This window comes from Lacerta agilis, chromosome 13, assembly GCF_009819535.1.
Source record: "Lacerta agilis isolate rLacAgi1 chromosome 13, rLacAgi1.pri, whole genome shotgun sequence".
NCBI lineage: Eukaryota > Metazoa > Chordata > Lepidosauria > Squamata > Lacertidae > Lacerta > Lacerta agilis.
The window spans coordinates 44,296,307-44,367,523 of record NC_046324.1 but is presented as its reverse complement, the minus strand read 5'-3'; the positions used below and the strand labels follow the sequence as shown (position 1 = coordinate 44,367,523).

The following is a 71,217-nucleotide window of genomic DNA, read 5'->3' as shown; positions in this document are numbered from 1 at the left end:
AGAAGTGTGACTAGCCCAAGGTCACCCAGCAGCTGCATGTGGAGGAGCGGAGACGCGAACCCGGTTCCCCAGATTATGAGTCTGCCGCTCTTAACCACTACACCACACTGGCTCTCCATTCCTTTCATTCGATCTTCCTATCTACTGCCACGGAGGGGTGGAAGCCGATTCCCTGAAGCCTGACACCAGTAAAGGTAAAAGGTAAAGGTAAAGGACCCCCGGACGGTTAAGTCCAGTCAAAGGCGACTCTGGGGTTGTGGCACTCATCTTGCTTTCAGGCTGAGGGAGCTGGCATTTGTCCACAGGCAGCTTTCTGGGTCATGTGGCCAGCATGACTAAGCCGCTTCTGGCGCAACAGAACACTGTGATGGAAACCAGAGCGCACAGAAAAGCTGTTTAGCTTCCCACCACATCTACTTGCACCGGCATGCTTTCAAACTGCTAGGTTGGCAGGAGCTGGGACAGAGCAACGGGAGCTCACCCCATCACGGGGATTTGAACTGCCAACCTTCCGATCGGCAAGCCCAAGAGCTTCAGTTATTTAGACCACAGCGCCACCCGCTTCCCCATTTCCCAGTAACCTCACAGGAGTCCCTGCGATTGCCACACCACTCATTAGCCTCATTTTCCTTCTTTTATTCCAAGTTCCTCTTTTGTAAATTTTCCACCACTGCACCTACGTGAAAGGGTCATGTCTCTGCTCACTGGTAGACCAGCTGCTTTGCATTCAGAAAGTCCAATATTCAATCTCTGGCATCTCCAGGTAGGGCTGGGAGGGACTCTGATCCAAAAACCCCTGGAGATCCCCTGCTGGTCATTGTAATTGACATGGGCAAAAGCCTACCTGAGGTTCGGGCACGGCCTAGTTACTTCATGCCAGCAATGGCGAAACACACCCAGAAAGCACTTCAAACAGACCGATTCAGATTTTGTTTCTACAGCAGCAGAATGGCAACAGCTTGACAAGCAAAACAGGAAAGCTTGTTCAGAGCTGCACCCCAAATTGGATTGTTGCAGACCCTTTTATACATGCATGCAAGTAAACAAGAGAATTTTTCCTACAGCATATCTGTTAACACGACACCTCCTTAGCTAACCACTAAGGGCATTCACCCACTAACCACATCCTATAGAAATATTTTGCAACAACTTTAAATGCAGCACCAGCAAATTTTTCTTTTCAGCACATGACTTAAGCCTGTGCAAATGTCGGTGCTGGGGTCAGATGCTGGAGTTTTTATTTAAGGCAACGGACATACACTTAGCAACAGTGTCACATAAAGAGTCACTTCTCTTTTTTGGTCATTGCCTGCAATGACTTAGTTGGATCGGAGATGAGTGGATAAAAACCCAGCCCTCCGCACACTGCGAAAGCAGTGCTCCTTTGCCAAACAATATTCATCAATGACTTGGATGATGGGCTTGAGGGCATCCTGATCGAGTTTGCAGATGACACCAAATTGGGAGGGGTGGCTAATACCCCAGAGGACAGGATCACACTTCAAAATGACCTTAACAGATTGGAGAACTGGGCCAAAGCAAACAAAATGAATTTTAACAGGGAGAAATGTAAAGTACTACACTTGGGCAAAAAAAATGAAAGGCACAAATACAGGATGGGTGACACCTGGCTTGAGAGCAGTACATGTGAAAAGGATCTAGGAGTCTTCGTAGACCATAAACTTGACATGAGTCAACAGTGTGATGCAGCAGCTAAAAAAGCCAATGCAATTCTGGGCTGCATCAATAGGAGTATAGCATCTAGATCAAGGGAAGTAATAGTACCACTGTATTCCGCTCTGGTCAGACCTCACCTGGAATACTGTGTCCAGTTCTGGGCACCACAGTTCAAGAAGGATACTGACAAGCTGGAACGTGTCCAGAGGAGGGCAACCAAAATGGTCAAAGGCCTGGAAACGATGCCTTATGAGGAACGGCTTAGGGAGCTGGGTATGTTTAGCTTGGAGAAGAGAAGGTTAAGGGGTGATATGATAGCCATGTTCAAATATATAAAAGGATGTCATATAGAGGAGGGTGAAAGGCTGTTTTCTTCTGCTCCAGAGAAGCGGACACGGAGCAATGGATTCAAACTACAAGAAAGAAGATTGCACCTAAACATTAGGAAGAACTTCCTGACAGTGAGAGCTGTTCGACAGTGGAATTTGCTACCAAGGAGTGTGGTGGAGTCTCCTTCTTCGGAGGTCTTTAAGCAGAGGCTTGACAGCCATCTGTCAGGAATGCTTTGATGGTGTTTCCTGCTTGGCAGGGGGTTGGACTGGATGGCCCTGGTGGTCTCTTCCAACTCTAGGATTCTATGATTCTAACCTCCTAGTGTGCCTACCAGCAATTTTCCTCCTGTTTATAAAGACAAGGAAACACAACATTTATGGCCAGTTGGATCCTTGTTCGTTTAAGCTTAAGCAGAGGGAAAGTAGTTATGGATGCACTACGGAACATTAAACAGTAATTTGGAGGGCAGGGGGACAAGAGACAAAATTAGCTCGTGCAACGGCATCTTTTAAGAGAGGTTAAGCTGGCTGACTTCACGGAGACTGTTGGTGCATAGAGACGGAGCGCTTTCTCTTCTGCATAAAAAGACCATCACCATCATTGCCGTAAGCATTTAAACAGTCCTTTCTCAGTGCAGAACACTTTGCATGCACGGTTAAATTAATAAGTAAATAAGAAGAGCCCCACTGGATCAGACCAAAGACCCCCATCTAGTCCAGAATCCTGTTCTCAGCTTAGACCACCAGAGCACCATATGAAGCCCACAAGAGGACGTCAGTACAGCAGAAAAAGGTAAAGCCGAACCCTCCACAATTGTGAACCCTAGCAACTGGGGACCCCTCCAGATTGGTGATTTTCTGCAAGTTTGTTCTGCAATATAGATATAGTACACAAATGGGTGCGAGTGGTGCTATGGTCTAAACCACTGAGCTTCTTGTCAATTGGAAGTTTAAATCCCAGCGATAGGGTGAGCTCCCGTCGCTCAGTCCCAGCTCCTGCCAACCCAGCAATTCGAAAGCACGCCAGTACAAGTAGATAAATAGGTACCGCCGTGGCTGGAAGGTAAGCAGCGTTTCTGTGCAGTTCGGTCATGCTGGCTACATGACCCGGAAAGCTGTCTGTGGACAAACACCAGCTCCCTTGGCCTGAAAGGGAGATGAGCGCCGCAACCCCATAGTCGCCTTTAACTGGATTTTACTTTCTTGGGCTCCATGATCACTGCAGATGGTGACAGCAGTCACGAAATTAAAAGACGCCTGCTTCTTGGGAGTTACAGGTGGGTAGCCGTGTTGGTCTGCCATAGTCAAAACAAAATAAAAAATTCTTTCCAGTAGCACCTTAGAGACCAACTAAGTTTGTTCTTGGTATGAGCTTTCGTGTAGTTGGTCTCTAAGGTGCTACTGGAAAGAATTTTTTATTTTGTTTTGCTTCTTGGGAGGAAAGCAATGACAAACCTAGACAGCATCTTAAAAAGCAGAGACATCACCTTGCCGACAAAGGTCCCTATGGTTAAAGCTATGGTTTTCCCAGTAGTAATGTATGGAAGTGAGAGCTGGACCATAAAGAAGACTGATCGCCGAAGAATTGATGCTTTTGAATTATGGTGCTGGAGGAGACTCTTGAGAGTCCCATGGACTGCAAGAAGATCAAACTTACCCATCCTTAAAGAAATCAGCCCTGAGTGCTCACTGGAAGGGCAGATCTTGAAGTTGAGGCTCCAGAACTTTGGCCACCTCATGAGAAGAGAAGACTCCCTAGAAAAGACCCTGATGTTGGGAAGGATGGAGGGCACAAGGAGAAGGGGACGACAGAGGATGAGATGGTTGGACAGTGTTCTTGAAGCGACTGGCATGAGTTTGGCCAAACTGCGGGAGGCAGTGAAAGATAGGCGTGCCTGGCGTGCTCTGGTCCATGGGGTCACGAAGAGTCGGACACGACTGAACGACTGAACAACAACAACAAACCGTCCAGAGGGTCCTTTAACTTTATATATACACAGAGAGAGAGAGTACATTAGTGGTAGATTTTACTGGATTATCCACACATCATTCTGCTTTATTAGTTGTCCTATAGGCAATGCTTACTGGACGATACCACAATATTGACATCTGCGGGGCACCAGAGTGGGGCAACCACCCTGCCCGGATCATTTGGGGTTGGACAAGTTACAGGATTTCAGCAGGAAGCTATGGGGCATGGGCAGACCAGAAGCGGAACCATAGGTCTTAACCCCTTCATGCATTGACTAGAGCGAAGTATGAAGGTTAATATGAAGCTGAATTTCCCACAGTATATTGTCTCCTGATATTGGATGCAACCGTTGCGGCTATTTATTTATTTCTGTATTTAAATATAAATAAGTGAATCCAGGAGTTGTAGCTGAAAGCCATCCTGGTGCCATCTTGAACCAGGCAGACATCATTTGGAGTGTAACATAGGGCTGCCATACATACAGAATTTCCCAGACACAGCCGGGATTTAGTAGTCGGAAGCAGTGTCCAGCGGAAATAAGCTTGGAACGTCTGGGAAAATCCAGACATAGGGCAATCCATGTCGGAAGAGTAGATTTTGGCAAATTTCCTTAAAAATAGCTCAAGAACCTTTTGAGATTTTGCAAAGCTCAACAACTTCTGTGTCCGGATTTTCACTTTTTGAAATATGGCATCCCGAGTAACATCATTATTTTATTTTTCTCGTTGTTGTTGTTGTTCAGTCGTGTCCGACTCTTCGTGACCCCATGGACCAGAGCACGCCAGGCACGCCTATCCTTCACTGCCTCTCGCAGTTTGGCCAAACTCATGCCAGTAGCCTCGAGAACACTGTCCAACCATCTCATCCTCTTTCATCCCCTTCTCCTTGTGCCCTCCATCTTTCCCAACATCAGGGTCTTTTCCAGGGAGTCTTCTCTTCTCATGAGGTGGCCAAAGTACTGTAGCCGCAACTTCAGGATCTGCCCTTCCAGTGAGCACTCAGGCCTGATTTCTTTAAGGATGGATATTTTTCTCGTAGTCACACTGTAATAACAGAAGCTTAAGAGAGAAACAAAGAAGAGAAAGCCCCTCAGAAAGAAAACTAATTTTGGCAAGCAAGCCTAAGTACGCAGGAATTCCAGTGAATGGAATAGTGTCAATAGCAACATTGGACTCAGTAGGGCTGACTTCTGAGTAGATACACATCGGATTTCCGTGTCAGGCTGTGCTTTAAAAATTCACTGTAACATAGTGTTGTAAACAGAAATCTGCCCTTATTCCCTTATGGGTACACAAGAGCCCTTACAGAGACCTTTGTAAGTTCTCCATCGGTAGGAGAGAATAACAGAAGCCAACCGGAGAATATTGAGAACCAAAGCAGCTAGTAAGCCTGATCTTTATTAAAGTAGTTGCAACCAGGTGCTCCCCTCACACAAAGGAAATTGGAGGAGCCCCCCCCCCCACCAAGGTGTGCCTGCCCTTATATAGATATTAAAATTACCTGCCCTGGGGTCCAAGACCACCCCCAGAAACATCATACATAAGTCACAGAAGGGGCGGTCTACAGAAATCTGAGTGCCTTGTTTATCTCCTGTCTGCCAGGTTATCTTGATAATGCCTTATCAGATTGCCTTTTCTGGGTAGCCTGGCCATTCCTTTGAGATGGTAAATAGTTCCTGAATCTCTTATGCATATTGATAGTGTGCTCAGCCTAACAGATACTTGCCAGAATGTATTTACATGGAGGCGTAAGTCCCTACAGTCCAAAGACAATGGGAAAGCTTTTCCCATTTCCTTTCTCCTTGCAGAGAAATATTTGAGGTAAATTTGGAAGAGTCAAAATGGCTTTGGGATTGTTCTCCTGTACTCAGGCCCAAACAGAGGGGGGGGGGAGTCATATGCGCCACTTGGCCCGGGGCCTCCAATTCCGAAGGGGGCCTCGGTCAGCATATTCACAATCGTTCACCATTGTTGTTGTTTAGTTGTTTAGTCGTGTCCGACTCTTCGTGACCCCATGGACCAGAGCACGCCAGGCACGCCTATCCTTCTCTGCCTCTCGCAGTTTGGCCAAACTCATGTTAGTAGCTTCAAGAAAAACTGTCCAACCATCTCATCCTCTGTCGTCCCCTTCTCTTTCCTAACATCAGGGTCTTTTCTAGGGAGTCTTCTCTTCTCATGAGGTGGCCAAAGTACTGGAGCCTCAACTTCAGGATCTGTCCTTCTAGTGAGCACTCAGGGCTGATTTCCTTCAGAACGGATAGGTTTGATCTTCTTGCAGTCCATGGGACTCTCAAGAGTCGCCTCCAGCACCATAATTCAAAAGCATCAATTCTTCGGCGATCAGTCTTCTTTACGGTCCAGCTCTCACTTCCGTACATAAATGTAAATACTTAAAACAATCCTTTTCCCTATGTATTTTTTTAAAAGCACTATTGTATATCTATATTTTCCATTTTCAAGCCTTGAAATCCCCAGGGTAAAAAAAGGGGGGGCACATTATCTACCTGGCCCGGGCCTCTGCCTGGCTCTGTACTACTTCAGACACGTGGTTTATACACTTATGTGTGTGTTTGCCTTGTACATTTATGAACATTTATCATATATACCGGTATATAAGACCTTAATTTTTTTTTATTTCAATAGAAACCTGCTGTGGTTTGTACAGAGCTAGAATCCAAGGTCAGCTTCTTATATTTGCACAACAGAAAGGGAGCAGCAAAACCTGGAGAGGGATATTAATGGCAAAATCATAAGTCATGACATAGATCATAAATTGTGGTTCCTTTCAGGAATTCCGACTCAGTCTGAAATTGCTTCTTCAATGACCTATACCTTTGCTTGGAGACAAGTAAAAGCGTTTAAATAATTTTTTAAAAAAATCAGCAAGCATTTGCCACTCGTTTAGGGGATGAAGTTCTGTTTCTATGCCCCTGCTGTGATAAGTTCTTAAAAAGCAAAAGTTAACAAATACTGGCTTTTAAATTGCACATCTCTGATTTTGTTTTCTATTCTCTGTGAACCAAGTAGATAAACTGCTTGCTTTTATTAGAAGGGCAGGTTTATAAACTTGAGGACAAGGCTGAAAGTTCCAGGTCCAAGTCCTGTGTATACTTATCTAAGAGTTAGCAGGATGTGGGATTCACTTCTGAGTAAAACACACATACGGTAGGATTGGTGCTATAGATTTCAACTCCTACTTATTTACTTCTTTTTAAGAGACAGTAAACTGGAATGATCAGGTAACTGAAAAGCAAGCAGAAAATGGGGAGGACGGAAAAGCAGAAAACCGAACATATATACTGAGTTGTTGCGAAGGCTGAGAAGTTAATTTAGAACCCGAGGGTTGCAAAAAAAAGGGGGCAGAAGGTTGCAACAGATTATTATGCTGAATGGAATGTGTTTAATCTGTGTATGAGAGAGCAGGTCGCTTTGTTGGAAATGTCAAGAGGCGTAATTAAGATGTCGGGACAAGGACTAAAACGGGCATGGAAATCTGCAGCTCCATTTAAAAAGTTTTGTTTTCATGAAAGAGAGCCTGCGGTGGTGCACTGCTTAAAGTGTGCCAGACTAAGACCTGGGAGGGACCTGGGTTCGAATCCCTCACTCGGCTATGATCGTCACTGTGTTATGTATCGGTTTAATATGCGTACACGAGTTTCACTGCTAGTTCTGTAACTACCTTTCCCGCTCCAGGGGGATTCAAACGGGTGCGGTGACAGTTGCTATTGGTTAACTTGTTGGCACAATTTGGATCCTTACTCTGATTGGGTCCCACCAAAATCTAAACGCATCCTTTCCCCAACTCCTGTTCCTGAGAGTATATAAGGAGCTTGCCCTTTCCCTCCAGTCAGTCAAGTTCCTACTGCAATAAAGGGGATTGTTCTTGTTAGACTTGACTCCTGGCCTATCCTTGATGCTGATCTACCCAGAACTGATTACACGAAGAACTGAATCATAGAATCCTAGAGTTGGAAGAGACCCCAAGGGCCATCCAGTCCAACCCCCTGCCAAGCAGGAAACACCATCAAAGTATTCCTGACAGATGGCTGTCCAGCCTCTGCTTCAAGACCTCCAAAGAAGGAGACTCCACCACACTCCTTGGCAGCAAATTCCACTGTCAAACAGCTCTTACTGTCAGGAAGTTCTTCCTAATGTTTAGGTGGAATCTTCTTTCTTGTAGTTTGAATCCATTGCCCCGTGTCTGCTTCTCTGGAGCAGCAGAAAACAACCTTTCACCCTCCTCTATATGACATCCTTTTATATATTTGAACATGGCTATCATATTCCCCCCTTAACCTTCTCTTCTCCAGGCTATACATACCCAGCTCCCTAAGCCATTCCTCATAAGGCATCGTTTCCAGGCCTTTGACCATTTTGGTTACCCTCCTCTGGACACGTTCCAGCTTGTCAGTATCCTTCTTGAACTGTGGTGCCCAGAACTGGACACAGTATTCCAGGTGAGGTCTGACCAGAGTGGAATACAGTGGTACTATTACTTCCCTTGATCTGGATGCTATACTCCTATTGATGCAGCCCAGAATTGCAGTGGCTTTTTTAGCTGCTGCATCACACTGCTGACTCATGTCAAGTTTGTGGTCTACCAAGACTCCTAGATCCTTTTCACATGTACTGCTCTCAAGCCAGGTGTCACCCATCCTGTATTTGTGCCTTTCAAGAGCTGATTACATGAAGAGCTGAAATCATATAGACACTGCACCCACGACTTAACAACTGCATACCCTGCAGCATTTCCCCAACAAAAATAGGGACGTCCTAAGGAAAAGTGGGACATTCTAGGATCAAATAAGAAACCTGGAAACCTTCTGCAAATCCAGGACTGCCCCCGGAAAATAGGGATACTTGGGAGGATCTGTCACTGGGCGTGACCTTGGTCCAATCGCTGCCTCTTGACCTAACCTACCTCACAGGTTCAGGTGGATAGCCGTGTTGATCTGTCATAGTCATAAGAAATAACAAGATAAAAGATGGGGAAAAAGCTTTTTTCATAATTCCAGTGGCACCTTAAAGATCAACTAAATATAAGCTTTCAAGGTATGAGCTTTCATGTGCAATACACACTTCGCCAGATACAAGGAACAAGTCATCACCAAATTTAAAGTGAATGTGGTTAAGGACAAGTGGCAGAGAGTACTGAAGAAGAAGAGTTTGGATTTGATATCCCGCTTTATCACTACCCGAAGGAGTCTCAAAGCGGCTAACATTCTCCTTTCCCTTCCTCCCCCACGACAAACACTGTGAGGTGAGTGGGGCTGAGAGACTTCAGAGAAGTGTGACTAGCCCAAGGTCACCCAGCAGCTGCATGTGGAGGAGCAGAGACGCGAACCCGGTTCACCAGATTACGAGACTACCGCTCTTAACCACTACACCACATTGGCTCTCTGAGTACAGCAAACCTTTTTGGAACTAAAATACCCGTCTGATGAAGTTAAAAAAAGGATCAACAAAGCCAGATGGATACCCAGAGAGAACTTGCTGCAAGATAGACCCAAAAGAGAAAACAATAGAACACCACTAGTAATCACATACAGGTGAAATTCGAAAAATTAGAATATCGTGGAAAAGTCCATTTATGTAAGCAATTGTTTTCATTAGCTACTGGAGTTTAATATATGAGATAGACTGATGACATGCAAAGTACTACCCGCCAAAGGATAAATGGGCATAAATCTGGCATCAGGAATCATAAAACAAACCAATAGGAGAGCACCTCAATCTCCCAGGACATTCTCTGCAGGATCTTAAGAGTGGCTGTCCTATTGCAAAAGAATTTTAGAAATACACTTGAAAGAGAATTTGCTGAATTACAACTCATTACCAAACTAAAAACTATGGAGAGTCCTGGTCTGAATAGAGATACTGGATTCATGTCCCATTACAATACTAAAACTAATTTTGGTCATCTATCCCTTTAAAAAATCCCTTGCCCTTCCCTGTGGAACCAATTGCCATAAGAGTCATCAACAGTTATAAGGTTGAAGCGGTTCTCTGCTTTGGAGTATCTGAGGAAGTGTGGTGAGATAGAAATGCAAGAAATAAATACAAGTTCTTTCACTTTTAGCTTGAGAAAGATTTGTGTTGAATTTAAGCTTGGGCATACACGCATACTTATTCCGGCTTGGCATTTTTCAAAGGGTTAGATTAGAATCAACCTCCTGCAATGCAGGAATCAATAGGTCCTATGGAGGGGGCAAGCGTTTCTGCTACTTCTTGTGTTCAGTGGGACTTACAGCTGGGTAAGTTTGCAAAGGACTACAGCCTTGCTGTTTAAAAAAGAAACGTCTTAACTTGTTGCCATGCTTTTTTAAAAAAATAGTAATAATCATAAAACCAAGTAAGGAATGCAGAGAAGCCAGTGCGTTTATCAGCAAAACGAGTGTGTTCTTTATTTGCCAAGTTGGGTCCCATTAAATTCCAGGCCCATTTCACACGTTCCAGGTCAGGAAAATTTAAAGTGGCCCCAAAGGATCGACTTGACTTTTAAGTTGGTTCGCTTGAATAAATCTTTGCTCCTCTCTACCCCCCTGGGGAATTGTAGCCACTGCCAGCCCTCTGCTGTGGAATTCTGCAATGTATACGTGTTCCCCACGTTCACACGTTACACACACGTAAACGCACCCCCTCCGAAGAAGGCGCTGCTCTGAGCTTTCTCCCGCTCCAGTTAATTTATAGCCTGCGCTCGCCCCTGGTTGGCTAAGGGTCTTTAGCGAGGAGGAGGGAGGCGGGGCAAGGCGGGATACGACCGCTCCTGATTGGCCGAGCGGACGTTCTTCCTAGGCAAGGCGAGCCTCGGCAAATCTGATTGGACAGAGGGAATGATTGCTTGATGGTCTCCTCGCTTTAAGCGCCTGCGCGGGGGGCTCATCCGGTTGCTGCTCTAGCCGGGCTTGCTTTTGTGGCGCTTCTCTCTTCTAACGGCAGACGCGGTGCGAGGTGGGTCGGGGGGGGGGGGGGAGAAAGAGCGCGGAGCCTCCGTTGAGCGCCTGCCGCGCCTGCGCAGACTGTACCTGGTGAGTAAGTGGGGGGAGGGGCGCCGGTGTCTTTAATTTTTTTTTGGTTTTGCATTTATTTCATTCCGTTTATATCCCGCCTTCTTTCGTCCAAGGAGCCCAAGGTGGCGTGCATGGTTCCTTCTCCCGTTATTCCCCGTGTTATAAACACGACAACCCTGTGAGGTAGGCTAGGCTGAGAGCGACTGTCGCACCCAGTGAGCTTGGTCGATAAATGAAATAGTATGTAAATTAAAAAAAATTCCTTCCAGAAGCCCCTTAGAGAACAACTAAGTTTGTTCTGGGTATAAGCTTTGTATAAGAACAAACTTAGTTGGTCTCTTAAGGGGCTACTGGGCAATTTTTAAATTTTATTATTTATTTTGACGGTGTCAGACTGTGTACCTGAATCTGAAATAAGTGTGTGTTTGTGTGTGTATATACATATACAGTGTTCTCGAAGCGACTGGCATGAGTTTGGCCAAACTGCGGGAGGCAGTGAAAGATAGGCATGCCTGGCGTGCTCTGGTCCGTGGGGTCACGAAGAGTCGGACACAACTAAACAACAACAACATATACAAATAGGGGAAAATACGCTTCAGGTGGTAATAGAAATAATTATCATTATTTATTACCCAACCCTTTACCGTAAGATCCCAGTTGCGTGTGTAAGCATGCAACGTAGTCAAGTTTTATTAGAATTTGCCGCTAATTATTGTCATTCCCAATAATTGGCATAAGACTCTTAAATGTGTAATATGCAGATTGGGGCCAGGCAGGAAATGGCTGCTCCAGGAAGACGGGAATAAACCCCCCAAAATGGAAACAGACGAGATTATTTTTATTCATTTACCGCCCTATACCCATGAATTCATTTACCGCCCTATACCCGGAGGCCTCAGGGCAGTTCACAGAACAAAATCAAAACATAAAACCACAGAAACTATAAATAAAAGCAACAACCCAATGCCACCCACCCACCCTGTATTTAAGACCTTCATTTAGTTTCTGTGGATATGCAGTTAGATATAAAAGGTTTAAAACTCGACAGATTGTGGATCCGTTCAGCTAATGCGTAGGTAAATAGGTGGCAATGTTGCTATGTATACTGCATGCATTACGTTTAATGTTTGTTATTGCAGGGGTGGCCAACTCCCAAGAGACTGCGATCTACTCAACAGTTAAAAACTGGCAGTGATCTACCCCCTTTTGGGGGGTCCGAGGCAAAAATGTTGAACTTTTTTTTTTAGGGGAGCCAAAGCTGTTGACCTTCTTTGGTGGGAGCCAGTGATCTACCACAGACGTCCTGTGATCTACCGGTAGATCACGATCTACCTCTTGGACGTGCCTGGTTTATTACATTTATATCCTACCTTTATTCCCTCAAGGTCGAATGCACAGAGTTATGCGTGATCATATCACAACACTCATTGTTTGTACAGTGGTACCTCGGGGTACATACGCTTCAGGTTACATACTCTGCTAACCCAGAAATAACGCTTCAGATTAAGAACTTTGCTTCAGGATAAGAACAGAAATCATGCTCTGGCGGCGCAGCGGCAGCGGGAGGCCCCATTAGCTAAAGTGGTGCTTCGGGTTAAGAACAGTTTCAGGTTAAGAACGGACCTGCGGAACGAATTAAGTACGTAACCAGAGGTAACCACTGTAACTAGTGCAGTATGGCCAGTCTTTATGCTTCCTTGCATGTACCGTTCACTTGGCTAGAACATGCGCATTCCATTCATTAGCTCTTTGATCAACACATTCCATTATTAGTTCATCAGCAGCATCCATTTTGTGGTGGTGGTCTTCAACCATTTTAGGTCCATTCAAACCATACCATTCATTACAAAAGTAAGGCCTGGCAGCTTCTGGGTAGGCTACATCAGTTTATTTACAGGAGGTGGTAATGAAACGCCTGTGTTTGGTAGATAAGAATTATATTATTATTATTATTACGATATTTTGCTTGAGCAAAAAGGCATAAATTCAGATTATTTCTTCTTGGCCAAGATGTTATTTGAGAGAATTCACATGGACATTTTTAAAACACACACATACGTGTAATATCATTTATTTTTAGCACTATAGAGACCAAGTTGGAATTGAATGAGATGGATGTAGCTTGCAGAACCTGGAGAGAGCTATTAAAGGATGTGTATTGCAGGTGGGAGAGATGGTTGCAGGTGGTTACCCCAGTTTCAAGTACCATTTAACAGCCTGGCCTTTGTTTTGTGTTTTATAGGGAGACACACTTTTATTCAGAGATTTGCAAAACACAGGTGCCTGTATTTTATCATGTTCCTCAGATATATTGTATAAACTACAGGTGCTAGGAAAGTGAAGTGATGTTGTTAATTTACTAATATGTGTCCTCCCAAAGGAGCCTGGGGTGGGAAGCAACAAGTGATAAAACAATACAAACGCCTTTAAAACAATTGCAGCACAGGTGCAGACTGTCAGGATTTAGTCAAGTAAGTCCTGTAATTGAGTAATTCATAATTGGTAGGGTTATGTTTGTAATATGGCCTATTCTTTTTGGGAGAAGTTTGGGGGAGCGTGAGGAAGCAAATACTGGTTTGGGGGAAATCTAGGGCCCAAAGGAATTTGGTGTCTCATAAAATTATTCTCAGCTTCTTGGGTCTTAATAGCCCTTTGAAGTTCTCAAGGTCACACCCATTCTTAATTGGTGATAACTTGCAGCTGGGCTTGTTTCCAGCTAGCATCTCCTGAGTAGTTCTGGAAGAGTCATGAGTCCCACCCCCGTCCCCCCGTTTTTGGATTGGTAGGGGAATAAAGATGGACTGTCCCCTTTTCAACATGATAGAGAACATATTTCACCTTGCAATTTGTTGGCCTGTTGCCTGGTCATTAAATTGGGACGTGCCAAGCTGATCTCTTGGGGAGCAGGCGCTGCCAGCATTGATAAAAGAAGTGCTTGGTAAGTTTATCTAGCAAAGTCTTGATTATTATTATTATTTATTGTGTGGTGGTTCTGTAATTCCAATGTTTCAAACTTCTAATTTGTCTTATTTTGTGGAAATTCTACCTGTGCATTGAAGTAGAGCAGTGGTTCACAAAGTGGGTGGTGCACCCTCCCTGCGGGATGACCTAAAAAGGTAAAGGACCCCTGACAGTTAAGTCCAGTCGCGAACGACTCTGGGGTTGCAGTGCTCATCTCGTTTTACTGACCGAGGGAGCCGACGTTGTCTGCGGACAGTTTTTTCAGGTCATGCGGCCAGCATGACTAAGCCGCTTCTGGAAAAACAAGAGCAGCGCACGGAAACGTTGTTTACCTTCCTGCCGGAACGGTACCTATTTATCTACTTGCACTTCTTGGTGTGCTTTTGAACTGCTAGGTTGGCTGGAGCTGGGACCGAGCAATGGGAGCTCACCCCATCGTGGGGATTCAAACCAGGGTGGATTTGATTTAAATCAAACTGATTTATCCTAGATGTATACCGGAAGATGGATTGTAACTCGAAGAAGCGTAGTTGGCCTGGTGCGATTAATCCTTCATATCACTGTTAAATGAAGGCTGTTAGAAAAACAGACAACCCCTCTTTCTCTCTCAGGCCTGATAGTTGCTTATATTTGCCTGACCTGAATTCCCAACCTCTTGCATGCCAGAGGCATGGGCCTCCCTTGTTTAGAGATAACGCGGCTGTAATATACTGTATCAGGAGGACTCCAGAGTTAAATTCATTTTAGGCACTAAGCCCGAACCATGAGATCTTAATGTCTGGTGTGATTAATTTGGCAATTGGATTTTGCAATGGCACCTCATGCATATAAACCTCTAGAATTTGACCCAGAATTTGAGCCTCAACGCAGACCAGTAACAGCAATGCTGCTGCGTTGACTAAACTGGGGTCTTTCTCTTTGGCTGTTGTCTCTGGAACTCCTGGCAGCTGAATCGAAGGGGGTGTCATCTGTTCACTGGGTATGGTGTTGTTCTTCTGCATAGGTTGCCTGCTGTTTAGTAAACCTTAGACTTTCTCACCACTTGTTTGTCTTGAGTTTGCTTTTGAACCCCTGAAGAAAAAGAACCCCCTTGCCTTTGGCAAGACCTTAGCCCAAGCATTGGCTCAGAACATGGTGGGAGTTGTAAGCCCAACATCGGACAGGCACTCAGTTGGGGAATTAATTGTTTGCAAAGTGGATTATGGGCAGAGATGGATATGTGCCCTCTCCAGATGCCTTCTTGTAGAGTTGTATCAATTCTCTTTCGTGTGGTCTGAATTCCCATTCCCAGTTGCTTGGTCTGTTCAACCCGCAAGCTGAAGTCAATGTTTACATACCAAACACAAAAGGAAACGGCCACCAAATGAATTTCCAGATAAGGGAGTCCACTTCTCAAGATGCTGGTAACTTAGTGGTGACTTAGTTTTTCTTAGCAGACCGGTGTGTTTCAGCCAAATGGCTACCTTCAGGGGATTTCTATAAAAGAGACGTAATAGAAATGTTGGTGTAATGCAAACAGTGGGTTAAATTACACAGTGCTTGGGCTCATGTCTTGAGGAGCACCCCCCTCCCAAAACGTCTGGATGTTCAGAGATAAGGTGCCAGGTGCACTGAGTTGCCATAGCAGCACCAGCAGGGTTGAGTGTATGATTTGCTGAGTCATTCATCCTCCCATTGTTTCAGGAAAAATAGAGACAGATCTAATAATCTCAAGGGCACTGCTTTCATGATGTCCTGTTTGCATGTCGGGGTCAGGGTTTTGCATAGCAGCATTAGCTTGCATGGTGATGGAGTTAGTGGATCTCTGTACGTATGTATCTTTACTTCAGAGACCAGAAGAACTGTTTATAGTAGGCAGTAGTGTTTAGATTTATCTTGTATCGGAGACAATAAATATTTTGTTACTTTGAACTGCGTCGGAGAGGAGCACTCCCCTTAACTGGGGACTCTGGAAGAAGCTGTTTTGTAGGAGAAGACTGCTGGGGCTCTGCATGCTCTGAGGTGTGGTGAACTACCAAGTGACTCCCACAAGTAACCAACAAGGAACACCTGCAAAACATGTTGTTGTTCAGTCGTGTCCGACTCTTCGTGACCCCATGGACCAGAGCACGCCAGGCACCCCTATCCTCCACTGCCTCCCGCAGTTTGGCCAAACTCATGCCAGTCGCTTCGAGAACACTGCCCAACCATCTCATCCTCTGTCTTCCCCTTCTCTTTGTGCCCTCCATCTTTCCCAACATCAGGGTCTTTCCCAGGGAGTCTTCTCTTCTCATGAGGTGGCCATAGTACTGTATTAATTCCGTATATACAGTGGTACCTCGATCTAAAAACAGTCCTGTTAACGAACGATTCAGGCAACGCACTCTGCAAAACCGGAAGTAGGTGTTCTGGCTAGCAAACTTTGCCCTGGAAGACGAATGGAAGCTGACCGGTGGAAGGGCACTGGCGGTGGGAGGCCTCATTGGGGAAAGCACACCTAGGTTTAAGAATGCTTTCGGTGTAAGAATGGACTTCTGGAACGAATTAAGTTCATAAATGGAGGTACCACTGTATAAACATCCATCAAATAGCTCCAAACTTTTTTAAAAAAACCCAACCAAGATAATGTCCAAAAAGGCAAGTTAAAGCATAAGTGGTAATCAAGGTTTGTTCTTGGCGTACTGCTCATGGTTTGAGGAAACTGTAGCATGAGCCTGGGTTCAGATGCAATGGCAAGTTTCCAGTTATGGGCACCTCGGTTTTAAGAAGCATATTGATGAGCTGAAATGCTTGCGGAGGATGGTGTGAGAAATGAGGATCTTGCTTTTTCACATAAACCACAAAAGTACCCAATTCTTACAAGGGCAACCAAGATGATCAAGGGTCTGGAGAGCAAGCCTTACAAGGAATGGTTGAGGGAATTTGGGTATGTTTAGCCTGGGAAAGAGGAGACTGAGAAGGAGATATGATAGCCATCTTCAAATATCTAAAAGGCTGTTGAATGAAACACTGGATCAAGCTTGCTTCCTCCTGCTTTGGAGAGTAGGACCCGTAATAATGGCTTCAAGTTACAAGAAAGGAGATTCCAACTAAACATCAGGAAGAACTTTTTGACGGTACTGTAAGAGCTTTCCAACAGTGGAACGGACTCCCTCGGGAAGTTGCAGACAGGTTTTTAAGCAGAGATTGGATGGCCATTTGTCATGGATGCTTTAGCCAAAATTCCTGCATTGCAAGGGGTTGTATCAGATTACCCTTGAAGTCCCTTGCAACTCTACAGTTTTGTGGTTAATAATAACAGTGTGTGGTGTGCACACCCCTTCCCCAAACAAAACTGAATCTGTTAAAAAGTTGGGCCTCTGATATATCGAACTGACTGCATTTAAACCTGGTGTAGGTTTAAATCAAATGTAGGTTACCTGATTCAAATTTTAATTGGCATCTTAAGGAAAATAATGTTTGATCTCGACTCATACGATGTAATTATTGTGTTTTAGGGTGCAAGAAATTAATCCAAAAATGGATGTCAAAAAGCCCATGCGTGCCAAAAAGACGATGACTCCAAGCTCCCGAAAGCAAGCGAAGATGCTGCGTGAAATGAAGGCTCTCCAAGCAGCAGAAAAATTGGCAAATGGTACCTCTGTTGTGGATAATCACGTTCATTTGAAAAGGGCTGAAACAAGTGGCTTATGTCAGAACTCTCTGAAAGAACCTCACCTTCAACCGGAATCGAAAGAAACTCTGTTGCACCCTCCAACATTAAGGGAGTCCGTAACCAATTTAGTTGTTAATTCTGAAATCAGCATTTATAACAATGGTCGTGAAGGATCCCAAGATCTTCCCTACAAGGTTTGCACTAAAGACTCTGATTGGGAGCAATTTCTGAATGCTGGAGCCTTACGGGATTTACTGTATCATTACCTTCAAAAAGAACCCAGTTCCCCATTGCGTAAGCCGGTGGAAGTGCACTTGAACTCTGAGGCACTTGCCCAGCTTTCTGGCCAGTCGGAACATGAGCTTTCAGTGACCTCTCCTATGCGCAAGATCCCTGCCTTAGAAAAGGTAACCGAAATAAAAGATGAAACGCTTGTTAGGCAAACTATGCCAGTATTGGAACAGGAAGTCGACAGATTCCAGTTGCTTGAGAAAAATACTAATTCTTCAGTACTGCCAGGTAATCATTTTTTTAAATTATTGTTGTTACAATCATTAAGATAGCGTATCCTCTCAAGGGGATGTAGAGTAAATGCAACCAAAAGATCTAAACACAGAGCAGTAGATAAATTTGAAATGGAACAAAAACAATGCAAAGTAGGATACTCATAACAGAGACTCATTCATCCAGGTGGGAGAATCCGTTAGAAGAAAAATGTCTTTGACTGTTCTGGAAAGTGCAGATAATGGACGCCTGTCTTATCTCATTAGGGATGTAGGGCTGATCCGGCTTGAAGTCCATATTGTGATACTGGCTTCATAGTTTTTGACCTGACAATACATTACAAACCACAGTGTGTGCGCTATGCAAAAATCAGTGTGGGGAAAACCATGAAGGCTGCCTTATGTCACCATAACCACTTTCTGTGTACAATGCTCACTATTCACATGGAATACAGCTCAAGAAATGGTAGCTTAAGCTTTAGAAGACCAGATTTTGTTGCTAAATGGTGGCCACTTGCGAAATTTCCCTCCTGCTGCCTCGTTCCAAGAGTTGAGTGTGGTGCTAGTTTGAGGCAGTTGCAGAAGACACTGTGCAGTTCATTTTAATCAAGTGAAATGACACAGTTGCTTAACTTCAGAGTGTTGGCGTGACTGAGATCATGGTATCATTTCAGGCCCAGTTCATTTCTGCAGAAACTAGAAAACTGCAGCCTTCTTTAAAGTTTGAACCCTTCTTACATAACTCTGCTCCAAATCTTTCAGGGGGGTGGGTAGGTGTTTGCTCTTGGCTTGTATGGGATTTTTAAAAAATGTAACTTACTGCAAAAGTTTGCCTACTACTTCTTCAAAAACTAGAGCGAAAAACTTATTGCAGTACTGATTCAGCTTCACAAAAATCTGTTGCAGTGCATTGCTAATAATAATAATATATTTATACCCTGCCCTCCCCAGCCAAGACCGGGCTCATGGCAGCTAACATCAGGTATAAAAACAATTGATTAAAATACAACTTAAAAACAGGATTAAAATGCAGCTTAAAATGCAGCTTCATTTCAGTGGAAGCCCAGATCCAAAACTGTTTGGGGGAAGAAAATGTCAAATCTTCACCAAGGCCAACCATCCAGACTGGTCCTACGTGGGCCAGAAAAAAAGCCAGGGAAGTCCCCAAACTGGGGTTCCATCACAGAAGGAAAAGTAAAGAGGGGGAGGGGATCGGGCTGATTCCAGGCCAAAGGCCAGGCGGAACAACTCTGTCTTACAGGCCCTGCGGAAAGAAATCAGATCCCGCAGGGCCCTGGTCTCATGAGACAGAGCGTTCCACCAGACCAGAGCCAGTGCTGAAAAGGCCCTGGCCCTGGTTGAGGCTAATCTGACTTCCTTAGGGCCCGGAACCTCTAGGGTGCTGCTATTTATGGACCTTAAGGTCCTCCGCGGGGCATGCCAGGAGAGGCGGTCCCATAGGTACGAGGGTCCTAGTGGTTAGATTGACCGATTAGTACCTGTGAGACCAGAGTTTAAAGCTCACTGGGTCACTTTGGGTCAGTTACTGTCCCTCGGCTTAACCTACATATTGTTATGAGGGTAAAATGGGGGGGGGGGAGAGAACCATGTGCTCCTTGGACAGAAAAGTGGAATATAAATGTCGTAGTGGTAGTTCATTGTTCCAGATTTCTTAGAGAATCCCTTCTGTCTCCTCAAAGATGGGGCTCAGAGGAAAAGGAGAACTTCAGAAACTAATGAAGGCATCCTTTCCAAATGCACCAAGAAATCCGATGAAGCCGGAAAGGTTTGCGACAAAAGCTCAGAGAAAAGTCATATTGCATTGGAACAGGTGCGTTGCTTTGTATGAGCAGATACTGCAGTTTTGCTGAAATAATGAAATTAAAGCAGGGCTGAGAATGTAAAACTGTTCTGGGTGTGTGGCTTGTGCTGTTCCAGTCATCCTAAGTGTGCTCTTGGACCCGTGTTTAAAAAAAAAAAAGCCGGGACTGAAATGTCTTGATAGTTTTGAGTTGTTCATTTCAGCCTTGCGTAACTACTGCTATTTTTGTTTTGATAGCTCACTTCAAGCCCTGCTGGGGCTGGACAAGTCGAAAGGTAATGCTGCACGTGGCAGTGATGTTGCTGTGTAAATTGGGGCTGGGAATCTCCCACCAAACCTAAGCTTTGCATCAGGTCTTCCAGGCCAGTTTTAGTCCTGGATGCAGCCAGTTCCCTCCGTTTCTGGCCTGTTCAGTTCTGAAGGCTCATAATGAGTAACAAATGATTTTTATTTCTTAACTAAAACCGTTTAATCAAAGCGTTGTTTTGCTGTCTGATCCAGGGGCTACCAAGTATTTCTAGTAGGCAGTATTATTATTATTAATTTTTATTTTAAAATTATTTGTTTACAAAATTGGGCGTTGTTGTTGTTGTTGAATTTATTCCCTGCCCTTCACCATCAGATCCCACAAAATTAAGAATATGGTGGGTTCTGAAAACGCACATCTCCGGTAAAGAGGTGTGTTTTCATTTGCCCAAAGCAAAGTTGTTATCACTGAACTATGGCCCTTTCCCACTGAAATACACAGGGAAGTGCTGTAGCCCAGTTTAGAATGTGCTTTTCTGCATCATATGCGTTTCTCTGTGTTTCTGTTCCTCTTATTCTTTTGCTTTTCAATTAACCAAAGCAGCAGCATTAGTAGTAAGCCAAGAGGGCACATAGCTCTCCTAAACCCCAGTAACAGAGTTTATAGGCTGATACCATGTCAATTAGAGACTGACCAGAGCCAGTGGAAGATGATTGACAACTTGATAAGATAAAGGGAGTTTTAGGTAAACAACTCCAAATATGGGGTGTCCAATTGGAAGGCCAGGTAAAGAGTCCATGAACTGTTCATGCTTTGCTGTAACCAGTAATATTGCAGAGATAAGGGCACGAGGGCATAATGTATTCCGAATGCTATATAGATGCCTGGAATTATTGTACAGTTGTACCTTGGTTCTTAATCCATTCCGGAAGTCGGTTCCAAAACCAAGGCGCACTTTCCCATAGAAAGTAATGCAAAACGGATTGATCCATAAAATGAAAGCAATAATCGATGTACTGTACTACAAAATAAATAAGACAGTATTGTAGATGATGAAACTTTTTTTCTTCTTGCTCTGATGATAGTCATTGTTTGGAGAGGGGACTCTTATCCATTTCCCAGTCACACAATCAATCAATCAATCAATCAGCTGAACCGGGTTCCACACAGTCACAAAAACAAATTAACCGGAAAATCCTCAAAAACGCAAAATAAAGAGCAAAACTAGCAAATACAGTGCTCAAACTTAATCCATTCTGGAAGTCTGTTTGACTTCCGAAATGTTCGAAAACCAAGGCTCGGCTTTTGATTGGTGCAGGCACCCCGGAAACAATAGCCGACACCCACATCGGACGTTCGGCTTCCGAAAAGCGTTTGAAAACCAGAACACTCCGCTGGGACTTCTTTGTTCTTACTACAGTAAGCAATAAAGCTGATCTTTCCAACATGCCTTTCTCTTGATTGGGAAAGGACCAGGCGTAATTTTCAGATCTTCCTTTTGAAAGGGTAACAGTGCCCGCGTCTACGCTGTTGTTGGCATTGGACTGTACGTTAAGAACTCTGTCTCTACCTCATCCTGGACAAGAATTTCCCCAGTTATTTCGGGGGGGGAGGCAGAGAGAGCTGCATCTACACCCCCCTCTGCATGTGTGGCAGAGGAGGGTGTCCATTCATACAGAAGTCCTTATCTCAAATCAAAATAGCTGCTTGAGGCATCTGTGTTTTAGCCTCTCCAGTTACATGGTGTGGAACACTCTTTCAGCAGAGATTGTGCAGGCACCCTCGCTTTTGACTTTCAGACTTATTTAAGCTGGCAGGCCTTTATCACAGTTTTAAGTTTGTTTGATCAGCCAGTTGTCTCACCTTAATGATTATCTGCAGCTTTATTTTTTTTAATGGTATTTGTTTTGTGCTAAGGATGATGTGATGCTAATGAATCACTTCAGTTAGGAAAAATCCACAAGGACTTTTGCACATGACTTTGGGCAGCTTGACCTGGATTTACGCATCATTTTAAAAAAAAATGTATTCAAGCAGCCCAGGTACATGGAGTTTGTTGCGTGGCTCTTTGGATCCCAGCCTGGGTGCATGTTGGATGCCCATGAAGCTTTGGTTCGGGGTGAGCAACTGAAGGTGTTGCAGGAAAAGGTTTTATTCGTGTTGGACTTGTTGCTTACTGCCATGCAAAAGGTGCTGTGCGTCAAGTCAGAGCTTTTAAAGCTGCCCGCTTTCTAAGAATTTCTTGATTTAAAGAGTGCATGCTTATGTGTGTGTCCCCCCCTCTCTGTTGTAGGTCAAATGCTTTATTCAGAGTCAGGTGGACAATTCATTGAAAACCTTTGATGACAGCCTCGAACTTATAAAGCAAAGAATCGAAGACACGCAGTGCTTCCAGAAGCATGAAGCGATAGCTATTAAAATTGTGGTAAGGCAATGTTCCATTTTAAAAGCCTTGTCTGTCACTCATGGTTTAATACATTAAAATTATAGGGCACAAACTTGTTCGTATGCACAAGCAGTTTTTATTTTATTTTACTGGAGCCTTTTGTGTCTCTATAAGGCTGGCATCAGAAGCTGGTGTTATCAGGCATTTGCCAAGGCCCACATCCTGACAAGAGGTTCTTCAATGACCTCTGTCACCCCTGGCTCTGCTTTTCCTCCCTGCTGTCACTGCCTGTCCCTCTGTCTTCTCTGAGAGTTCAGTGGCAGGAGCAAGGCAGAAGAGGAGGGAGCATCTTGCCAAGGGCCCCTGCAAAATCTGGGCCAGCACTTTGTATATCTGTATATAGAAATATGGCCCATAAGCATAGCTGTCAACTTTCCCTTTTTTGTGGGAAATTCCCTTATTCCAGCACAGTTTCCCATTGCAAAAAAAAAGGGAAAGTTGACAGCTATGGCCGTTTCCCAATGCAAAAACAAGGAAGGTTGACAGTTCTGCCCATAAGTCACGTGTTACAGAGATCCCACTGCTGGCTGCTGTTAGACTAGTCAGTTTAACCCATGGTGTACAAATGTATGACACCTTGCATGCAGCTGAGACCCTCTACATGGCATGTTGGCATGATAAAGTGGCACAGGAAAGGGTGCTGGCCTGGCAGGGTGGCTGAGGGATGCAAAGAGGACTTAAGGGGGAGGGAGTTTTAGGAGCGGGCAGTTCAGGAGCAGAAGGTTAAAGAAGTAAGGCAGAGAAGGGAGCAGTAAGTCAGGGGAGCAACGCTGAGGAGGAAAGGAGAGTAAGGTGTCCAAATCTTTTTGTATGGCAAAGAGGACAGCAGAGTCTCTTTGTAGTTGCCATAAAAGGGGTGAGAGGAAAGGATGGTAGATTTGCCATTGGCGCAAGTAGTTTGGTGGTGGGATTCCTTTTCAGACTCTGGGAAAAGGGGAAGTAGCAACTAGGACATTCCATCAGAATTATTTGTTAAAAGCCATTATTCATTGCAACAAACACAAATGGTGTTAGAAGTACATCCTTGAGCCTGCTAGCCCAAACCCTTAGCTCCAGATATTTAGAGTTGCTTCAGTGCAACTGTGAATGTTGCTCCCCTTGTTCTAAAGTTTTTCCTGCAGGCCGATGCAAGCTCTTTTTTCTCTTTCTCTTGCAGAAGAAAATCTCTAGGCTTGACAGACGCATTGATGCTGTAATAACAAGCCAGAAGAGAGAATCGTCTAGAAAAGTAAGGCCCTGCATGCTACAGCACTATATTATACTACAACACTCCATCATCGACAGAAACAACTATTGCTAAGCCCAGTGTCCTAATTCCCTTGAGCTCAGAAACTGCTGCAGTACCTTAAGGTGGCCAGTGCAACAGTCATATACGTGTGTTTGAGTATGACCGGTTGGGCATGCAGAAGGGGATCTCATCAATGGATTCTGTGCGCTGAAGCAGAAGTTCCGGCTTCACTTCCTAACAGAGTGCCTGACAGGCCACTGCAGACAGGTTGGAATTTTAAAATGTGTAGGGGATTGAGTTGCCTTCTAGGGAAACTAGCAGTGCATCAGATGACAGCAACAAAGCCTTTATCTCTCTTTTTTGTGGTGGGGTAAGGCTTTATCTTTCAGTCTTTAGACAGCCAGGTTTTAAGAACAGTGGAGAGCAGCTCCTGTGTCTGCCTTCACAGCCGCAGTTCCCGATGTTCTTCACAGGCAAACTGAATGAAGCAGGAAGAACTTCTTGACAGTGGGACCCAGATGCTTACTGATGGGGAACAGAAATAGCCTATACTTTAGTCAGCATGTGAGAGAACACAACAGTTACATCGGCTTTAATACCAGCAAGGAGGAGATGCTTCCAATATGAAGGAGCCTGATTATTCATACTGGAATATTTGGAATAGCGCAGCGTACAAGTTAATTTTTTTTCTCTTTCCTTCCCAGGCCCTCCCTAAAAGAGCACCTTCGCAAAATGAATTACCAAATTGCCCCCGCCCTCAACATGGCAATGCAAACAGCATGCCGGCACCGTCAAAAGAGACGCCATCCAATTTTAACAAAACTATCCCTAAAAACACAGAAAGGTAAGTCTCCCCATCAGCATGGTTGCTGGCCTTGTTCATTGGCTGCATGCTTAGGAAGCGCAAGTATCGATCCATGAAAAGCAGGTTTACATTACTGTTTTCTGCATTTAGCAACGCACGTGCTAAAACGCCTATTCCCCCCCCCCTTTATTCATTTCACAAGTAAGACTTTGTTGCCTTAAATGGAGGGGTTGTGTTCTTTTACATTCCTGCACAATCTATTTTGCATTCTTTTTTTAATCAGCTCTGAAGACATCATATGCATTTCTTGGGAGAAAAAAAGCTCAGACGTGGGAACGGTGAATCCTACAGGTACAGGAAACTAAATTCTCCTTTCCCCTATTGTTAAAAGAAACTTCAACAGTATGGGTCTTGTTTTGCAGCTGATTATTAGGTTATATGTTACATATGCACACCATCTGCAAAGGACAATTAGCATGGCTCGAGAGGCAGAACAATACTCTGATATTTCATAGAATAGTAGAGTTACATGGTACTTGTAAGAGTGCAAGTCCCATTGATTGCCTCGTCAACCGCATCAATCCTCTGACTCGGCTTGGCTGTCAAACTTGGCAGGCAGCTCCTGGGCAAAATTGCTAGATTCATTTGGACATAATTTGATGCCAGAGTTTGGCAATACGTGATTGAGCTCAGAAAGAAGACACGTCATGGTACATCTGCAAAACCAGATGCCTTCATCTGTCCCACCTGCAGTAAAGCACGTTTCTCGTATATCGGTCTCTACAGACAAAGCAGGTGCTGGAGTTCTCCCAGCAGTTTGACTTTATCCCGGATGGTGCGGTCTTCCATTGTTGCAAATCTGACTGCCCATTCCACATCCAATTTTAGCAGATTGGTGAAGGCTCCTGCAGCGGGAAGCGCATGATCTTTTGTCAGATGAGTTCGAGCGTTTTAAAATTTTCACTTCTGTCAAATTCCCTTAGGTGTCCAGCAGAAAGAAGCTTCTGTAAATGCCACTACTTCAGCTGAAACTCCATGCAACTCTAAGGTCAGCTTCAACAACTCTTCCCCCACCCCATGCATAGAATCGTAGAGTGGGAAGGAGGGTGGCTTTGATTTAAATCAAACTGATTTAAATCGCAGTTTTCTACATAAAGTCTAATTCTTGCTGGTATAACTTTAATATGCAAGTAGATGAAGATTTTTAGAATAGCAACTTTTCATATTAGTTTTTTATCCCCAGTTTAATAGGTTAATCATTCATATTTGGACAACATTTCTGTTGTACTTAGGAAGGAAAAAAATAATCATTACCTTAATAATAACAATTTAAATAGATTTATTAGATCCATTCCACTCCAAACAATCAGAAAAATATTGTTTCTATTCTATTCACTGAACTTCTTGAAACTTAACACTGAAGGGGTTGATTCTGTATTCATAGGTTGGTAGAACAATAGGATTAAGGTCTTTTTCTCAACTCTGTTCATGTTATAACATTTTTGCTGTGAAGAAGAGGCATGTGATGTCTGCTGAGTCAAATTCAGTTTTGAGAACTGCAAAAGTAAACCAAGCGTCTGTGATAATATCTTGTAGGCAGAGAAACTGCCCAATAATCATACAAAAACCTCTGGAAGAGCATAAATGACATTGTGAATGGATTAATGGAATTTATTTACCCCCCAAAAATTGAACATATACAGCCTTATTCTACATAATTAAAAAACTAATCTTTATTACCAACCTTTGGATGGTAATATATTTTCCCCAAAAAGCATTTTATTTTTAAAAAATCTGATTTTAAATAATAATAATAAAAATCAATTTTTTTAAAAAAATCATTGATTTTTATCCACCCTGGTGGGAAGAGACCCCAAGGGTCATCTAGTCCATTCCACGGTCAAACAGCTCTTGCCATCAGAAATGACTTCCTAAAGTTTAGTCAGAATCTCCTTTCTTGTAATTCAAAACCATTGGTTTGTCTCCTGCCCTCCGGAGAAGCAGAAAATAAGTTGGCTCCATCTTCAAAGTATTCTTTAAGATTCCCTTCTCTGGTGCAACTAGGATTTTATTCCTTTCCCCCATCCTGTAACGAAAGGATCTGAATGATGAATGATGAAGTGTGTTGGGGGGGGGGGGGTTAAGCGCAATAAATAAATTTGTCGTCCACATCTGTGGTTGTGACATTTTGGGCCTTTCCACATGATCAAAGTGTGCCCAGTTATACTGAATTGGGGGACCCCCTTAAGAGATTGGAACCCTCCGAATCTTGCTCTGCAAGGTAAATTACATACACAAGCCTCCTGGCCTCGTTTGAAACACTTGCCTGTCCATCTGCGCCAGCTTGAGTCCCAAAAGAATTTACACTAGGCGAATGTTACCATGGGAATCTTGATCAGTGGCAATGTACTACCTTCAATCTAGAATATGAACAGCTTGTTTTATCATAGAATCATATAGTTTGATTCAGTGTTTTTCAACCTTTTTTGGGCAAAGGCACACTTGTTTCATGAAAAAAATCACGAGGCACACCACCATTAGAAAATGTTAAAAAATTTAACTTTGTGCCTATATTGACTATATATAAAGTAATTCTCTTGAATAGAAACACAAAGAAAGTATTTTATAATCTTGGACTTAAGAGCAGGGGTCCCCAAACTAAGACCCGGGGGCCGGATGTGGCCCAATCACCTTCTAAATGCTGCCCGCGGATGGTCCAGGAATCAGCGTGTTTTTACAGAATTGGAACCTGTCCTTTTATTTAAAATGCATCTCTGGGTTATTTGTGGGGCATAGGAATTTGTTCATATTTTTTTCAAAATATAGTCCAGCCCCAAGTAAGGTCTAAGGGACTCTAGTCTTGTACCTGAGTGACTTTGTGACAAAGACATGAGTGGAGAAGCTCCTGAGACATCCTGACATGATATAGGCAGAGGGCCTTCTTGGCAGTGGCTTCCACCCTGTGGAACGCTCTCCCATCAGATGTCAAGGAAATAAACAACTACCGGTATCTGACTTTTAGAAGACATCTGAAGGCAGCCCTGTTTAGGGAAGTTTTTAATGTTTGACATTTTAGCATGTTTTTAATATTTTGTTGGGAACCGCCCAGAGTGGCTGGGAAAACCCAGGCAGATGGGCGGCGTATACATAATAATAATAATAATAATAATAATAATAATAATAATAATATAGAATTTATTATTATTATTATTATTATTATTATTATTATTATTAGGCTCCAATACAGAAAATACTACAAAAGCACCAGACATCTTCAGTACAGTACTCTGCTCTCTCATCCAAATGAAACTCAGGCTGCAAAGGGACTTTTCAGTTTTCGTGAAACCGATGAGCGGGCACCACTATTAAACAAATCCATTTGTTTTCTAGCTTCTTGGTTTATTTATTTTTTAAAGGGGTGGGCTTAAAACGAACCTAGGTAGTTTAAAACAAAAACAAAAAACCAAGCATCACAGTGCCATCCTGTACTTGCCTACAATGGAACTCGCGCCCAGGTAAGTGCATTTAGAATTGCAGTCGGGAAACTTTTAAGTAAACTTTTAAGTAAATATCACGAGGATTGGCTTGTTTGGTTGGTTTTTTTTTTTTGCGGGGGCGGCAGTTGATTGGTAGGCAGGAAAACATAGAGACGCGACACTTTTCCTGGCATTCCCCAGCGGACAAGGGAACTTAAGGCACAGCCGCCAGCCGCGCGAACTTTAAAGCCGGATCTGCTTCCCTTGATTAAACACCACCGCATTAAGCAAGCCTTGGAAACGCAGCAAGTCTTTTCTCGCACCTGTTCCTGAAGCAGCACAATATCTCTTTCTCCCCCCCAAACTACAAATCCCAGCAGGCTATGCGGGAACAGGTGGCGGAAGGAAGGTGGAATGTTTTCAGCCCGCTTTTCCAGAATACGCCGATTCACGGGTCGCGCGCTTGGCCGCGCTGCTTGTCGGGACTTGAAGTCCCCCCCCCCCCCCGCTCTTCCAAGCGACGGTGTTTTGTCCGCGGAGGGGGCAGAGCAGGTCTGGCCACGGTGCACCCCGGGAGCTGTAGTCGGAGGCGGGCTGACGAACCGTGGCGGCGGCTTGCGGCCCGCTCTTTCCACCCCCCCTCCCGCTTCTAAGATGCGCGCGCCTACATTGGCCTCGGAACCCCACTTGCGACAAGGCGCGCGCGGCACGCAGGACCCCTTCAGGGCCACGCCGACGGCTGAGGAGGCGGGGAACTCCGGCAGGCCGGAGGGCGCTGACGATTGGCCGGCGGGAGGGTGAAGGAGGGAGGGAGGTGCTTTTGAGGCGGCCGGCGCGGCTGCTGCGTCCAGGGCCGTGCAGTGCAGTGTAGCCTCGGCGCTGCTGGGGCAAGGCGGGTGTCTGTTTTCGGCTCTGTGTACAAACGCGGGCTGACCCTGATTGGCTGAAGGAAGGCAACAACAACGGCCGGGACGTTTTTCCCACGGCACACCAGGCAACATCTCGCGGCACACTAGTGTGCCGCGGAACAGTGGTTGAAAAACACTGGTTTGATTTGTTTTAGGAACATATATTAGGATGTGTACTGGAACCGTTCAGCAAGTTGCTTTCCAACGGCTTACAGAAGGAAGCCGTTGCTATGCCCTCTCCCCAGTCTCTTCATCCTCCATCCAAGCAAGTGGGAGCCATGATCAGAGTTCAAGGACCTACACCAGCCAGGCGAAAACATTTGAACAGGAGCACAGAGGGAGAGGCCTGGGGAAAACGCCTGAGAGCCAAACAAATGTGGAGGGGAAGCATTCAGCCATTAGTTCCCCTGTCCTGTTACAGACCAGGACCAATCCTGAGAAACTTCTAACTAGTTTTTGGCAGGGACAAGCCCCTTGTCCCAATTTTTGGAAGCACATTTTTAAAATTAGTTGTAGTACAGTGGTACCTTGGTTCTCAAACGCCAAGCAACTTGGAACCCAAACACTGCAAACCTGGAAGGAAGTGTTCCGGTTTGCGAACTTTTTTCGGAAGCCAAACATGCTCCGTTTTGAGTGTGACGCTTCCGTTTGGAGTGTTCCGCTGAGGTCTGTCTGTTTTTGCTATTTATTTTGCGTTTGCGTTTTTGCGGCTTTTTTTTTTAAAAAAAATATTTTTATTGAAGATTTTCTTGGTTTACAGAGGTAATGCAATGTCTCTCTCGTATTTTTCCATATAACATTTTTACAAATTGGTTGTTGTTGTTGAGGCATTAGGGAGAGAAGGGGGAGAGAGGTGGGTGGGATGGGGTTTTGTTTTGTTTTTCTGACTGTGTGGAACCCAGTTCAGCTACGGATTGATCGATTGTGTGACTGCAGTACATTGTTTATTGCTTGCTCATTTTATGGATCAATGATCTCATTAGATAGTAAAATTCATGTTAAACTGCTGTTTAGGGGGTTGTTTTTAAAAGTCCGGAACGGATTAATCCATTTTGCATTACTTTCTATGGGGAAAGTGTGCCTTGGTTTTGGAACGCTTTGGTTTTGGAACGGACTTCCGGAACAGATTAAGTTTGAGAACCAAGGCACCACTGTATTTTATTAGCCACCATGGCTAGTAGCCATTGGTGCAACGTTGCAATGTCAGAATACCAACTTCTGGGAATTTCAGGTGAGCAGCTGGAGTCAGCAATGCTTCTGAATGCTGCTTGTTAGAAACCACAGGAGGGGGAAGTGCATTTGTGCTCAGGCCCTGCTTGAGGATTTTCCACAGACGTTTGGTTGGTCGTTGTGTGAGAACAGGTTGCTGGACTGGGTGAGCCTTTGGCCTGATCCAGCAGGCTCTTTGGAGCTTCTTATGTTTAAACAATTTGAATTCTCTCTTAACTGCAGAACCTATTGATCGATTTGACTGATGAAGGAGATGACAGCAACAAAGGTGAGGAAAGTGTGTGCTTTCATATCCATGTTAACGTATTGGTGATGTTTAAAACGTATAAATGGCTTTTCTGCATGCAGTGCCCAGAACTAAATGGGAAATGTAAAACCATATAAGCAAAATCTTGCAGCGTATCAGTATAGCCCTGCATTTAATTGATACGTATATACTTCAGTTTCCTGGTGAGTTGAAGCTGTTGCTGTGGTGAAATGTGACTGGCACTATTGGTTTCCTGCCTTTGTTGTTGTCACAATGGTGGACTTGAACAAACAGCTGATAATGCTAAGTAGTAATAATAATAATTTTTATTATTTGTACCGCACCCATCTGACTGGGTTGCCCCAGCCACTCTGGGCAGCTTCCAACATAAATAAAAACACAGTGAAACATCAAACATTAAAAAGTTTCCCAGTACAGGACTGCCTTCAGACGTCTTCTAAGATTGTACAGTTATTCATCTCCTTGACATCTGACGGGAGGGCATCCCACAGAGTGGGTGCCACTACTGAGAAGGCTCTCTTGTCTGGTTCCCTGTAAGCTCTCAGTGAGGGAACTGCCAGAAGGCCCTCTGAGCTGGACCTCAGGGTCCGAGCTGAACAATGGGGGTGGAGACGCTCCTTCAGGTACACAGGGCCAAGGCCCGAGTATGTCATACAGCTGGCTGGGGGCTGATGGGAGTTGTAGTCAGACAACACCTGGAGGGCACCAAGGTGAGGACGGCTGCTGTATATGCTTAGTGCCAGCAATATTTAAAATGCTGCATTTTATAGGAGTTGGCAAAGAAAAAGAGAAAAGCATTGGAAAGAAAACCAATTACACACACACACACACATATATATATGTAACATTTTATTGATTTTCCAAAAATAAAAAAAATAAAAAACAACAATGCAAAAACAAAACAAATTGACTTCCTTCTAATCCCTTCCTTGGTTCTATTATTTATCAAGATACAGCATGTCCATTGTTAAATTTGTAACATACAGTGGTACCTCGCAAGACGAATGCCTCGCGCAACGAAAAACTCCCTAGACGAAAGGGTTTTGCGATTTTTTTTTAGGTGACTCTCAAGACTAATTTTTCTATGGTCGTGCTTCGCAAGACGAAAATTTCAGTGCATTCCTATGGGAAACCGTGCTTCGCAAGACGAATTTTTCACAATACGAAACGACTCGCGGAACAAATTAATTCCGTGTTGCGAGGCACCACTGTACTTAAATCACCTATTATCCATTCATAATAAATTACAAGTAATTTTAGAAACCTGCTAATGTACATTGCTTCTGTTTATATATGCAATAAACATCTTCCATTCTTCCTTAAATTCATTATCATCTCTTCCTCTTGATTTCATTGTCAGTTTTGCCCTTTCACCTTTTTCCGTTAGTTTAACTTGCCAATCTTCTTTAGATGGGACACCTTCTTCTTTCCCATATTGTGCTACTAAGAAAACCAACTCAACCGTAGAAAGCCTGGTCCCAAATCAACCCCAGCCTGTGGTGCAATCATCAGATCAGGTAGCTATGTGATTTTTGTTCATTTATTCATTCATTCTTAAGGGTATATGGGGTGTTAAGGGAGTGGTACTACCTCCAGTGGGGGGCATGTTGTGCTCCTTCTGGTTTATTTAGGGTCGTTTGCACTGTAGAGGGAAGTGAGGAGCAGATGGGGCTCGTCAACTGTGAAGGAAAACACTGATCCTAAACGTCTGCTGCCTTACGGGATCTCTTCAGGAGAAGACAAAGCTAAGCAGTAAACCCTACACAAATCTGGAGTGGAGTCCCTAAGACAGTTGGATGGCACCTTGTCAGCCTCCTTTCAGCAACTCTTGCAGCCAAGGGGGATCTTGTTGTCTGGGCAGCCCAGGACCTCCAGACACACTGCTCAGGCTTATGTACTGTGCAAGGTCTCATTGATGCTGTTAACCACTGCCTCCCATGCTGTTTAAGCTGTGTTATGTGTTAATGGTCTCCGCGACCACAGCAGGCGCCGTGATTCTCCAACAGTTTGACTTCACCCCTGAAGGTGCACTCCATTGTCTCTCGAGACAGACTGATGCCAACAATATTAATTCTTAATGGCGCTAACTCCTTTTTCCCAGCCCTGGTGGTGCCCCAGGGGTCCCAGAAGATAGCCTAAAGGCATTTGAAGCAATCCCACTTTACTCCCAGCTAGGTGTGCATAGAATGGGCAAGGATGAGAGCTCAGTGGGAGAGCATCTCCTTTGCACATATCTGGATTGGTCCCAATCTCTGGAAGCGTGATTCAGGGGGCCGCAGCCCCTTAGCAGAGCGTCTACTTCACATGCAAAAATTCCCATGTTCAGTCGGTGGCATCTCCAGTTAAGAGTTGGGTAGCAGGTGATGGGAAAGATTGTTGATTGATTGTGCCCTGTTTAATAAAATACATGGACCTCTTCTCAGTTGGTAAAATCTCAAAGGGTTCACAAAATATATACAACCTTTGCTAAAATTACTTCAGAACATAAGGGCCCTGCTGAATTTGGCCAATGACCCATCTAGTCCAGCATCCTGTTCTCACAGTGGCCAGCCAGGTGCTTGTGTGAAACCTGCATGAGGATGGGATCACAAGAGCACCTGCAATTCCCGGCAGCTGGTAGAGGTAGACCAGTGGGACTTTTTTTGTTAGAGATTTCAAAGGGCCTACATGCAGAAAGTCAGCTTATCACCTCTGTAGCAATTACCAGTTGGCAGAAAGCCAAGATCTGCTCTCTCTCCAGACCCTTAGCAACGACCTGTGATTGGTCAATGAGTTCCTAAAGAATGAGCTTGTGTGGTAGTAGTTGTGGTAGTAGTGTTGGTGGTTGTTAGTAGTGTACTGTACTGAAGATTGAGAGAGACAGAGAGGAAAGGTTTTATGTTTTGTTTCTTTTATTTGTAAAGTCTGTACGTGGTAACTTATGGATACTAGTTGCTTCAATAAATACTGTATATAGTTATCCAAGTGAGTTCCTGAGTTCCTGCGTTGTGCTGTCCAGTTAATGCTCTACAGCCAGAAGCTTCAAGAAAACCTGCGGTTAACTCTGCTGTGTCCAGGACTACGTTATTTCCTGACACTAAATCTTAAGATTTTTTTCCTCCAGGCTACACTTTCAGAATAAAAATTGGCTCGCACCACACCAAATTTTTAAGTAATGCGTTGGAAAGCACAACCAGGATTGTCTTCAGTATATCACTTGATGCTCTTAAGATAAGATTTCTTTATTGTCATTTATTTATTGTCATTAAATAAAGAAGTGTAATGAAGTTGAATGTGATCCCATAAAAACACAACATATTTTCAGCCACACATGCATATACATACACACCCATCACAACTCTCCAAGGTCGTATTATCTGGTTACAGCATTTAAGATGGTTATATCTCTGTGGTAGAAACTATTTTTTAATCTATTTGTTCTTGCTTTAATTGTTATATATCTTGCCCGAAGGCAGTGGTGCAAAAAGACTGCATCCAGGATGAGATGGATCTGTAAAATATTGTTTACTTTTTTAAGGCAGCGGGAACTGTATAGTTCTTCCAAAGATGGGAGAGGGTGGTTCTCATTTTGAAAAGATATCTATCCGCATTCTGTTTTTTAAAAAACCCACTATAGTATGCTAAACTATATGGAAATGTTTAAACTCTTCTTGCATCATCCTTGGATCTTCCTGCCGCACTTGCCGTTCTCTCCTGCCACATGGTTGGAGAACCCCTGGTAGTAGCCGTGGATAGCGTCTTGTCCTCCATTAAAAACAGCATAATAATTGTAATAGGAATTAATAAAAAATAAACTGCAGCAGACAGAACTAAACCACCTTCATTATTGACAGTTGAAGAACACCAGGGTAAACTGGGAGCTGTTGTAGAAGCACTCCCTGCTTTGTGTGTGCCTAGTCTCCACGGAGGTCTAATTCTGCAAAGCAGGAAACAGCCCTGCTCCACTTCCCAACCAGCCATATTTCTGTATAGCCAGGACAGACCCACCTGCAAACCACAGGAACCTCTGCCCAAGACCCTGCAGAGCTGCTGCCAGTCAGAGTAGGTGTTGCTGAACTAGATCAGGGGTAGGCAACCTAAGGCCCGGGGGCCGGATGCGGCCTAATCTCCTCAGTCCAGCCCACAGATGGTCCAGGAATCAGCATCTTTTTACATGAGTAGAATGTGTCCTTTTATTTAAAATGCATCTCTGGGTTATTTGTGGAGCATAGAAATTTGTTCATCCCCCCCCCCCCATATAGTCCGGCCCACAGCTGAAAAAGGTTGCTGACCCCTGAGCTAGATGGACAAATAAGCTGGCACAGAATTAAGACAGTTTCCAATTGGGTGGGTAGGTATGCCACTTTGCTGTCCTTAAACTCTGCTGTTAAGGAGGGTTCTCCCCAACTGCGAGTCCCAACACCTTATCTGATTTCAGCACACAATCGGATCTAAAATATCAACAAGAATTTGTCTGGCACTGATGGCATTCCACCCAAGCCATACCAAAGGATGAGCTTCATCCTCTTAGCCACTAGAGGGCCATCTTGTAATATAAGCTGCACATCTCTTAGCCCCAGTGACAGGAACGCTAGAGGACTTGGCTTTCCTTTAGTTCAGGGTTTTCCAAATTTGGGTCTCCAGCTGTTTTTGGACTACACTCCATCTTCCCTGACCACTGGTCCTGCTAGCTAGGGGCGATGGGATTTGTAGCCCCAAAACAGCTGGAGACCTAAGTTTGGGAAACTGCTTTTAGCTCTAAGATGGGGAAACCACATGTTGTTGGACTCCAGATCCCATCAGCACAGCCAGTTGTCAAGGATAATGGGAGCTGTAGTTCAGGAACAGCTGAACGAACACAGGTTTCGCACACTTGATGTAATTGGGGCTCCCAGATCAGAATAACGCCAGTTTGGCAACACAGGGAGTATGAATCAATCACGCTCTGTGGAGAGAGGGGTTTCGCTTTGAACATTGTCTCTTAATAGTTTTGTGTTAAGGAGAAGTTTATGTGTGGGAAGACAGGAGCACCAAACTAGTTGTGAATGTCTCTTCCTGCTATGCCACTGGCCAGGGATGGGGGCTTTCTAGAAAACTTTGAACTGGGTAAAAATTGCAGTGATTTGCCTCTACCAAGCTTGTGAAATGGCAAAGCTCGCCTGATGTTTATCTGCAACCTGCATCCATTCATTGTTTACTAGTGAACCTTGGTGGCGGCGGAGAATAATGCGTATAAGATTATGATACTGCAAAGTAAGAGTAGTTATAGTCCATAGCAACAAGAATCCGCAGTTCAATGGCCAAAGAAACCTTATTTTTATTTTTAACCTCTCTTGCAAGCCTGAGCTCATTCTGAGCTTTAGCCAACCTGACGTTCACCCTGCAACTTTCGGCCACTCATGTTTACTCCTCCTTTGTGATTTCCCCTTTCCTCCATTTCGTATGCATGCCCTTCTTAAATCTCGGCTCATCTGTAAGTTCCTTATGCAGCCCCCTGGTTTCTGTAGATGCCCACTTTCCTTTCCTGTTGGAATTGTCTGCATTTGTGCCGTCAGTATTTCACCGTTAAGAATTCCAGGAAGGGAAACAGCAGCCTGTGTTTCATAATGCAACGTTCCCTGTGGGATTCTTGTTGCTGCAGCCATTTAACAAATAATGATTTTTCTCATGGAGACATGCTGATCTGCTAAGTGTCCGGCAGCTTGCACGGGGTGGTGTTGGACATGCTCCTTGCCTAAGCTGGTGATTTAGTTTTGCATGTGGTCTTGATCATTAGTCTTATTTCATAAAATTTCTATACTGCTTGATTGTAGAAAAAACCTCAGTGGTGGCAGGTGGGTGAGCTATTGGAAACCTTAATTTACATTGTTGTGATTTTGCTCATTTGCTGTATGACAGATTTGCTTAATTGTTTGCTGGTTCTATTTATATGATTTTGTAATTTTTGTTTATTTTCCTCCATTTATTTCTGTTACTTTGTTTCCTGCTCTGGGGTTGAAAGCATCCAATGAAGAGCTTGCTATTAATACTTTAAATGAGTAATATATAAGCAATGCAAGCAAGGGGAGTAACCTCATTTTTTGTGTGCGCGACATACACAGGGTTGTAGCCAGTTCCAGTCCTACACAGAGTAGACCCATTGAAATTAATGGAACCAGTTTAGTCATGACCCATTAATTTCAGTGGGTCTGCTCTTAAGTAGGATAGCCTGTACTTCCTTTCTCTGCACGGAAGTTAAGTCCCTTTAGGAGAGCCAGTGTGGTGTAGTGGTTAAGAGCAGTAGACTCGTAATCTGGGGAACCGGGTTCGCGTCCCCGCTCCTCCACCTGCAGCTGCTGGGAGACTTTGGGCCAGTCACACTTCTTTGAAGTCTCATCCCCACTCACCTCACAGAGTGTTTGTTGTGGGGGGAGGAAGGGAAAGGAGAATGTTAGCCGCTTTGAGACTCCTTAGGGTAGTGATAATGCGGGATATCAAATCCAAACTCTTCTTAGTCAGACATGTAAATGGCGGAGCTGAAATGGATTGTTCCAGCCCTTTTTAGCCACCCTGTTAACCGAAGCTCCTGCTTTCCCCCACAGGTCCCCGAAGCGTTTCGGCACCTCCCTCCATTACCTCAGGTCGAGCAGCAGCTGGAGAGCCAGTCCAGATTCAGATACCTCCTTCGACCTCAAAAGCTAGACCTTGCTGTGGCTGAGGTGGAGAACCCCAAAGGCTTTGGCCTGCAGTGGAAGGTCAGCAAGGTGGACCCATCGTGTGCCCCTCTAGACAGCTTCCACGTGTTTGTTTGCCTGGAGTCCGTCGGTAAAGGTGTGCCGACCAGCTGGATTAAGGTGTCTGAAATTAAGGCCATGCCTCTCCCCATGGCTTGCTTATTAGGCCGGTTTCCTGATTGCTCCAAGTGTTACTTTACCATCCTGTCAAAGGACATCTATGGACGTTATGGACCCTTTAGTGCCATTCAGTCCATTTCAGTGACGTAGCTCCTGTGAGGGGAGAACTAGGATGTCTACATTATGTGTCCCTCTTCTCTCTACGCTGCCTATGGCTGGCGCCAGTTTCAGGATTCCAGTTACTGTAAGGTTTGACGCCTCACTTCTGAGTCTTCGCGTTCTCCCGTTGACCTCTTGCCTTTCTGCGAGGGGCGCCCTTAACATTTTAGATCTTGCAGGGGAGAGAGGAAGGACCTTCGGCTTTGCTGCTGCCGTTACACTACAACTCCCATCATCCTGGCCTGCTCACCATACTGGCTGGGGCTGCTGGGATTTGTAGTTCAGCAACTTCTGGACTGCTTCAGCCCCTTTCCCCTGTTAGTTACAGTTCCTATAAGCTCAGACCACCAAAACGGTCTCCCTTGCAGGCGTGCCGGGTAGTGGGGGCTGAGGAGTCTTCAGCTCCCCCCCCCCAAACCCTCCGCCTCCTCGCCCGATATTGCATGGATAGGAGGCCGTGCTCTGCCTCTCCCTGCCCAATGCTGTGTGGGGAGAAGGAGGCCATTTGAGCACCGGCATCACAGCTGCGGGGGTGGGACACCAGCGTGCCCCAACCAGGCGCGCTATTTGGGAGCGGACACGTCATGTGATGCGTGTTCCCCCCGAATGCGGGGGGCCAAGTTGTCACCCCTGCTCCCTTCAACGTATTTTCACATATCTTAGCGGAAAGAGATTCATAGTCCTGCCCATATGTCCTCCTCATCTATGGCCTCTTCCAGGTCTCTCTCCCACATCACTTTTAGTGCCTTTAGCAGATATGGAAGTTGGTTCCTTTTGCTTTATAAATTGGAAATGTGGCCTTGCCTGAAGGGCGGGTTTCAAAAGCCATTTGTGATGCTCCAAAGCCACCTACACTACAAAGAAGGCAAAAAAAAAACCCTCCCATTTTTGCTGCTCACAGACCTAGTTAGGGTCACCAGTTCCTCCTTAGAACTTCTAGATGTGGAAAACTCTCCAGCCATGTCTGATCTGCATTCCTGGGGGCTTTAAAAAATAATAATGAAATTATACCTGTATTGTATAAGCCCTGCTGGTCGCCACTGCTAAAATTCATGGTCACTGCTGGCAACTTTCCTCGTGGGTCCCTGTCACAAAGAAAGCAGGTGTCTTTGTCACCTGTATTGATTCATCCAGTTAAACCTCTAGCTGTTTAGTGCACGTAATTTTTTTTGCTTTTGTTAGTCATGGGGCAAGAAGGCAAAGCAATTAAAAGCCTTTGAACACTTGAAATTCTGAAGACGCACACAGAGGCATGCCTTCTACCTGAGGGCTAGAAGGCTGCTTGAGAACGAAATGAAAGCTGGTCGTCTCGGAACGCTTGGTTGAACTCGGCAGACGTTTGTGTGCATGGGTGGTACAATCCCACCTAGTCCTACCTCTTAATGTCTAGCATCCCTTAAAAAATGCTGGGCTTCCTTCCCTTCAGCGTTTAGGCAGATGCTGTCAAGAAACCAAAGTGCAGCACGGTATCGGCACAATACTGGTTGTAACTTTTATTTCCTTGTACACAGATGGTATATAAAATACAAAACAACTGAGGCACAGTCGGTAGAGCTAAGCTAGCAGTCTTGACAATCACTGTCCTCCGCTAAACATTTTTGGATTTCTCAATATCTCCCCCACCCCCAGAACTTGAAAAATGGTAGTACTAACGTACAAAGGAGTGCCTATTATTCCCAGGCAAGTTGCAAAGGCAATAATAGCATTGTCAGAATTGGGTTTTTTGTATTCTTTGGTTATATTATGATTTGCAATTCAAATTTCTATTAAAGTGGTCAGAAAATGTAATTGGCATAATGTTACGGATGTACAGGTACAATTTTTTTTTGTTTTTTTACATAAATACAAATTCTATCTATATAAACACACCTGGCCAGACTAGTTCATTCTTTTGAACAGAGAATAAATGGTGGGGCAGATTCTTGTATACAATGCATGTGTGGCTACATACGGAATGTCTGGGGATTAGGGAGGATGGTGCAATAAATCTGGGATCGAGCGGAGGGGGAAGAAACACTGACGCAAGGGAGGAGGATGAAACGGCAACAGAGGGTGAGCAGCCTTTCAGTGGCTTTAATGCCAATGGTGGGTGGAGCAACAGATCTGGTTCTCTTTGCACAGTAGGGTCTATCCCAACCATGCAAAAGTCACAAGGTTTCTCTCTCTATCGCTTCACTCCCCATCCAGCCAGTCAAAAGATGTCACTGCATGGTTCTATGTTCCATACAGGAGCATAAAAGTGATTCTGGGAGGAGCTGGGATCATCAACTTGGTCTTTTAACTTGGCCTGATTTACTTAAAATGAGTTACAGGTGGGTAGCCATGTTGGTCTGCCATAGTCGAAACAAAGTAGAAAATTCTTTCCAGTAGCACCTTAGAGACCAACTGAGTTTGTTCTTGGTATGAGCTTTCGTGTACATACCAAGAACAAACTCAGTTGGTCTCTAAGGTGCTACTGGAAAGAATTTTCTATTTTACTTAAAATGAGTTGTCACCAGTTCATCCATTTGGCCAAAAACTTTGGTTTGCAGTCTCTAAAACACCCCCCCTTTAATGCTAACATTTCAAGTTGGAGATACCTTTTAAAAATGCTGATAGTAAGGGCAGTTTTTCTGGAGCACCATTTTGAGAGCTGAAAGGGGGATTGCATAGGGGAAGTGGCCGTACAAAGATGCGAAAGAAAACATACTTAACACACGGAAAAAAGCGCTCCCACTAAAAAATGCCCTTCCACATCGCTCACAATGGTTGTCTGTTAAATAGCTGCATTCTTGCACGTTCTCTGAAATCTCTAAAAGGTCCCTCGTATTGAGAGCTCAAATGAGCTACACGCACATTTAATTTAAACTGGATGGCATGATGATTCCAAAGGCAGCTGATGTTCAAGTAAGAGGATGCAGATCAGCTGAGGACAGCCCTGCAGACAGAGAAATCCTAAGCATGCTGGCTCAGAAGAAAGTCTGTTGAGTTTAATGGGGCTGATACCCTAGGAAAAGAGAGAAGGATTTTGCAGCCTTAGTGATCGATGGGTCGTCCTTTTCCATTAATATCTTTTAATGCCCTATAAAGCCCATCTTCGTTGTTGTTAAGGAGTTACAGGTGGGTAGCCGTGTTGGTCTGCCGTAGTCGAAACAAAATAGAAAATTCTTTCCAGTAGCACCTTAGAGACCAACTGAGTTTGTTCTTGGTATGAGCTTTCGTGTGCATGCACACTTCTTCAGATATCTGCATGCACACGAAAGCTCATACCAAGAACAAACTCAGTTGGTCTCTAAGGTGCTACTGGAAAGAATTTTCTATTTTGTTAAGGAGGTCAGACATTTGTAGCTATACGAACAAGGCTCTTGGGTGAAATATGGGATACTTAAGAGCAGGTTATTCTAGGTTTCTGCACCTGCTAATATAATAAGAGCCTCTGGGGTTTTGAAAACCAGGTGACTTGTTAGTGGGTAAATTTGTCAGACTGAGATTGGAAAGACCCGATATATTTGCCAACAAATATGCCAGATAGTTGGCCAAATACTGGCTCGTCGGTTGGTTGAAGCCGTGATTTGGGGCAAACAGGAATCCCAAACTCTTCTGCAATAATGTGCCGGTATTGGGTGGCTCTTTCCTAATTGTAAAAATAAAAATTGACTCTTCCTGCCTGCTGTATTTACCTCAAAGCAGGGAAGCTGTGCTTTAGCACAGACATTTTCCTGCTAAAACGACATCAAGCTGGGTGCCCAATGCTTTCTTCTGAGTCAGAAGGTTTGCCCTGCCTAAGCCTAATATTGCCTACAGCAGGGATGGCAATCCTAAAGGCCATATCTGGTCCCCCAATGATTTTTGCCAACCCCAAACAACTTGGCTATGTTATTTGTTTTCTGGCGGCCACTGTGCTGACAGCTCTCCATGATCCACGCAAGGGGAAAAGGCCCTTCCACAGCCCTGCTACCTAGGATCCCTTTTGAGTGGAGGGATTGAGGGCCTTCTCAAAGACAGACATCCTTTCCATTTAAATTCTTCCAAAAACACAGGGAAGTCGATCAAGGCAGCAAACATCTTTGCGACTTCTTGAGGTAGCTCTGGATACATGGGATTCAGCAGGAAGAGGATCTGTCCCAAAGCAATTGTTTCAGCCTTAGACAAGTAATGTTCTCTGAACCTTTCGGGGCTCTTCACTACACACCTATGGCAGCAGAACACTTATCTTCCGTGGCGATAACTTAAGACACTCCCAACTGAAATTATTTCGAAGCATGGCATGGGCAGATGTGTCCAAGCTGGATTTAGAGCAGGCTGTGCCCCTGTGCCCTCCCCCCACGCCATGCCCAGGAACCACACTGGCACTGCGCCAGACCAAATGGACCCTTCAGATCAGCCCAGAACCTTAGCGTTGAGCTTGCCAGCATCACACCAAACCATTGCTTTTTAGAAAGAACCTCCTAGGCTGGCATTCAATCACTGGAGGAACTACCGGCTGCAGGATTACCCCACCCCACCCACAGAATTATTCTGTGGCCAGATCTGCCCCCACATCCCTATTTCTCAAAATAATCCCAGACATCCAGCTGAGCACATGTTGCTAGCGACAGAGTAATGTTTACTGTGCTCTGCCAGCTTTTCACATCTGTCCTACAGAGCCATAACCAGCTTGGGGGGGGGGTCTGTTGTTGCTTTTTTTTGTTAATGCCTAGTAACATTACCTGTTTTGAAAGCTGTATAAGAAAAAGGAAACAACACAAGAATAGGTACAATCAAAGGCTTTTGGGAGACTACCATAGGCAGGGGTTGCCTTTAAGGTACCCCACCCACACCTGGGGGGGGGGGTTAGCTGTTCCAGTTCACCTGCGTTTTTTCTCTCCCATAGTCCTTGTTTCGACACCAAGCAGGGAGAAGGAGGAGGAAGGGGGCCGCGGCAGGACAAAAAAAATAAATGACAACAACTTTTCCTTACTACAAAACCGCACTTCTGCTATATACAAAATAGTTACTGGACTCCCAGTACTGCGAAACGGACAAACCGTTTCCTTTTCTCTCTCTTCCCCCTTCCAACTAGCTGCTGGAGTTTTATTTGCGCTTCCTTAGTATTAGGTACATGATTCCACTGAGCAACGTGAAAGAGAAGGCGACCCACGCCAGGACATAGGAGTAGCCATACTGCCCGCTGGACACCTGGAAAAAGTCGTACTGCTGGCCCACGTGAAACTCCTCGTGGCGGTCCGTGTAAATGGATGCGGCGATCATCACGCACAGACCTGGGAAAGGGAGAGAAGGGGGAGAGCCCGTGAATGGGCTGAGGATAGCCCTGCCCCCGGAACCAGCCTCCTGGTGTTCTCAGCAAGTTAAGACTGAAATATCTCTTTTAAGAAACCAGGAAGAAGCACTAAGCATCCATGAAACCATCTTGCTGTCAAGGAGGTCTGGGTCTAATCAGCGCCTGGATAAGGGGGACTTAGGTCTCGGGTCTGGCCCCAGAAATCTCAGAGTCTGGGATGCAATCCAAGGGCATGCAATGTCACGGGGAAGTCGCCAGTGGTGTCATGGGGTGGGCCCTGGAGACGGAGGTTAATTGGGAGAAGAGGAGGGGAGCACCTTCCCCAGACTGTGCTGCCTTGTGGCACAATGGGTCAGTGTGTGTGGCTGTTAACCAGGAAGTTGGTGGTTTGAGACCACTCGGGGACGGCTGTGGGCAGAACTCCTGCATTGCAAGGGGTTGGATAAGATTACCTTTGGGGCCCCTTGTAACTACAATTTTATGGTTCTAATTTGCAGCTGGATTATGCCGGTCTGAAGCTTGAAAGCTGTATATGCAGTCCTCTCAATATTTTTTATTAAAGGGACTCTCACCCACCTGGAGAATCAAGCCCTCTGCCTGCCAGGCAAACCTGGAGACTCCAAGCCAACTCTGGAGGTCTGGCAACCGCAGGGGAGGCCACCAGTTAACCCCGCATTTGCTGTCTGGAGCTCCGTGGTAGAAGAAAGTTGGGGTATAAGTGCAATGAATATTTTAAATAAATACTGAATATGGTAAATAAAAGCTTACTGAGATGATGTTGACGAAAGTAGGAGACCCCTTTACCTGCACAGAGCAGTGATGGGGGACGTGGCCCTCCAGATGTTGCTGGACTCCAACTCCCATCAGCCCTAGTCAGTGGTTGGAATCCAGCTTCTTCTGGAGGACCACATTCCTGCCATAGAGCTAGAGCAGGGGTCACCAAACTTACCCGGCCTCGGGCCGGTTCCTCCAGCACCGATCATGCACGCACATTTCTGGTGCACTTTTGGGTCTGCGGAGGCCGTGCGCACGCGCACAAGCTATTTCTGGCACTCCGCTGACCCGGTAGTGCACCGGAAATAATGCTTGCACATGCACACAAGCTATTTCTGGTGCTCTGGCACCCCGAAAGTGGGCAGCCGCGCCGCACCGATAAGAGCGGGCGGGGGTCTCCAGGGGCTGGAAAACTGAGTCCCTCCGGCCGTATCCCACCTACGGGCCTTCGTTTGGGGAAGCCTGAGCTAGAGCAATGTGAGTCATGGATTGGTGGGGACCCAGCATTGCAATGCGTCCCCAATCTGGCGCCATCAGTACCTCTGGTGGCGCTCATGAAAGATCTCTGTAAATATCCATTGCACTATGAATTAAATGTGAATTAAGCTAAGGAATTTGCTCCCCCAGGAGGCAGTGATGGCTGCCATCCTAGATGCCTTTAGATGAGGATCGGACAAATTCACAAAGAAGACTATATCAGGGGCTACTCGCCACAGCGGCTATGCTGGGCAGATGGAGGCAGTAATGTCTCTGAATACCATTTCCGGAAGCTGTAGGAGGGGAGAATGTCACTCTCCTGCTCGGGTCCTGCTCGGCAGTTTTCCGGCAGGGGTTGGACCCTGAGAACAGGATGCTGGACTAGATGGGCCACTGGCCTCATCCAGCAGTCTCTTCGGAGGTTCTTATTTTGCCTCATTTCATCCCCTGGTAGCCATTTTGTGACTACAAATTCCCTGGCACCTCCTGCCATATTATATAGACAGCCATATAAAGAAGAATTATTGTTCAGCAAATAGAGCAGATCATTATATAGCTCTAGATCGGGGGCAGGCAAACTTCAGGCTTGTGAGATCTATGACTATTTATTATTAATAATAAATTATTATTATTACAGTGGTACCTCGGGTTAAGAACTTAATGTGAGGTCGTGAGCTTACAGGGTTAACAGCTCAGACAGCTACGCCCTGCCCACTAGGAGGTGGTCACAAATGGGGAATTTACTACTACTCCCCCCCCCACAAGGCCCACCAACAAGTACCAGGTTCAAAATACAGTGATACCTCGGAAGTCGAACAGATCCATTCAGGAAGTCCGTTCGACTTCCAAAACATTTGGAAACCAAGGCACGGCTTCCAGTTGGCTGCAGGAAGCTCCTGCAGCCAATCTGAAGCTGAGGAAGTCCCGTCGGACGTTCGGGTTCCAAAGAACTTTTGCAAACCGGAACACTCACTTCTGGGTTTGTGGCGTTGGGGAGCCAAAACATTCGACTCGCAAGGCGTTTGGTGTTGTGTATTGATTCAAGGGTTATCATATCTGTATTACTATTGTCTGTATTCACATTAGGGGAAAGTAACTGGCTTCCTGTTCCAGCAGGAACAGCTACTATTGGTTCATTCAAGTTGCTGCATTTGGATCCTCAGTCTTACCGGTTCCCACCAAAAGGCAGCTTTGTGATTGCTTGAGATTGTTCCCTCCAAAATGTATCCTTTCTAGCCAGTCTTCCTTCCCTATAAATGTAGCTTCCCTCTCCTCAGTTCCCCAGTCTTGTTTGCCTGAATAGTGTTACATGAAGAAGCTGTCTCCTGCCTGCTATGTCAGAGAGCTGAAATCAGTTGCTGAATCACTATCCGCACGCTACAACATTTGGGATCCAAGGTACGACTGTACTGGCTTAGTTGGGTGGACATACGCTAGGAACTTAGGAACAAGCCACCTCTGAGCAGGGGGATTTTCCACTCAGAAAAACCCCACTCCCGTTGTGCCCAAATCCAGCATGTGCTGCTTAGGGTGTTGTTGTTTTTTAGCCTTGGCTTGACAGCTCCTTGTCAGGACTCCTTTCTGTTTTTCGAGAGGGGCTGTTGCAGATCCTTAAACCGGGAGGAGGTACTCACAGGATAACAGCTGGATGATGGATGTTAAGACGAATCTCTCGCCTTGCTTTAGGCGGAACAGCTGGAGGATGAAAACGAAAAAGGCCACACAGCAGAGGATGGTGGAGAGGATCATCGTCGCCTGAATTGCCTGGATAGACTGGTAGTCTGTAAAACACACATGGGGATGAAAGCAGTTATGGAGCATTTAGGACGATTCCTGCATTGCAGCGGGTTGCACTTAGATGACCCTCGTGGTCCCTTCCAACTCTGCGAGTTCTACAAGGACAACCCTGAGATTTAAGGAGGAGACAGCCAGTGTCAATCCCTCGTCTGAATTTAAGGAAGCAGGCAGGAGAGGGCCATAATGGAACAGCCTCCAATGACAGCAGCAGCAGCAACAACAACAACAAATTATTTTATTATTTATACCCTGCCCATCTGACTGGGTCTCCCCAGCCACTCTGGGCGGCTTCCAACAAAATATTTAAAAACACGAAAACAACATCAAACATTTAAAACTTCCCTAAACGGGGCTGCCTTCAGCCGTCTTCTAAAAGTCAGATAGTTGTTTATTTCTTTGACATCTGACAGGAGGGTGTTCCACAGGGAGGGTGCCACCACCGAGAAGGCCCTCTGCCCTGTAACCTCACTTCTCTCAACAAAGGAACTGCCAGAAGGTCCCTATGGATTTTTATATGCTGCCACCCCTCCCAAACCAATATTGCTGGGTCAGATCTTCGATGGTCATCCTTGGATGCTGTAGTCAGTGGTTCAAAATAAATCTGCAAAGCCCCTCTTGATGCTTGCCCTTCCCCCCCCCCGGCCCCCAACAGTCCATTCCCTACACCATCTCAGTGCTTCCCCAAGGGAAGTTTGTTTTCTGAGGTCTTGACAGTCACATTTAATTTCCAGGCTGGTTGTTTTTTAAAAAAAATAAATGTTTATATTATATAAAAAATAATCATCCCATTAATTTTTCCTTCTTGGAACCCACCTGCATCCTGCAAGAGACTTCCTCCCGCCACTGCTTGTGCAGAGTGACAATAAGAAAAGGTGTCCGCCTCTTGCCAACTCTCCTGAATCCATTTCCTCCCACCCTCCCGCTCCCCAAATAAATGCATGCAACTTCCACAAAGAGGAACTTTTCAGAGTCTGGCTGCGCCAGCCAGCCCTTCCCTTCCTTCTGTTGTTCTTCAGACATGTGCGAAATCAGGGGATTAACTACAAGATGCAATCAGGCCAGGTAGAGGCATTAGAATCATCGCACTGTAGAGTTGAAGGGGACCCCCGAGGGCCATCCAGTCCAACCCCCTTCAATTGCAGGAATCTCAACTAGAGCATCCATGATAGATGGCCATCCAACCTCTGCTTAAAAACCTCCAAGGAAGGAGAGTCCACCACCTCTCAAGGGAGACTGCTCCACTGTCAAACAGCGCTTAACTTTCCAACCATCACATGCCTTGCACATCTGTATTTCAGGTTCTAGACTAGTTGCCAATTAATATAAAGGTTGCTAAGCATAATCTTTTAAAATTCACATGACTATACCATTATTGTTTTGAAAAGCAAGCTTTGAGATGAAATGCCTGCATCCTATTTTATTCTTAACATAATGGCTCTAATATCTAGCAATGTATAATCTGGTTTACCTGTGTCTCTGCTTAAGCAACCTAGAAAGAACTGGTCTATTATCTACTGGTTTCTTGATCAGGAGGAGGAAGTTTACTGTTAGATTTTATGCATAGGAGAGCATTTCTTAGGCATGGTCTCCAGCGCTGCAGCTAATTGCTGCTGTGGTACATGGCCAGCAGCCGCGGAATGGGCACCGCACACAAGGGGCCCCAGGCGGCTGGCACCCAACTATGCCCATCGCCCCATAAGTAGGATCCCTGCCAACACACAGCAAGCCTCTTCCACAGTGCCCAGCTCCTGCATAACGCCAACATCCAACAGCTCCTGAACTGCAGCGGCCCTGCAACAGGTGAAGCAAGCCTCTCCCAGTGTGGTGAAGTGGTTAAGAACGGTGGACTTGTAATCTGGTGAACCGGGTTCGCGTCTCCGCTCCTCCACATGCAGCTGCTGGGTGACCTTGGGCTAGTCACACTTCTTTGAAGTCTCTCAGCCCCACTCACCTCACAGAGTGTTTGTTATGGGGGAGGAAGGGAAAGGAGATTGTGAGCCGCTTTGAGACTCCTTAGGGTAGTGATAAAGCAGGATATCAAATCCAAACTCTTCTTCGTCTTCTCCCGGCCCCAACCCAGATTAGGAGACCGCACACTATGGCCCGGCCTCTCACCCTCCATCCTCATCGGCATGCCTTCCCCACTCTGTCTCAGTTACCATTGTCGCTTTCTACCTCCTTCCCCTTCCGGCATCGGACGCGGCACCCGGGACAGCCAATGGACAGCAAGATTGGAACTGCCTGCATCCAATCGCAGTGCCGCAGAGGCCCCGTGGCCTCATGGGAAATGTAGTTCTTTTTTGGGAGCCAAACAAAAAAACCAGGACATTTTGCCAAGTTTAAAAAATTCCCCTGGACCCAAATTTTACCCCCCAAAATGAGGACATGTCCAGGAAAATCCAGACGTCTGGCAAACCTACTCAGGAACATCCTCAAAAAAGACTTGCCAACACCCATTCTGTATGCCGTGATGTCATCACATTTTTCAGCGAATGATGTACATGGGGAAATGTTATTGTGATGATGTCACGTTTTTTAAAAAAATACACACTCCTAGGAAGATATTGATGGTGGGTGTGGGGAACGAAGTAATCCCACCCAGAGATGCAGGAAGAGCTATTTGATTACTTACCTGGGAAGGTTTCATCCAGGGCTGTACAGTTTGTGCCATTGAGGCAGCGATGCCAGACATCTGTGGAGAAGTCCTCCCCGACCCACCAGGCCTAGAGAAGGATAATTTTAAAAAGCACGTGAAAGTATAGATCTTGGAGGATTGATCGTTTGATTTCAATTTGACGCCACTTTTCCACAACCAGCTGTGCCCAAAGTGGCTTACAGCAGACGTTTCAAAACATCAAAATACAGAGCATGTTGGTAAATTGGAAAATGACAAAAATCTGACAAACACCAGGAAAAAAAAATCAATATTCTCTCCCCCCCCCACAAAAAAAATTCTAGGTTTAAGTAAAACCAGAGTTAACTGACAATAAAGTTTCTGCTGCTGGTCTTCACAATTTGATTTGATTTGATTTAACATTTGTATTCCGCTTATCCAATGGCAAATGCTGAGCTCAGGGCAGCTCACAAGAATCACAATAGCATTTAAGAAGCAGCCGCTGTACCATCAAGTACAATAAAAAGGTAAAGGGGCCCCTGACCATTAGGTCCAGTCGCAGATGACTCTAGGGTTGCGGCGCTCATCTCGCTTTACTGGCCGAGGGAGCCGGCGTACAGCTTCCGGGTCATGTGGCCAGCATGACTAAGCCGCTTCTGGCGAACCAGAGCAGCGCACGGAAACGCCGTTTACCTTCCTGCCGGAGCGGTACCTATTTATCTACTTGCACTTTGACATTCTTTCGAACTGCTAGGTGGGCAGGAGCTGGGACCGAGCAACGTCGGGAGCTCACCCCGTCGTGGGGATTCAAACTGCCGACCCTCTGATCGGCAAGCCCTAGGCTCTGTGGTTTAACCCACAGCGCCACCCGAGTCCCTAAATAACAAATTCATCGAAATGGTTATCACAGTTCAGTTAAGCCATAGTGATTCCAAATATCAGAAATCATTTATTAAAATGACCGATACATTTCAACAAAGTCACTTCCTGCACTCCGAGGAGCTCAGAGGGGATGGTTCAGAGGGGATGCAGCTCAGAGGGGATGGTTGCTCTTCCCAGGCTAGATGGCTGGCTCCCACATCCTTACCCCAGAGGAGGCTGACAGCAGCCAAAGGCCGATGTTGGAGAGGGCAATGGTGGCCAGTCTCCTCCCCGGCCTCCTGCTGGGGAGGCAGCGGGTTCAAAACATCCAGCCCCGCCAGTAAAGTACACAGAGTGTCTCCACTTTCAATTTGTGGAGTCTTTTTTCACTTCCACTTCGAGGACTTTCTTTTAATCTTTGAACACCATGCACACAAACACACACACACAGCCCAAATAAAAAAATGTGCTGTTGTTGGGCAACTCACGCTATCAATCGTGGCGATGAACAGAAGGGCAGCCGAGCTGATGTGGAAGACGATGATGAAGGCGAGGAGAATCAGCATCCTTGCGAGGGGAGGGTTGCTTCAGAGGAAAGAGGATGCTGTACCAAAGACAAGGAGGGAAAGAGGTTCAGAGCTTTGGAAATGGGTGCTATGATGTTTTTTTTATTAAATTTATATACAGTCATACCTCGTGTTACGTCCGCTTGGGGTTGCCTTTTTTTCGTGTTGCGAACGCGGGGAACCCGGAAGTGTTTACTTCCGGGTTTCCCCCGGCGAGCATGCGCAGAAGCGTTCTGCAAAAGCGCGCTCGGGTTACGGACTTTTCGGGGTGCGAACGGCACCCCAGAACAGATCGGGTCTGTAACCCGAGGTACCACTGTACCACCTTTCTTCAAAAGACCACTGGCTGGCTTAAAACACAGAACATAATGATATCTATGCAACACACAAGGTTTTATAGGTACCGTTGTAATAACGCATACATACATAATGCAGACTCTCAGAAGAAAAACACGCCTATAGAATAACTTTTTGGTTTCCACCTTCATCCGTTGCTCAGACAGACAGACAGATATAGACAGACAAGTCAAAGTTGCCCTCACGTGACACACACACACAAGCTTTTGTTCTTATTTATAATATATTTTTATTATATTTATATCCCCCACCCCACGAGGATATAATTATTTCCTTCAAGGAGTTTGAAGTGGTCACCTGGTTCTCCCCCTTCCCGCTTCCCCCCCCCCAACAACAACAACCCTGTGAGGTAGATTTAGCTGAGAGGAAATGTTTGGCTCAAAGTCACTTGGTGTGAGCTTCACGGAGGCTGAGTAAGGGGACCTGAACCCAGATCTCCCAGATCCTAATCCAGGGGTGGGGAATCTGAGGCCTTGGGGGGGGGAAGGTGTGGCCTTGTTATGTGGCCCTCAAAACCCTCCCCAGGCCACGCCCCTTCTCTGTACCTCCCTCAAATGTGCATTTAGACAGTGAAAATTCAGCTTGCCAGCTTGGAACAGAGAGGGGCGTGTGGGAAGACCCTGGACTTTTGCACCACTTCAATGTAGCCTATTTATTTATTTCACTAAATTTATATAAAACATGGCCGCGCAAGCCTCTGGCAATTGCACAGACTGGCTGAGCGAACCCGACAAAGGACGGGGCCCACTGCAGCAGCGAGCTTGGAAGAAAAATGAGCTGTACTTATTTCTTACTGAAACAGGGTCTCTGTACTCTGACTCTAGTCCTATCATACAGTTTCTGGCAGTGTGTACTTTTGAAAATGCTGGAAAGAAATAGATTTCTGTAACATTTGTGGTTTAAAGATTTTTTTTTTTAAGTTGCAGTCATAAGGCCTAGAAACCTGAAAATAAATTCATGCGTGAGACATAACTGCAATTTTGCACATGCTCCTGCAGAATGGAAGCAAGCGAGGGGTTGCTTGGAAGAAACGAAGGCAGACGTACCACTGGGAATTTGTGAACCACTGAGAATCTCGAAAGTTCTCACGCACAGGTCTTTGTCAACCAATCCTCTATAGGGCTTTCATATACTTTTATATTTTTTGCTTCAACAATCCCCTTTAGATCCAACGTTCCATATCTTTTGGCGAGGCAAAAGGGACATCTGTTGCAGCTTGCTAAGCTAACACTGTGGCATTCAGGCATGCAAACTAACCCACCCAGCCTATGTACCTTGGTTCTTTCTTTTTTTTTCCTTTTCCATTTTCTTTTCTTTTTTGGAAATAAAAATATAAAACGAAGCTGGCAGCCCCAGACAAGCTGTCGTCTTTCATTTTGAGCAGACTAAGGGTTGTTGCTTTGTGGCTTAAAAAAAACAACAAAAGTTTTCAAAACAGTTAGAAAGAGCTAAGTCTTGCTTTAGCATCTGGTTTCGATCAATTCGGATTGCTGAATGCAAATCCAAAGGAGGGCAGGCCCATCTTGCAGAGGTTAGGGTGAATAAATGATAATAATGAAGACACATGGGAGCACGTGGAATGATATTTTTTAAACCAGCAACTGTAGAAATAATTTTTTGGTTGATTATATTACTAATGTAATTACCTGGACGTAGTTGGGGCTGGGTTTTGGGGGGGGGGGGGGTTTAGGGGAAAACTGTATTTGATTTTGCTTGTATTTGATTATATGTTGTTCTTATATTCAACAAATAAAATATATATTTTTTAAAAAAAAGATGAACTGCAGCGGAATGGAAGCAGAGCTGCATGCAATAACTACACTGTGGAATGGGAAATGATGCCCTTTTGTATCCCTGCTCTGTGCTCCCCCTACTGAATCAAAGTGGGAAATTAAATGTACTAAATGAAATATAATAAAATAACAACAACAACAACAACAATAATTTATCTATACCCTGCCCTTCTGGATAGGTTTTCCCAACTACTCTGGGTGGCTTCCAACAAAAGATAAAAAGTACATTAAAACATCAGTCATTAAAAACTTCCCTAAACAGGGCTGCCTTCAGGTGTCTTCTAAACATCAGATAGTTGTTTATTTCTTTCAGTTACAGGTTGCTGAATTGCAACTCATTACCAAACTTAAAACCATGGAGAGACCTGATCTGAACAAAGACATTGGATTCTTATCTCATTATACATGACAAAGCTATCTTTAGCCATCTCACCCCTTGCTTTTTCCTTTAGGACTAATTGCAGTCGTTAACAGTCGTCAACAGGTTTTCCACACCCATCAGCCAATCACCCATTCCCACCACCCTTCTGAGTAATACCCCTCCTCACTCCCTCACTATATATAAGGGTCTGGTCACTTCTGTTTCAGTGTATCTGAAGAAGTGTGCATGCACACGAAAGCTCACCCCAAGAACAAACTTAGTTGGTCTCTAAGGTGCTACTGGAATTTTTTCCCCTTTGACATCTGATGGGAGGACGTTCCACAGGGCGGGCGCCACTACCAAGAAGGCCCTCTGCCTGGTTCCCTGCAACTTCACTTCTCGCAGGGAGGGAACCGCCAGAAGGCCCTCAGCGCTGGACCACAATTAGCTGAGCTAGCTAGAGAGAGCTTCCATGCACCAAGGCAATCTATCTGGCAGTACCAAATTCCAGGGGCAAAGCATGGGGAAGGGCGGCTGCCTTGATGCCCTGCTTCTGGGATTCCCAGGGGCATCTGGCTGTGTTCCTTTGTGGGCCGCATGCCAGCGATGCGCTGGGCCAGAGGCAAAGGTGGGTGGAGAGACAGATGCGACTCTACATTAGCCTACATTCCAGCCATGCCAAAGCCACGGGTTTCTACAGGCACACACGGGTCTCTCCATCCTGCATCCAGGCAAGCAAGAGGCATTATCACAGCTCAAAGGCAGATTCCCACCAGGTAAAAAACACTTGAAAAGTGGAGTAGCGAGGGGTGCAGCTTTGGGAGAGGTGGGGTGTATTTGTTCCCTTCCCATTGGCATCTGGTTGGCTGCTCTGAGTACAGAATGCTGGGCAAGCTCAACCAATCCAACCAAGCTCTCCTGAAGTTCTTTCTCTCTTCGTTCCATCTTGCCTCGTTTCCTCTTCCTTCTTTTTTGCATTTTAATTTTGGGAAGACGGGCATCTAAAGCACAACAGCCAAGCCCTCTTCCTCTCTGCACAACCCAGCAATCCATAAAGGAATCCATCGGACCCAGGCACCTGAGAGCTCAAGCTGTTCCCCTTCTGTTACTATCGGAATAAACGGAAACAGCCTTGGCCCAATATACCCGAAGGAGCGTCTCCACCTCCATCATGCAGCCCGGAGACTGAGGTCCAGCGCCAAGGGCCTTCTGGCGGTTCCCTCCCTGCGAGAAGTGAGGTTACAGGGAACCAGGCAGAGGGCCTTCTCGGTAGTGGCACCAGCCCTGTGGAACGCTCTCCCAACAGATGTCTAGCAGATAAAGAACTACATAACTTTTATAAGACATCTAAAGGCAGCACCGTTTAGGGAAGTTTTTAAAGTTTGAAGTTTTATTCTGTTTAATATTCTGTTGGGAGCCACCCAGAGTGGCTGGGGAAACCCAACCAGATGGGCAGGCTATAAATAATAAATTTATTATTATTAATTATTATTACTATTATTATGCACATCCAAAGCTGAAGATCTGCCAGACGTGGTAAAGGCTCGTCCATTAGGGTGAACAAACCAACCTAGACACCTACTGGGGTGAATGAAATTCTGCGCGATGTGCCGGCACATTGGTCAAAATGCCACCATCCCATAATGCAACCGCGTGAAAGGAACATCGGAACAGAAGCGCCAGCCTTATAATCCGGAAAACCAACACAACATTCCCCATGTCTGAATGCACCCAGTGGGTGAAAAACACATCTTGCAGCCTGCAAAATGTCCAGTTCTGGGCACCACAATTTAAGGAGGATGTTGACCAGCTGGAATATGTGCAGAGGAGGGCAACCAAGATGATCAAGGGCCTGGCAAGCAAGCTGTATGAGAGAGTTGGGTATGTTTGGCCTGGAAAAGAGGAGACTGAGAGTAGATCATAGAATCATAGAGTTGGAAGAGACCACAAGGGCCATCCAGTCCAACCCCCTGCCAAGCAGGAAACACCATCAAAGCATTCCTGACAGGTGGCTGTCAAGCCTCTGCTTAAAGACCCCCCAAAGAAGGAGACTCCACCACACTCCTTGGCAGCAAATAATACTGCCGAACAGCTCTCACTGTCAGGAAGTTCTTCCTAATGTTTAGGTGGAATCTTCTTTCTTGTAGTTTGAATCCATTGCCCCGTGTCCGCTTCTCTGGAGCAGCAGAAAACAACCTTTCTCCCTCCTCTATATGACATCCTTTTATATATTTGAACATGTCTGTCATATCACCCCTTAACCGTCTCTTCTCCAGGCTAAACATACCCAGCTCCCTAAGCCGTTCCTCATAAGGCATCGTTTCCAGGCCTTGGACCATTTTGGTTGCCCTCCTCTGGACACGTTCCAGCTTGTCAGTATCCTTCTTGAACTGTGGTGCCCAGAACTGGACACAGTATTCCAGGTGAGGTCTGACCAGAACAGAATATAGTGGTACTATTACTTCCCTTGATCTAGACGCTATACTCCTATTGATGCAGCCCATCAATAGATAGGGTAGCCATCTTCAAATATCTCAAGGGCTGTCCCATGGAAGAGGGAGCAAACTCGTTTTCTCTTGCTCCCAAACAAATGGATTCAAGCTGCAAGAAAGGAGATTCTGACTCAACACCAGGAGGCACTTTCTGACAGTGAGAGCTCTTCAGCAGTGGAACAGTCTCCCTTGGGAGGCTGTGGACTCTCCTTCCTTGGTAGTTTTAAAGCAGAGGTTGGATAGCCATCTGTCATGGATGCTTCAGCAGCCGAGATTCCTGCCTTGCAGGGAGTGGGACTGGACTACCATTGGGAGTTCTCCTTCCAGCTATTTGAAGATTCTAACATCCCCACGCCCATTTGACAAATGGCATGTGACAGGATCAACGCTATCAGCCGAAGGACAGAAGCAACCCTGTCCGTGAAGGATCGTTTCCTCGTGCTCCAGGATGATAAGCCTCAAGACACTCACAAGGATGTTATTAGGACAATTAAGATGATGGCACCGGACTCATCTCAATGACTTCTCCCCCACTTGGGCAAAAAGTTGCCAGGGAGAAAGGAAGGAAACGCCAGCCAAAGGGTCACCCTTTTGGCACAGCCAGTGGCTTGCATCGCCACGCCTGGAGCTGTATTCATTTTCTTAAAAAACCACAGTGTTTCCTAAATGTGTCACGCAGGTTATCTCAGTAATCCTTCTTACAAAGCCACTGAAGGAGCCGAGATGCCCAATCTCTCGATTTACAGTCATACGATTTACAGGTTGCGAATGCTGCGGGTTACGTTTTTTCGGGTTGTGCTCCTGGTTGAGAAGGTAGAGCAGGGGTAGGCAACCTAAGGCCCGTGGGCCAGATGTGGCCCAATCACCTTCTCAATCCGGCCCACAGACGGTCCGGGAATCAGCGTGTTTTTACATTATGAGAATGTGTCCTTTTATTTAAAATGCATCTCTGGATTATTGGTGGGGCATAGGAATAGGATCTTACCAGTGGAAAACCCGGAGAGATATTTTGCTAAAGCGAGCTTCAGTTCTGCAGGTAAGATTGCATTCTCGCAATGGGGGAATTAATCAATATATATTAATGAAATACGAGGCAAGCAAAAGTGTGAAGAAGCATTATTTCTTTAACTCTGCACTTAGAGAAACCTGGTGCAGAGTAGTACAAGGGTCTCTCCCAGATGACTTATATTTGTGGAACGTTCATCCTGATTTTCTTGCAAATAGCAACGGTCTGGAGGCGGCCCGGGTCTCTCTCGATCCCCGCCATGGAAATACTGCAAGAGCGTAATCTAATCCCTTTGGCCGGTATAACGGTGTAAAAGTCAAGTCCCTGCCTTGGCCTGAGCCCTCAAGTTCCGCCAGTCTGAGGAAGACAGAGTCTTAACCTAAGAACTTCCTTCTTGGACCAGACCAAAGCATCCTGTTTCTGACAAAAGCCCAGCCAAGATGCCCTTCACCCCCTGGGAAATTGCAGCACACAATCTGTCAAAACAACCCAGAGAAGGAATGAGATAAGGAATGCGAACTGGAAGGGTATGTGAAAATATGTCAAAATATAGCGTTGACAGGCCTCATTTGAAACTATTCAAATAAGTCTTATTCCAAATAATAATCTGAGCTGTGGCCAGAGAAACCTGGATCTGCTGAAGAACGTTGTTTGGGTCAGGATTTATAAGGGAGTAGATGCCAGCCGGGCCTCAATGCAAGTTTGGGGAAAAATCAATATTCAAACTGTGAAGTACAGTACAAATGTCAGTATCTGGGATACTTCAGTGGTACGACGAATGCACAAAGCTGTCTCAGCTTCTGGGTTTTTCTCAGACTAAATCCACATCACCAGCTCGCAGGGAAGCGGTCATGTTGAGACAGGTGCCATACCAGCCCAAACTTTTCGGGACAAAAAAAAATGGGACGCACATCAGTGCCACAATATCAGTCGGCCAAAAAAAAGCGCTTTGGGGGAGGCACGAACTTGTGCAGCTCCCCCCAAAAGTGCTTTTGGGGGGCAAGAAGGTGGTTCAAGAGTGCACAAGATTGCGGTACCCAAAATGGGTTCTGTGAGCCTGGATTGCTAATTTGGTTAGAGTGAGGTGCTGATAACGCCAAGGTTGCAGGTTCGATCCCCGTATGGGACAGCTGCAAATTCCTGCATTGCAGAGGGTCGGACTGGATGATGCTCAGGGTCCCTTCCAACTCTACGATTCTGTGATTCTATGCTACTCCAGAGGGTAGAAACTGAATCAATGGATTCAAATAACAAGAAAAATGACTCTGACCAAACATCGGGAAGAACTTTCTGACAGTGAGAGCTGTTGGACTGTGGAACGGACTCCCTAGGGAGGTGGTGGACTCTCCTTCATTGGAGGTTTTTAAGCAAAGGTCGGCTATCATGTATGATCTAGTTGAGATTCCTGCATTGCAGGGGGTTGGACTAGATGATCCTTGGGGTCCCCTTTCAACCCTGCAATTCTATGGTTCTACGGTACCAACTTTTCACCATTTCTGTTTTCCCAGGAATTTGGCCGGCATCCATGGCTGGTTGTTTGTGATCTATATATCTTAATTAATAATAATAATAAATTAATAATAATAATTTATTTATACCCCGCCCATTTTGTTCCTCCACTTCATTCCTGTCGCTTCAGGATTTTTCTGTTGTGGGAAGGGCTTTGTAAATTCAGTAAACCTTGACCTAACCCTAAAGGGAAGTTTTTAAACTGTGATATTTTAAATGTATTTTAATATTTGATGGAAGCCGCCCAGAGTGGCTGGGGAGACCCAGCCAGATGGGCAGGGTACAAATAATAAATTATTATTATTATTATTAACACCCAGCTGAGGGCACGCATTCCCTTTTTCTAAGGGAGACATTTGAGCAGGAGGAACAAGGCCTGCGTCTTATTTTAGGATCGGCAAATGGATGAGCCGATACTGAGTCTCCCACCTTGGACAGCCAGGGATGCCCATGCCTTCTGTTTCTCTCTCAAACTGCACCCCAGCCCACCCTCGAGTGGTCCCTGCTCCATTCGGGGCAAACTTTTTGACCCCCGCCTATTGTGTACCTGAACAGCAAGCTGTTTGTTCAACGGCAATTCAGCTTCCTGCCTTGGCCTGCCGAAAGGAAAACCCAAGCGCTTTGTTCCAAACCAAACTCCAACTTTCCCTTTCCACGTTGTGCTGCGGAGGGACAGAGGAAACCGGGGAGAAATATCCTGGCCTTGCAGAAGGCTTAAAAAAAAAAATCCCTGCTAAAGGGAGTTTGCAAAAGAGTGTTATAAAAATTTCAAGGTCTCAAATATAGACTAGATATTCATAAATGCACACAAATCTAAATATATGAATCTAAATATATGAATCATGTGTCTGAAATAGAATGGGAGAGCAATCCTGAAGCCATTCTGACTCTCCCAATGACCTCAAATATTCCTCTACAGTAAAGGAAGCAAATGGGGAAAGCCTTCCCACTGACTTTCTGCTTGCAAATCCTGTCTTAAGGTGCTGGAGGAGACTCTTGAGAGTCCCATGGACTGCAAGAAGATCAAACCTCTCCATTCTGAAGGAAATCAGCCCCGAGTGCTCACTGGAAGGACAGATCCTGAAGCTGAGGCTCCAATACTTTGGCCACCTCATGAGAAGAGAAGACTCCCTGGAAAAGACCCTGATGTTGGGGAAGATGGAGGGCACAAGGAGAAGGGGACGACAGAGGACGAGATGGTTGGACAGTGTTCTTGAAGCTACCAACATGAGTTTGACCAAACTGCGGGAGGCAGTGTAGGACAGGAGTGCCTGGCGTGCTCTGGTCCATGGGGTCACGAAGAGTCAGACACGACTGAACAACAACCTGTCTTAAGGGCATATTTGTGTATGAATAGGATAAGCCTGTGACCTGGATTCTGGAACTAAAGTAAATGGCCACAAAAGAATGGCCAGGCTGCCCAGGTAATGCAATCAGTGACCATTATCAGGTATCCTGGCTGTAGAATGCCTCCTTCTGTGATGTATGTATGTTTTTTTGGGGGGGTGTCTTGGGCTACAGGGTGGGCAACTTCAAGAGTCTGTATAAGAGCTTGCGCACCATTGTTCAGGGTTCTACTCCCTCCTACATGTGGTGAGTGGGGAGCCTATTGCAACAGTTTATTTTCCTTCAATAAAGATCAGGCTTACTAGCCGCTTTGCTTCACAATATACTCTGGTTGGCCTCTGTTATTTTTCTCCTGCCGATAGGGAACCCACTTAAGGAATCTATACAGGCTCCAGAATACCCCATAAGGGAAAAGGAGCAGTTTTTTCTTATAGCAAGAGGATGGTGTTTGGCTTCCCTAGGGCCTTGGGAAAGCTCCCCCTCAAAACCCATAACCACCAAAGTGACAAATGTAGGGTGACATTTGCAGACAGGCCATCGTTCAGTGGTGGAACAACTGCCTTGTATGCAGTGGGTCACAGGTTCGGTTCCCGGCATCCCTGGGTAGGATTGGAAAAGCTCGCTGTCTGAAATCGCGGAAAGCCACTGTCATTCAGTGTAGTAGTAGTAGTAGTAGTAGTAGTAATAATTTATTTCTACCCCGCCAATCTGGCTGGGCTTCCCCAGCCATTCTGGGTGGCTTCCAACAAAAGATGAAAAATACATTAAAACATCCGTCATTAAAAACTGCCTTCAGGGCTGCCTTCAGATGTCTTCTAAATGTCATATAGTTGTTTATTTCTTTGACATCTGATGGGAGGGCACCACCACCGAGAAGGCCTCTGCCTGGTTCCCTGTAACCTCACTTCTCGCAGTGAGGGAACCGCCAGAAGGCCCTCGGCGCTGGACCTCAGTGTCCGGGGTGAACGATGGGGGTGGAGACGCTCCTTCAGGTATACAGGACCAAGGCCTTTTAGGGCTTTCAAGGTCAGCACCAACACTTTGAATCGTGCTCGGAAACGTACTGGGAGCCAATGTAGGTCTTTCAAGACCGGTGTTATGTGGTCTCATGTAGACAATTCTGAAAAAGATGGAGCAAAGGTCTAACTCGGTGCATGCTGATTCCCTATGCTCTTGTTTAATTTAACCCTTCACTGAGAACCATGAGGACTAGAATCTTCCTTTAATTTTAAGGAAAATTACTGGAAGAGCCTGTGCTTTGCAATGCAGGAAGTCCCAAGTCTCAAGGTGCAGCTGGTGGAGACCCTTGTCTGAAATCCCAGAAAGTCACTGCCAGTCATTGAATTGTAGAGTTGGAAGGGACCTCCCAGGCTCATCTAGTCCAACCCCCTGCAATGCAGGAATCTCAATTAAAGCACCCATGACAGATGGCCACCCAACCTCTGCTTTAAAACTTGCAAGGAAGGAGAGGCCACAACCTCCCAAGGGAAACCGTTCCACCGTCAAACAACCCCTACTGCCTGAAAGTTCTTCCTGATGTGTAGTCACAATCTCCTTTCTTGTAACTTGAAGCTATTAGTTCAGGTCCTGCCCTCCAGACCAGGAGAAAACAAGCTTGCCACATCTTCCATGTGACAGCCCTTAAGATACTTGAAGATGGCAATGCTATCTCCTGTCAGCCTCCTCTTTTCCAGGCTAAACATACCCAGCTCCTTCAACTGTTCCTCATAAGGCTTGATTTCCAGACCCTTGATCCTCTTGGTTGCCCTCCTCTGCACACGTTCCAGCTTGTCGACATCCTTCTTAAATTGTGGCGCCCAGAACAGGACACAGTGTAGACAATACTGAGCTAGATGGATCAATGATCTGACTTTCTGTGCTGCCACATTTGCATCAGAGGTCTGTGGCACTCTCCTTTTCTTCCAGCTTTAAACATCTGCCATCCACAGCTCCACCACTCTGCAATCTTCTGTCCTGTATATTGAACCAGGGGCTGATGGGAATTGTAGTTCAAAATCTCTGGTGGGCACCAGATTCTGAAATATTCCGTTTTGCCATAAAAGAGCTGCAGGTGTTGCAAAGGTCCCCTGCATTGAGCTAATGCCGATGGGATTTTTAAGATAACCAAAAATTGGTGTGAGAGGGAGAGAGGTTCCAGATCCAGCAGCTACCACAATATTATCTATCCTCAAAACGTTTTAATTTTTATTGATACTGATCAAAAGATATGCAAAGGTTTATGTTGTTGTTGTTCAGTCACTCAGTCATGTCCGACTCTTCGTGACCCCATGGACCAGAGCATGCCAGGCACGCCTATCCTCCACTGCCTCCCGCAGTTTGGCCAAACGCATGCTAGTCGCTTCAAGAACACTGTCCAACCATCGCATCCTCTGTCGTCCCCTTCTCCTTGTGCCCTCCATCTTTCCCAACATCAGGGTCTTTTCCTGGGAGTCTTCTCTTCTCATGAGGTAGCCAAAGTATTGGAGCCTCAACATCAGGATCTGCCCTTCCAGTGAGCACTCAGGTCTGATTTATTTAAGGATGGATAAGTTTGATCTCTTTGCAGTCCATGGGACTCTCAAGGTTTATACCCAACACCAAGTATCTTTTTTATAACAAACCAGAATAATAGAAATGCTTTAGAAACCTAATCTAAAAGAAACAGGGGCAAAGAGAAGGAGAAAGAAAAGGAAATCAAAAGAAAAGAGAGTGAAGAGAGCAAGAAAAAAGAAAAATATGAAAAGGCTTCCAGTTCTCTGCCTGTCAGCTAAATATAGTAACTTATTCAAAGTATCCACTCAAATTGGACATCCAACTATTCTGTTTTCTACAAGCCAATATTTTTCCATCTTCAAATCCAGATCTTATGAGTTCATTTTTCTTCTTCCATGCAACAAGTCCGCAAGAAGGTTCCCGATCCTTAATAAATGTCAGCAATGGTTTTTCCTCTGATTGTTGTTCAGTCGTTCAGTCATGTCCGACTCTTTGTGACCCCATGGACCAGAGCACACCAGGCACGCCTATCCTTCACTGCCTCCCGCAGTTTGGCCAAACTCAGGCTAGTTGCTTCGAGAACACTGTCCAACCATCTTGTCCTCTGTCATCCCCTTCTCCTTGTGCCCTCCATCTTTCCCAACACCAGGGTCTTTTCCAGGGAGTCTTCTCTTCTCATGAGGTGGCCAAAGTACTGGAGCCTCAACTTCAGGATCTGTCCTTCCAGTGAGCACTCAGGGCTGATTTCTTTAAGACTGGATAAGTTTGATCTTTTTGCAGTCCATGGGACTCTCAAGAGTCTCCTCCAGCACCATAATTCAAAAGCATCAATTCTTTCCTCTGATTAAACACGTTAAACCAGCACCACAATATTCTGAGGACACAACCACGTCGTTGTCAGACGTGTTTCTGCCACTAATTCCCAAAGCGTAGCTCTTTCCTTGCTTGTTGGCCCCGAGACTCCCATCCCATTTAGAAGGTTGACTCATGGGCTTGATGGGGCCAGAGGAACAGTTCATCCGCAGGACAACCGGGCGGGGAAGCAACTGTCTGTCAAAATCCTGAGTGGCATTCTCTCCCCCCCCCCAACTATGCTCTGTTCAACTTTGGGGTGTGCCTGACTTCTGCCCCTCAGCCAGCCACTGGAAGAGTCATGGCCGATGACAGCCGTGTGATTCTTAGCAAAACTTTCCCATGCCTGGCAAGCCCTCGGCCCCTTGGCTCACCCAAGATGACACTTTCGGGAAACGGGGTTTGGGCAGAGAGGGATCAGAGTTCGTGCAAAGTTTTAGCCCCGGCCCTTGTGACCCTGCAATGCTTAGGACTTTTTTAAAAGGTGGGTTAAAGGGCACACAGATGGGGGGGAGGTGGTGAGAAACTCAATTCAGTTTGCATTCTAATAATAATAATAATAATAATAATAATAATAATAATAATAATAAATTATTTGTATCCCGCCCTTCTGGCTGGGTCTCCCCAACCACTCTGGCCGGCTTCCAACAAATATTAAAATACATTAAAATGTCACAGGTTAAAAACTTCCCTAAACAGGGCTGCCTTCAGGTATTTTCTAAATGTCAGGTGGTAGTTTATCTCTTTGACCTCTGATGGCAGGGCGTTCCACAGGACGGGCGCCACTACCAAGAAGGCCCTCTGCCTGGTTCCCTGTAGCTTTGCTTCTCGCAGTGAGGGAACCGACAGAAGGCCCTCGGAGCTGGACCTCAGGGTCTGGGCTGAATGATGGGGGGTGGAGATGCTCCTTCAGGTATACAGGACCGAGGCCGCTTAGGGCTTTAAAGGTCAGCACCAACACTTTGAATTGTGCTCGGAAACGTACTGGGAGTCAATGCAGATCTCTCAGGACCGGTGTTATGTGGTCTCGGCGCCTGCTCCCAGTTACCAGTCTAGCTGCCACATTCTGGATTAATTGCAGTTTCCGGGTCACCTTCAAAGGTAGCCCCACGTAGAGCGCATTGCAATAGTCCAAGCAAGAGATAACTAGAGCATGCACCACTCTGGCGAGACAGTCTGTGAGCAGGTAGGGTCTCAGCCTGCGTACCAGATGGAGCTGGTAGACAGCTGCCCTGGACACAGAATTGACCTGCGCCTCCATGGACAGCTGTGAGTCCAAATTACTCCCAGGCTGTGCACCTGGTCCTTTAGGGGGACAGTCAAAGGCAAACCAACTTAATTCGTACTTTCCAAAGCAACTCATGAATCGAAATGCAGGCAGCTAGCTTTTGACATTCACAGTTCTGCAAAATTCGCGGCGCAGTTCTGCAGCCGAGTGATGTGTATAAGAAGGCATATACTAAGGCACAGGGGTATACCGGTATGTTGCTGAAAACAATATACAGTGGTGCCCCGCTAGACGAATGCCTTGCTAGGCGAAAAACTCGCTAGAGGAAGGCATTCGTCTAGCGGAAGGCTGCCCCGCAAGACGAATTCGTCAATGGGGCTTCCTCGCAAGACGGAAAAAAAAATTTTCCGTCTAGCAAAAACCGCAGTTTACATTGGTGCTTCACTAGACGAAAAAATCGCTAGACGAAAATACTCGCAGAACGAATTATTTTCGTCTAGTGAGGCACCAATGTACAGTGGTACCTTGGTTCTCATACTTAATCCGTCCCGGAAGTCCGTTCCAAAACCAAGGCGCGCTTTCCCACAGAAAGTAATGCAAAATGGATTAATCCGATCCAGACTTTTAAAAACAACCCCCAAAACAGCAATTTAACATGAATTTTACTATGTAACAAGTCCATTGATCCATAAAATGAAAGCAGATAGATAATACTTTATTCGGCTATAAGCCCACAAGGTAAAACAAATCAATAAATAAAACAGCATTTTACATTCTAAAATATCAACTAAAATATTTCAACGCATAATCTCCTTCGCATTACTTACAATCTCTAGATGTACCGTATTATGGCCTTGAAGATAAAGATGGTTTCTCTTCAGATCGTATAAAATGAAAGCAATAAACAATGTACTGCAGGCACACAATCAATCAGTAGCTGAACTGAGTCACAAAAACAAAACAAAAAAGTCGCAAAAACAAAAACGCAAAATAAATAGCAAAAACAGGCAGACCTCAGCATAACACTCAAATCAGAAGTGTAGCACTTTAGTAGACAAGAACTTTAGTAGGAAACACGAAGACGAACTTTAGGAAGTCATTTTATTTTAACTTTTTTCTTTCTTTCCCCCCCTCTGTCTTTTTTTGAGTTCTATTTTCGCTTGATTGTGAAATTGTACGTAATGATGTGGTTGTGTAAGTGTCTTTTGTAATTGTGTAGACTGTGTTTGTATTAGTATTTGTATTATCTTAAAGAAATTTCAATAAAAACTTGTTTTTAAAATAAAATAAAAAACAGAAGTGTAACACTCGAAACTGAGCACGTTCGGCTTCCTAAAAAAGGTCGCAAACCGGAACACTTACTTCCAGGTTTGCAGTGTCTGGGTTCCAAGTTGCTTGAGTACCAAGGTTTTTGAGAGCCAGGGTACCACTGTACACAAATGCATTACAGGAGGGGTATTCCCAAAAATTTGCAAAAGGTGCATCTATTACGCAAGGCCGAATACAAAAATGTGTATGTTGTGGGAAATCAGCAGTGAAAATGCTGGTTAATTTTCTGGCTGGCGTTAAAAGAAAAACCCATTTGGAAATGTGGAGGACTGAATTTAAGATTGGAAAAATGAGGAACTGAGAGGACAAACACTGATCCATTCGCTCATCACTATGCTGAGCCCCAGCAAACGCTGTGTTTGTGGGGCAGGGCATGCATTTCCTTCCCTGCTCACTAATGGCAAGGAAACCCCGTAGGAACAAAACCTAAGAAGATCAGTGCTGGATCAAACCAAAGGTCCATTAGCTGAGCATCAGTCAACCACTCCCTCAGTGTCAGGGCACTTGGCCAGTGGTGAGGCCAGCAATTGCAGGGGGTTGGTCTAGATGACCCCTGGGATTCCTTCCAGATCTACAATTCTATGTTTCTGTAACTTTTGGCTCCTCCTTAAGTGAGAGCTGGACCATCAAGAAGGCTGATCGCCGAAGAATTGATGCTTTTGAATTATGGTGCTGGAGGAGACTCTTGAGAGTCCCATGGAGTGCAAGAAGATCAAACCTATCCATTCTGAAGGAAATCAGCCCTGAGTGCTCACTAGAAGGACAGATCCTGAAGTTGAGGCTCCAGTACTTTGGCCACCTCATGAGAAGACTCCCTAGAAAAGACCCTGATGTTGGGAAAGATGGAGGGCACAAGGAGAAGGGGACGACAGAGGATGAGATGGTTGGACAGTGTTCTCGAAGCTACTAACATGAGTTTGGCCAAACTACGAGAGGCAGTGAAGGATAGGCGTGCCTGGCGTGCTCTGGTCCATGGGGTCACGAAGAGTCAGACACGACTGAACGACTGAACAACAACAACAACAACAACTCCTTGAACTCTTTCCATCCCAGCTGGTCAAGAGAACAACTGCTCTAACTTAAAGACTTGCGCCCAGGTTTGCCGATTTCCTCCTCCCTCCCAATCTATTTTCCTTTTGTGCCATGTCTTTTGAGACGATCCCCTTTTGAGATAATCATCGCATGCAGAGGCAGTGAGTCCTGCAACTTAATGCTGTGCTGTGGGAAGAAGTGTTCCCCTTTGTCCCGATCTTTTCTTGTCAATCAAGTTTCCCAGGGATAGTCTGCACTCTAGTTTTACGAGGGAGAGAGCAAAACCATCTCCCAATCCACTTTCTCCATCTTTTACAAACCTCTGTCCCATCCCTCTACCACTACTAGGCAGTATTACTCTAGGCACTAAAAGATCAATGCAGAACAGGCTTTGCACCGACCTAAAGGTGTCTGTACTTTTGTTGCCAGGGAAAATCTTTAATGAGAACAATTTTTAAAAAAAAAAAAAAAAATCAGAACAGGTATTATGTGGCACCTCTAGTGGTGCCAGTTCCATAGACTGCAGCAGACCAGTGAATTAAAGCGATTGTGCGGTTAAAAGGGGTCCTGAATTGTTACAGGATTCACATGGTAAGAGTAACACCTTGAACTCAGCCTGGCAGCAAGACAACAGCCAGTCCAGACCTGAGTGCAGGTGTTACATGCTGACAAGGCCTCGCTCCTGTCAGCAATCGTGCTGCAGCATTCTGCACTAACTGCAACTTCTGGGTCGAGCACGAAGGAAGGAAGCCCCACACTGATGAGCAAACCATGGTGAGCTTAGAGCAAATCAATATATTTTTCAAAACTTTTTTTTAAAGCATTTTCAGTGGGTTTTTAAAATACATGTCTAGGTTCCCCCCACCCACCCCAGAATGGCCATAGCTGTCAAAACGATTGCAAGTTCCTTAGGGCAGGGACCTGTCCCTTAGGATACTGCCTTCCGCTAGGTCAAACCCTTCATCCATCTAGCTCCATATTGTCTACAGTACACGGACTGGCAGAGGCTGTCCAGGGTTTCAGGCTTGGAAGTGGCCTGCGAGCGCTCCAATTGGAGAACAGCCTTTACCAAAGGTGTCATGGGCTTTGAAGACACTCAAACTCAGGACGCAAGGGAGAAACGTGCAAAGAGGAAGGCACGATTGGCAAACTCTCACCACGAGCAACTTCTGCCCGGAAACCTATGTCTCCACTGTGGAAGGATGTGTGGATGCAGAATTGGCCTCCACAGAAGGCAATCTTACTCAGCTACGAGGGATCGCCCAAGGAGATGATTCCTAGTCCTCAGGACTGAACCCGGGGGCTTTTGCATTTGAAGTAGACGCTCTGCCTCTGAGCGACAGCCCTGCCCCTGACCCCAGCCTCGCCGACAGGTGCTACATCTTCTTCCCCTTGGAACTGAACCGCCGGAGACAGCGCAGAGGTAATATTTGTGCTGCTGCCACCCTCGAATGCACACTCTCTGGTTCCGCCAGAAGAGATTTCTGCTTGAATGGCATTCCCTCCCTGGATAAATTCCCTCCTGTGAGAGAGCTAGATGCTGGGAAGGGCCATAGCTTAGTGGCACAGCTTCTGTTTTTCATGCAGAAGGTCTCGAGTTCAACCCCAGGCGTCTCCAGGTAAGGCTGAGAGAGACTTCCTCTCTAAAACCCCGGAGAGCTGCTGCCAGCCAGTGTAGACAGCCCTGAGTTAGATGGACCCGTGGCTGACTCCGTATATATTGCAGGAAACTGCCTTATGCAGAGCGTTCTCAAATTCACATGTCTTGATCTCCCCTCCATCTCCACTGCCACTCCCCCTTTAGCCACACCCATTAAGCACAGCTGCCTCCCTTCCTTGGCCACACCCCCTTTCCTTAAAGAAGCAGGTGAAGTTGGCTATATTGTAATAAGAGTGCCTCTGAGCGTGTGCAGAGAGAAACACACTGCAGATTTTCCAATTGGAATTAGGGAGCAAGGATTCCTATGCAGTCCCAAAGCCTCACGTTTTATCCCTTGACACAGTCAAAAAAAAAACCAAAAAAAAAAAAACCAAACAACTTGAGATTGTAAAGTCTCAAGTGTGGCCCAGCTGTTATCCCTGATAAATTGTATGCATCTGGGACAATACTTGCTCAACATAACCACTGAACCTGTTCATTTCCATTCCAAAACACCGAGTTATTTTAAAAGCACAGTAGCAGCACCATAAAACATATGTAGCATTTTGGAACAATGCTCCTATTAAAATCAGACAAGCACCTGCAGTGTTGATATTCAGCCCCCTGTGGAAAACCTTTTTCTTTTGCCAAGTTGTGGGTTGGTGTTTTTTTTAAGAATGTGATTCCGTGTCAGTCATCTGCTCAGTATTTTATCATCCAACGGTGTATTCATGGCAATTTAGACTGAAATCATGATTCTCCACTGCCATGATTCTCCACCCCTTATGAGTTGGCAGCTTATAGATATTCTTATTGTAAATACATAAATGCCTCTCCCCGTCGATTTGTGCAGAAATATAATGAACTTCATCACATTCCCTCTAATTGGCTGCTTGGCATTCCAAATTCGTTCTGATTGGTAGTTCAGCATTCTAGATTCTGGCCCCATTCACATATTTAAAGCACTACGACTCCGCGTTAAAGAGTCACGGCTTCCTCCAAAGAACCCTGGGAGCTGTAGTATGTTAGGGTGCTTCAACTTGTTAGGAGATTCCCTATTCCCCTCTCAGTGCTACAATTCCCAGAGTGGTTTAACAACCAATCCCTCTTCCCAGGGAATCGTAGCTCTATGAGGGGACTAGGCAGTCTCCTAAGAACTCTCAGCACCCTTAAACTACATCTCCCAGAATTCTTTGGGGCAAGCCGTGACTCTTTGATTTGGTACGATACTGCTTTTAATGCCTTGCCACCGGCTCCTTATTCAACGTGCTCCAAATGCTAAACGAGTTGTGAAATGAGCTAAGTGCTCTTGAAAACGTGCTCCTCTAAAATTCCTCAGGTACAACAACAACCAAAACTTCTAAATATGCACCAGCGCCCATTTGCGGCCTGATTCATGCCAACCATTTTGACAGGGATGGTCTCTTGAGTTTCGTTTGCTCGATCTTGCAGGATTTGCATCTGCAGAACCGGTCACAGGGATGGTTCAGCAAGCATCTCGAGGGCACCACAAAAGCTTCTTTTCAAAGAAATCTGTACCAACAACGAGGATTTCTTACGGATTCAGTCTCCAGCCCACTCCATCCCCTTTGGGTGGGTGGGCAGACAGCATGTCTAATCCACACACATGGAAATACATGTGTATTTTAAATGAATGGTGTTACTGGTAAAATGTATTTTGTGAGTAGGCTTTTAAATTGTTTGTAAGTCACTTGGAGACCTTTAGATGTCTACTAAATAAAAAGAATTGCATTTTAACCTGTCCTTAAGACCTGTTCCAAGCAGATGGGGAACATGAAATTCTTGTTAACGTTAGCAGTTCTGTGAGGCTGGCCAAAATGTTACATTGGTTTCATATGTTCGTACAATTATAAGGGGGTTCTTTTATTTCCTTTTAAGTGCATCCACAAATTTCCAGATATGAAGCAACTGGGCACATCTACACAATAAACTTAATGCACATTTAAAGCACTTGACTTCCTCCAAGGAATCACGAGAACGGCGGTTTGGCAAGGGTGCTGCGAACTGTAGCTCAGTGAGGGGGCAACCTAAATTTCCAGGATTCTTCAGTGGGGGGGGGGAATCATGTGCTTTGAGTGTGTGCTGGGTGTGCATGGGAACTGTGGTCGGTTTGTTTTTTAACCTGAATGTGGATAGACCTATGCATGACATTTTGCACCCTCCTGAAATCGATCCCCACAGCGATGGAATTGGTGAACTCAATACGCAAATGATTTCTCTTTCGGGAGGGGAGCACGCCAGCCCATCCTTCCGTCTTGCCACAGACTTTTGCACCCATATATTTCCAGCCACTTGGGGTGTCAACCCTGGGAGACTCACAGCTGCTGAGATGATCATAAATCTATTGCTTTGTTCAGCTACTGCTTTGCATATAGGAGATTCGATGGGGGGGGGAGTAGTACAGCATCTGCTTTGCATGCAAATAAGTCCAAGGTTCGACACCTGGCGCTGCCAGGTAGAGCTGGAAAAAACAACTCCCTTGCCCGAAACCCTGCAGAGCTGCTGCCGGTCAGTGCAGGCAATAATGGGCAAAGCGCACCGATGCCCTGATTTGTCCCTTGATCCTTTCTTAACTGGAGATGCCAGGAACTGAACCTGGGACTTTTTGCAAGCCATCCACGAGCTGCCTCTTGTTCAGCTATGATGACCCTCGTGTTGGTAATAATAAAAGCCACGAACCAGAATGTACACTTAGCTGCTGGCCACGATGGGTGCTGCCGCGTGCGGGGGGCGTGCAGGTTAAAAACGCAAAGCAAAGCCAGGACGCGCGACCACAAAGCGAAAACCGACATGTGGTGAAAAGCTTGGCTGAATCCAGCAGTAATCCCCTTTCGCCCCACTAGAGGGGGGAGACAGTCGTCAACCCGCAAGAAATGCCGGCCACTCGTGTGGGGGCTCAATCCCAGGAAAACATGCCAGGAAACAACTTTTAAAACACACACACACAAAGAGAGAAAAAGATCTACTTTCATGCAACCTGGAGCAGCCCGACGGTGCTAACTTAAATTGTGGGTTGTTGGGTTGTTGTTTTTTTAAAGACAAGAAACGGATTTAAACCCCCCGCTCTGTAAAATCCAAGCTTGCAGCTTCTTTCTCCGATGGCGGAAACACTTTGCATTTTAGATTGATCCACACAAACACTCCTTGATCTCCCCTTCCTGTCTTGCATCTGAAATAAGCGCAGTGCAAAAAAAAAAAAAAATCTAGGGGGAAAAGCAGGATTTTAAGACGCCCCCCCCCCCCACAAAACAGCTGCAGGAAGAAGGCACCCCTAAGAGGGAGGCGCGGAAGAGGGAGCATTGCTCTGGCTGAAGTTGTTTAAAATCGCCAAATGTCAGTCTCCGCACCTACCTTTCCCTCCTCCTTTGTTTAGCAAAGTTCCTCTCTAATTCACACCAAGATCCTATGTCGTTTTTCTGCATCTCTTCCCTTCCTTCTCACATCCGGCTCCCAACCTTTTTCTTTTTGCATTTAAAGAAGGATCCATAATTTCCCTAAAAATCTCTTCCTCCCACCCCCACCCCCCATGCCCCGTCCCAGCCTCCCACACCTTCCAAGTTTTTTTTTTTGTTTTGTTTTGGCTACTCACTGGCTGGGGTTGGTAGCCACCGAGGCTGGCTCTGGTCTCCTGTTCACAGGGCTGGCCGAGGCGGCGGAAAGTGGAGGTTGTTTTGAAGGGCTGCCCTTGGCCGCCGCCTCCTTCTGGAGCAATTGGTGATGTCAGAATCCGAGCTGGGTGTGGAAAAGGGGGAGAGGGGAAGAAATGGATTTTTTTTCTTCTCTTTCCAAATGTGCCAATCTCTCTCTTCGCTCTCTGCAGAGCGCGCGGGAGAAAAGAGATTTAAACAGGAAAGCCCCAGATCTGCAAATTTCACCCACCGACCTCCACTCCCAAATCTTTAGGGCACATTCCCATAACT

General features: G+C 45.5%; 2 protein-coding genes across 2 annotated transcripts; one reads left to right on the top strand and one right to left on the bottom strand.

Moving 5' to 3' along the window:
• Window positions 1-10,944: 10,944 nt before the first annotated feature.
• On the top strand, window positions 10,945-37,906 carry ATF7IP2 (activating transcription factor 7 interacting protein 2). Its single transcript, XM_033167244.1, has 11 exons — window positions 10,945-11,008; window positions 17,428-18,104; window positions 19,789-19,919; window positions 22,451-22,582; window positions 23,760-23,831; window positions 24,536-24,675; window positions 24,920-24,987; window positions 25,620-25,684; window positions 30,473-30,518; window positions 31,929-32,035; window positions 37,079-37,906. Exons 2-11 carry the CDS (start codon window positions 17,450-17,452, stop codon window positions 37,478-37,480), a joined length of 1,818 nt encoding a protein of 605 aa, XP_033023135.1. The 5' UTR covers window positions 10,945-11,008; window positions 17,428-17,449; the 3' UTR covers window positions 37,481-37,906.
• Window positions 37,907-40,790: 2,884 nt separating this feature from the next.
• Window positions 40,791-71,004, bottom strand: EMP2 (epithelial membrane protein 2). Its single transcript, XM_033167597.1, has 5 exons — window positions 70,887-71,004; window positions 49,761-49,876; window positions 48,430-48,520; window positions 45,635-45,781; window positions 40,791-42,729 (listed from the first exon to the last, which is right to left on the bottom strand). The coding sequence occupies exons 2-5, from the start codon at window positions 49,836-49,838 to the stop codon at window positions 42,542-42,544; spliced, it is 504 nt and encodes a 167-aa protein (XP_033023488.1). The 5' UTR covers window positions 49,839-49,876; window positions 70,887-71,004; the 3' UTR covers window positions 40,791-42,541.
• Window positions 71,005-71,217: the final 213 nt, after the last annotated feature.

Bases quoted from the DNA above. Each gene is read 5' to 3' on its own strand.
- EMP2 (XM_033167597.1), bottom strand. From the start codon at position 49,838: ATGCTGATTCTCCTCGCCTTCATCATCGTCTTCCACATCAGCTCGGCT. The intron at 48,521-49,760 runs GTGAGTTGCCCA...ATCCTTCTCTAG, and splicing joins TCATCGCCACGATTGATAGC to GCCTGGTGGGTCGGGGAGGA. The intron at 42,730-45,634 runs GTGAGTACCTCC...TCCCTTTCCCAG, and splicing joins CATCATCCAGCTGTTATCCT to GTCTGTGCGTGATGATCGCC.
- ATF7IP2 (XM_033167244.1), top strand. From the start codon at position 17,450: ATGGATGTCAAAAAGCCCATGCGTGCCAAAAAGACGATGACTCCAAGC. The intron at 22,583-23,759 runs GTAAGGCAATGT...TTTCTCTTGCAG, and splicing joins CGATAGCTATTAAAATTGTG to AAGAAAATCTCTAGGCTTGA. The intron at 24,988-25,619 runs GTACAGGAAACT...AAATTCCCTTAG, and splicing joins GGGAACGGTGAATCCTACAG to GTGTCCAGCAGAAAGAAGCT.